This window comes from Cryptomeria japonica, chromosome 11, assembly GCF_030272615.1.
Source record: "Cryptomeria japonica chromosome 11, Sugi_1.0, whole genome shotgun sequence".
In the NCBI taxonomy this organism is placed as follows: domain Eukaryota; kingdom Viridiplantae; phylum Streptophyta; class Pinopsida; order Cupressales; family Cupressaceae; genus Cryptomeria; species Cryptomeria japonica.
In genome coordinates, this window is record NC_081415.1 from 40,941,599 (window position 1) to 41,013,687 (window position 72,089).

Sequence of the window (72,089 nt, forward strand, 5' to 3'; positions counted from 1 at the left end):
GGAGGTTCAGATAAGAATGCATTTCCCATTGAATAAAAGATAATAAATGGGATAACTTTTATCTCCTACAAATGAATAGTTATATAACAAGACTCATTGCACCTCAATTATTATATTAGAGTATTGTTACCACATTCTTTGGAGCATGAAATTTGTATTCACAATTGAATTATGTTACAATTAAGCTATAAAATAGTTTATAGGTCCAAATGATACCAAGTATATAATATATTGTAACGCATTAGAGGTCAAACTGCATGGTACAAGCTGTGATAAATTATCTAATGTCAATAACAATATACAAAGCATAATAGAACTAAAGCTTTGTTTTAAAGATTATCTCTATTTGCATGAAGCACTCCAATAAGTAAATTCTACCCATTCAATTTAGCATTTCTAAGATTCGCTTAATTCACTTAAATCTTCCAATTTTCATTGGCTATTCTTCCATTCCAAAGAATAACCTAACTAGTTAGAACCTTCTATCATTATAGCTAGCTATAGATCTAGAGCCTATCAATTTGCCATATGTAAAGCAAAATTATAAAATGAACCTATCAATAACATTCATCTTAAGAAAAAATATGCTTGACCCCTTGTATACCCCAACCGGTAGCTTTGTACATAGCAGATTTACTACACTTTCACCTCGTATTAGTTCCACCTACCCATTTATCATGGCTTGATTAACATGTCATGCAAAAATACAATCTGTGATGGCATCACTCATTAACGTGACATGCAAAAATACAATCTATGATTGGTGACCTACAAAAGAATTTATTAGCTTGATCCAATAAATATGAAAAGTTTATCCAAATGATCTTAGAGTATCTTAGAGTCAATTAGGGGAAAGGACCCAGTAGTTGTGCACCCTAACTTCGCGCTTCTCAAAATCCTACCTGGAAATTTCAAATCACTCTGATTTTTTTACAGCAGCTTACTTGGCAAGTCCCCTGCTTATAACTAAGGTTTCAGGGCCACATCATCAAATATGATGCCACATCAGCATGCTTTTTGCCAAGGTGTCCAAAACAGCCCCCCAAAAAAGTGAGACCAATAGGCATGCAAAAGAGACCCCAATAGTTGTGCAACTGATATGGCATCACCTGATTGGTTACTTTTTACAATATTAGTACATTTCTTAACAACTATCGGTACATTTCCTAACAACTATTGATACATTTCCTAACAAAAATTGATATTTTTTGTTTCAAACAATAGGTTTTATTTGTTCAATTTTTGGAACAAAAGGTATCAACAACCCTCACAACAATTGGTACATGCTCAACTACTGGGTCCTTTCCCCTATCCTCCAGTCAATTATTAGTGAATTATCTGTTGGAAATTTATGGAAACTGTATGCGGGAAAATCGGGTGTATAGAACTAAAAATGTGAAAAATGGAGTTCTAGGAAGACTTGTCCACACACCCACAGAACTTCTTGGTGCAAGCTATGGAGTCATGAAGTATGGCTCAGCTTCCCAAGGTTGGTTCCATGGTTCTCTATCTCACAAGGTCCCTCAAACCAATGTTTTTTTGCTCTCAGATCACTGAGCAAAATGGTTTAGGGATGACAAATGCAAGAATGAGGGATGCTTTTGTTGATTTTAAGATGAGATGCATCTTAAACTATGCATGATCCTATAAATGCAATAAACTAGTTATAAGATGACAAGGTTAGTAAACAAGACTATCCTAGCATACTATATTAGTCCCTGATTTAAGCTAAATGATAAAGAAAGTACTCTAAACAAGCATATTTAGATTAATTTCTATCTAAAAGAGAGGTTAAAATGATGAGCATAAAATGGTATAAAAGCTTGAATGTATTTGAGCATAAGTATGATGCTAAAGACTTGGTCCTTAAAATGGAGGAATGAGAGCTCTATTTATAGAAAAAATAGGGCAATGGATGGTCAGGATTGAAAGATATAATCAAGGGCCAAGTTTGAAAGTTGGGGATCCATGTTTGTAATTGACACCAATGAAATGGTGACAAATGTCAACATAAGGTTGGTTGAGAGGAGATGTAAGAAGCATTAAATGCCTGAGAAGACCTCATGGTTATCCTAGGGGTAAGGGTTAAAGTTTAAGTTAGGATTACCCATTGGATCAAGCTTTAACCCTAAGGATAAACTTTTGTGCAAAAGATTAAGGGATAACCATGGTCAAAGCATTGAAGGCTTGATGAGACCCTTGGGTTACATGGAGGTTAAGTTTAGAGAAAGTCTCTAATCATGCTAGAGGGTTGAGTTAACCATTAACGGTTTGGGAGACTTGGAAAATTAAGTGGTTGAAGCCTTTAAAGGTTTTCAAAGACTTTGAGAATTCGAGAAGTGACCTCCCCTTGCTTAGGGATGTGACAAAGTTTAGTAGATGGGTTAGGCTAATTAGAAGTGTTTAGAAGAGTCTAGAAGGGGGTTAGGAATAGGGTTTAGGAGGCAAGTGGGAGATGTAGGATTTTGCAAGTGGATGGAGGGATAATAGGATTTAATTGAAATAAAATGAATTTACTTCAATTTGGTTGCAATTTAGGGAAAGTAAATAAATTAGATTTATTCAATTTAGGATAACTATTTAATTAAAAGTGGATAGAAGGGATTTAATTGAATAAAATGATTTATTCATTAAATGGTAAAAAGAAGTCTAGTGAATTTAATTTAAATAAATTGAGTAATTTACTTAATTTAAATATAAGAATGTGGGTGATTCAATTAAATTAGATTTAATTAAATAGAGAAATGAACATAAAATATTCATTTACGAATATGGTCATTTTTATACGTCTACATTTTGCCCCTCTTTGAAGTGACGTGTGTGCACATGTTAATTCAGAGAAAATGATGTGTCATTGTGATTTATGATCAAATAAATTTTTTATGCCCTTTTGAGATATGCCATGCCCCAATTTTGATAATCGATGTAGATAATGCCCCCTCGAGAGATGAATCAAATATTTTTTTAGAAAATTTGTTTAGATTTGATAATTGTTTTACATTGTAAAATTTTGACTGGGTGGAATGTGTAAATTGATTCATCTCCTGATAATTGACGTGCTTTAGGGTATGAAGGAGACCGCGAGCAAATTACATGCCCATTTCCCTAACCCTAATTTTATTTTTCTCCTATAAAAGGGGAAAAGTGCTTTGATTTGATTCATTTGTGAATTGTTGACTTTTGAGAAAGAGATTTTGGAGAGAAGTCAAAATGCCCATTCCTTATTCCAGGCATCGTTTTGAGCGCGTTCGGAGGTATCGGAGGCCTGCCGCATATGGACCACCAGTAAGTCAACCCTTTTGACTCCTTTTGGATTTTTTTATTTGATCATTTTTGGTTAGTTTCTGATTTTGGAAATTCAGTTTTAACATTTTATCGCATAAAAGTCTGAGTTTAGCGCATATGAAAAATGTTGTAGTACATGGGGGTTTAAATTTTGGGTGCGTCCAAAATTTTAGGGTAGCGCATCTATTTTCTAGGTTAGTGCCTTGGGTTCCTAGGTTAGCGCATGGTCTTGGATTAGCGCTTTAGGGACACAGGGTAGCGCAGAAAGTGAAAAGGTTAGCGCGTCGGGTTAACCTAGTGCATAAGCTGCATAGAGGCTCGCATGGGTAGGGGGAAGTAGCGCGTAGGTTAGACCTAGCGCATAAGGTTAAATAAGTAGCGCGGTCGTAGGATAGGTTAGCCTGTAGAGTTAGTCTAGCACATAAGGTGGATAGGATAGCGCGTGAAGAAAATAGTTTAGCGCATGGATGTGTTTTAGTGCGCAAATAATTTGTTTTAGCGCATCGAAAATTTTTTTGTGAGATAGGGTGATTTTGTGAATGAGAAAAATTGATAGGATAAGGCCAGTTTTGTCAGGATAGGTGTAATTTGTTCGTTGTTGTGTTTGCTATCATGGTGTTTGTTAGTTTGTCCAATATGAGTGTTGAAATAACTTGTTTTGATTTGTGATATTTCAAGTTATGCATAGATATTAATGTGAAATGGATATGAATTTGTGGAGCTTGAGTTGTGTTACAAGCTGATATGGATTGGAAACTTGAGTTGTTTTACAAGTTGATGTGATGTGGAAACTTGAATTGTGTTACAAGTTCGATATGATTTTTGAAAACTTGAGTTGTGTTACAAGTTGATATGGATTGGAAATGATGTAGAACTTGATTAGATTTTCAAAGTGTTCAAGTTTTTGTGATTTCGATTTTTTTTTTTGATATCTATGTTTTGATGAGGAAACTGATATTGGACTTGTTTTGCCTTTTGACAGGAGCGATTGGGAGTGGTTCAGTTGCTCGAGCCGTTTCCTAGACCTTGGACATTGATACCACGGTTGGCACAGACTAATCTTGACATTATTGAGAGATGCGGCCTAACTTCCCTATTGGATATGCCCCGATTCACTGTGAACCGAGGTTTACTTACAACGCTTGCAGAGAGGTGGCACAGCGATATGAACACCTTTCACTTTGCCACTGGGGAGATGACAATTACTCTAGAGGACTGTTACAGGATCTTGGGCATGCTAGTAGTAGGCTCACTACTACCTTACAAGCAGTCAGAGGAGGGCAGGATAGAGGCACTTCGTCGTATATTCCATGATGAGACAGTTTGTGGATATGAGATCCCTTGGCAGAAGTTCTTGGACTTGGATTATGCACCTCTTCCATCAGTATTGGCAGGGTTTATAGGTGGTTTTCTATGTCTTGACCGCAGGTCGAAGGGACTATCTGTGGGATGGGGGCTGGTACTAGAGGATATGGTGACACAGGGCTGCAGGTTCACGTGGGGATCGGCTATGCTAGCCCATCTGTACAGGGATTTGCATGAGGTGGTATACCTAGGTTACGACAGTTTGTTAGCTAGTGTGATGCTCCTACAGGTATGGTGCTGGGAGTACATTCCCATAGCGAGGCCATTAGCGGATAGAGATAGGCCCGTTGGGCGTGCCTATGCATATAGTTACAAGGGTCTAGTTGTCCAGCGGAAGCTAGGCAAACTGGAGCATTGGAGGAGGGTTTTGGACAAAATTGATATGGTTGTTTGGCAACTGTATACAGGTTGTGAGGTATGGGTAGAGGACGAGCTGGAGATGCCCTATGTTTTTATGATTCGATACCTGATAGGGAGGACCCTGTTTGTGATTGAGAGATTCATGGTAACCAGAGTTTTGCGGCAGTATGGTCGGCAACAGGGTATACCACAGGGGACCTGCTTGTATGCGCGTCGGAGGCAGGACATATCAGATTGGGGTCCGGCTATTGACAATGCGGTGGCTGTAGAGGATTTTGTTAGCTTAGCGGGCCAAATATGGGATTATGCCCCAGAGATTTTGGATGCTGGGATGACAGATGAGTTCGCCAAATTGTTCACAGTGCAGGCGGTGGCAAGGATATCAGATCTGAAGGAGATGCAGCCTGCATTTGATGATGATGAGGATGAGGGAGGTAGAGATGATGAGGATGATGGAGATGGTGGAGGAGGATGACGAGGGAGAGGAGATCGGGGGAGGAGAGGAGACAGAGGGAGGGATGGTGGTGATAGAGGGTTGGAGAGAGCAGTTCGACAAATTGTGATGGATAGATGGAGAGGAGGGTTGACCATTGGAGCAGGTGGTGAGGGGATGGTGGGGGAGGTGATAGCTACAGTGGGAGGGACTGACGAGGTGAGACAACCAATTCAAAGGAGGAGGACTAATGTGCCACCACCTCCAATACCGAGGACAGGTAGAGGGAGAGGGGATACCTCTTCACAGGTACCCCTACGGGTCCGGATCCCTACTCATATGGAGGATGCATAGATTAGGACCCTACAGATGATGATACAGTAGCTACAGGCACAGCTACTGACGCAGCAGCGGTAGATTGCTCAGCTGACCACTGAGTGAGAGATAGAGATAGAGCGGTGGGGTCATGCGGAGGAGCTTGCAGCAAGTGTGCAGAGAGCAGCAACAGGTGGTCCGATGAGAGAGACCCTGAGAGAGCTTTCTTTGAGAGCTCAGGAGGTGGAGTACTACCGTCATCATTATGAGGTTGTGGTACCTAGGGATCGCCGAGTACAGAGTTTTACATAGTCGAGATCTAGTCGATCTCGAGAGATCGGGTCGCGGTCAGAGAGCCGAGGTGTGACAGGGCCATCGAGACATGATCCTCTTGGAGATCCAGGGGTGGGGACTTCTGTAGCGAGACCGTTTTCATCAGGAGATAGTCATACTTGAGAGATGTTGTCTCCGTTGTATTTTGATCATTGTATTTGTATTTGACAGAGACATGACATATGTTGTATTGTGATCATTTTTGTAGATATATATATATATATATATAGACGACACCATTTTCTATGATCTTCATGTGATTTGTTATGGATTCATGCTTTCTATATGTTGTTTGTTTATTCTATGATGATGTAATGCTTTGATAGATGTAAATGCATGATGAATATGTGCTATGATGTTTGATTTATGAGATGTATCTTGAAAATGAGATGTATGTTTTAATATGCAACTATTTGTTTTTGGAGCATCCTCATTCTGCATTTGTCATCTTGATATAACCATATGTTATTTTGCTTTCGATATAGGTATCATCATTGAGCTTTGATTTGTTTGGGATATGTTGAAAATTTATACAAGCATAATGGTATAATTGAACCATAATGACCTGAGAAAATTTACATGATTTTTTATTTTGCAAGATAGCACAAGCATCAAGGTATAATTGAACCAGGATGACCTGAGTGCGGATTGCATATAAACAGACAAGATTAAACCATTTGTATGTGTAAAGTGGAATCATGTCTTCAGTGATGTGTTGTGCATCACATCTCGAGACAAGTATTTACATAGTACAAATGATCACCTCACAAATAGAAGACTAAAAAAACTATTGGAGTGTCTTGATTTTCTCTAGCCTGGAAGCATTGTTGAGAAAATTTAAAGAATCCAATAATTCAAAAAGTTCAAGTGAAAAAATAGTCAAGACCTTATGAAAAATGTAAACATTTGTTACTTCAGAAAATCATCCATCTTAGCAAGCTTGGGAATCTTTTGTTTACCGATTGATGTGTTTGCTTTGTGAGTGCGCTAGTTTGATTTGCTAGATGAGATGCTCTGAGTTTGCTTCTAGTGTTTTGACGGCCTGAATATGTTGCAAGTTTGACAAATGTTGCCCCTAGCTAAGTGTGCCTCTTGATGTGGATATGTACAGTGATTCCCAAGCCATGGTGGAATGTGGTAAGAGGATATATGGATAGATTGGGATAGTGACTACGCTAAGTATGTCCTGAATAGATATTTGCTAAGTGTCGGGCGACGGCTGATAGTCTTTTAAGGATATGAATAAAATGGTATGGATATAGATAGAGGAGTTGTTCTCTCACAATAGAGCCTGTTACTAGGTTTTCACCAGTTGCTTTTATTGTACCTTTTTATTTTCTTTTTCTTGATTTTTTTAATTTTTTTATTTTTTTATTTTTATTTTTATTTTATTTTTTTGACTTTTCCGTGCATTAGACTTCCTTAGGTATAGTATTTCTTCAGGTGAATGTTGTTAGTTGGTTCTTCGAGCACATCTCCTTCTGAGGTTGTGAGCTGATAGGCACCTGATCCATAGACTGATATGATGACATAGGGACCCAACCAATTAGGTTCAAACTTCCCTTTCTTTTCTCGATCTTGCTAATTTCTTGGATTTTCTTTGAGGACTAGGTCACCAACTTTGAAGTTGCGAGGGATGACCTTGTGATTGTAGCTCCTACACATGCATTGCTGAAATGCTTTGAGATGAGTGTAAGCATGCTGACATCTTTCATCTAATAGTTCTAGTTCTTGCAGTCGGTTGACCCGGTACTCTTCATCTGGGATTAAGCCTTTTAGGGAGACTCTGAGAGACGAAATTTCTACCTCCAGTGGTAAAATAGCTTCGGATCCATAGACCAATGAGAAAGGTGTTGCTCCTGTAGGTGTACAGATGCTAGTTCTGTATGCCCAAAGCACTGGGTTGAGTTGGATATGCCAATCTTTGCCTGCATCATTTACTGTTTTCTTGAGAATCTTCAGTATGGTTTTGTTGGATGCTTCTGCTTGACCATTCCCCTATGGGTAGTATGGTGTAGAGAACCGATGTTGTATTTTGAATTGTTCACATAGTTCTCAGACATCTTGGTTTTTGAATGGGCATCCATTATCGGTGATGATGGAACTTGGAATACCATATCTGCAGATCAGATAGTTTAGGATAAAAGACACAATTTGCTTTCCAGTTACTGTGGTCATTGGGACTACTGCTATTCACTTGGTAAAGTATTTTGTTGTAGTTATAATGAACTTGTGTCCATTTGAAGATGAAGGATGAATTTTGCCAACCAAGTCTAATCCCCACTGACAAAAGGGCCAGGATGTTGTAAATGGTTGTAGTTCCTGTGCTGGTGCATGTATCAGATTGCCATGGATCTGGCATTTAAGACACTTCTTGGCGAAGTGGTAAGAATCTTTCTCCATTGTAGGCTATTAGTATCCCATCCTTAGAAGCTTTTTAGCAAGAGTAGTCCCACTTGAATGTGTTCCACAAATACCTTCGTGAAGCTCGTGTAAAGCAGAATCAGAATCATTACGATCAAGGCAACGAAGAAGAGTACCATCTAGACCTCGACGGTACAAAGTATCAGCAGTAAGGGTATACCAGGTGGTTTGTCAAATAAAATTACATTTTTGGTTATGGGATAGGTCAATGGGTAAGAAATTGTTCTTTAGATAATCATATATCGGTCCATATAAAGGAGAATTCGAACCAGTTAAGGCGTAGACGACATGGGATTCAGAGTGGTCATAGGCTAGGGAGAACAGTTGCTCTACCAGAAAATCGTAACAACTCTGTTGCTCTGGAATTTGTAGTAATGAAGTGATAGTAGCCATGGCATTGGCTGCTTTGTTGTTCAACCTTGGTATCTGCTCGAAGGTGATGTGTACAAAATACTGTTTGAAGTCATCCACCATTCGTTTGTAGGGTAGTAGCTTGTCATCCTTTGTTTGATAGTCATTGTTGATCTGATTGACGACTAGTTGTGAATCTCCATAGACCATTAACTCTGTGATTTCGATTCTACGGTCATTTTGATGCCTATAACCAATGCCTCATATTCAGCCACATTTTTCGTGCATGGGAGCATAAGCCTATATGATCTTGGTATAGTGTGTCCTTCAGGAGTGATGAAAAGAATGCCAACACCTAAACCATGTTGGGTGTAGGGTCCATCAAAGTATAGAGTCCATTGCATGGTAGAAATAGCAAGAACGTCCCGGTTTGGAAATTCAATCTCCATAGTTTGTTTTCCTGGTAGCGATGCTTCAGCTAGTTGATCTACAATTGCTTGTCCTTTGATGGCTCTTCTTTCTGTGTATTGGATGTCGAATTCACTGAGAATCATGACCCATTTAGCCAATCGTCCGGTAAGAGCTGCTTTGCTAAGTAGGTATTTGAGAGGATCAATTTTTGCTACTAGCTTAATTGTGTGTGCTAGCATATAATGTCAAAACTTCTGAGATGCGAAGACCACTATTAGACAAGCCTTCTCAATGAATGTGTAGTTGAGTTCATAGCCATTCAATGTCCTGCTGATGTAATAAATAGCCCGTTCCTTTCCTTGTTGATTTTCTTGTGCTAATAGTGCCCCTAGTGATACATTTGTTGTTGAAATATAGAGAATAAGTGGCTTCCCTGCTACTAGTGGTACTAGAACTGGTGGATTCATCAGATACTATTTGATTTGATAAAAATATTCTGCACACTTGGTCTTCCATCGGAAAGGTACATTTTTATGGAGCAAATGATTGAATGGTAGACTTTTATCAGTTGATTGAGCGATGAATCGCCTGATTGATTGAAGTCATCCTTGTAGAGATCTGAGTTGGCTGATATTTTTTGGTGTTGGCATCTCCATAATGGCTTGTACCTTTGTTGGATCCACTTCAATACCTTTAGCTGAGACAATGTAGCCTAGTAACTTTCCTGATGTAACCCCGAAGACACACTTCTTAGGGTTGAGCCGAACTTGGAATTTCTCCAATCGATCAAAGATCTTTATTAGGATGCCGGGATGTTCTGCTCTGGTGAATGACTTAGCTAGTAGATTGTCTAGTAGTCTTCCATGAATGTGTGCATCATGTCATGAAAGATTGTTGTCATTTCTCTCTGATAGGTAGCCCCTGCATTTTTTAAGTCAAAAGGCATAACATTCCAATAGTACGTTCCCCAAGGACAGGTGAATGTTGTTTTGTCTTGATCTTCCAGGGCTATTTTGATCTGATTATAGCCTGAGAAACCATCCATTAGTGAGAGAATTGCATGGTCCGTTGTGAGGTCTACAATGATGTCGATACTGGGCAAAGGAAAGTCATCTTTTGGACAAGCTTTGTTGACATCTCTGAAATCAGTGCAGATTCTGATACTGTCGTCTGGTTTTGATACTGGTACTATATTGGAAATCCATTCTGCATAGTCAATGGGTTGGATGAATCCGACATCTAATAACTTCTTGAGTTCAGCTTTGACCATGAGTGCTACTTGTGGATTCATCTTTCATAGCTTTTGTTTGACTGGCTTAACTCCTGGAGAGATGGAAAAGTGATGCATGATTAAGTGTGGATCAACTCTGGGCATATCGACATATGACCAAGCAAAATTAATTTGTTTTACTTTAAAAAAAAGGATAAATGTCGATCTTTCCTCTTCTATCAGGGATTCTGCCAGGTGTATGTTTTTGACTACTTCTGTGGTACCAATGTTGATTGATTGAGTGGGCTCAATCAATATGGGTGATCGCTCATGAAAGTGCTCTGGAAGAGTGTCAAGTCTCCCATCTTTAGGTGCCTTGAAAAGGTTTTCACCCTCAGATGCGTCCTTTATTTTTACTTTTTTGTGATCTAGAGTTTCCATTGATTGGTTTTTAGCATCAGATCCTTTACTTGGTTCATTTTTGTGACTGAGAGACTTGGCACTCTCTGGTTTGCAGACATCGTTACTTTGTTTGCTGGTAGAGCCTGTTTCCAGTTTAACAGTACATAGGTAATGGATAATAGATTTATTGTCTAGGAAAATTGGTATATCATGTATTTTGGGTTCGTCCCAGTCAATGAGGTCAGGAAAGACAAGTGGTAAGGAATCATTTGGTGGATCAAGTTCTACTACTGTAAGTGTCAAGACAGAGGTTTCATTGTGATTGGTCTTGTTTTTAAAGAAGTCAAGGATTTCGTCAAGGTCTTCGATGGTATTATCTTCCATATAGACTTGTTCATAATGCTTCTATTCATTTTCCTTGGCATCATAGATATGTTGTGATCCAAATTCAACAGGTCTATCTTTTGCGTTATGCTCTTCCTGAGAAAGGGTATGGTGCCAGTATTATTAGGGATATCTATAATAGCATTTGAGTAGGTATCCCATTCATATCCATTGGAATCAGTCTCTGAGGCATCATCTCAGATTCTATCAGTGTTGTGAACAGGTATGTTGTATGGTGAAAATAGATCTTTGATGATGGATACCATTTTGATAGTTTTTGTTGATTCGGTGTCAGATCCTGCTTCTACTTTCTGTATTTGTTCATAGACGGTGCCTCCTTAGGGAGGAACAATGGTATCAAGAGATGATATTATCAGTTCTTCAGATATTGGTGTTTGAAGATAAGCTACTGCTGCAGATATGGCCTTCTTGTGGCTTAGAAGCTTTTCCTAATGTAACTTCTATTCTTGACGTTCTCATGCCTTGCGGATTGTTTTTGCTGACTCAAATAGTGCTTCCTGCCAGGATTCTTCTTTGTACTTCTTCTTTGCTTTCCATTGAGGTTTTGCAGTTATGCGTGGTGTCTTTCTTAATAGGAAAGTGAATTTACAACCTAATCTAGTTTTGTCTCTATTGGGCTGTGAAGGAAGATCTATGGGTTCTGTGACTCCTCCTTTGCGTTTTCCAATAGGTCCTTTATCGTCATATCCCATTTGCTGCATGATTAAGTATCCCTTTCCATATAGGTGTGTCCGTAGAACTATGTCCAGAGTAGCTGCTCTGTTATCTTCTTCCTCATCTTTGTATAACCAGCTAAGAATGTCCTTATCTTCTAATTCATGTGCTAGAGTGCCCAATTGAATGAAGGTACCATCAAATTTGGTGATGGGTTGAGTTACCAGATGCGTTGATGTAGTAGGCAATCCATGAGATCTGGGTGATGTCGGTAATTTGGCCAAACACAGGGGTTCCAAAGAGTATTCTCCCATACCTTGGTCTTTGATTTGCATTTGCTGCTTGAAATTTTCAGATAATGATTCGAGCTTTGTTGTCTGTAGATCTGATGTTGAGGATCTCTGCTTTTCCCTATTATGGGGAACCAAACTGTCTTGGGCTGCCCCCATTGCATTACAATGTTGAAATGGATTGTGATCAGTAGATATGGAGATCTCTTGTCCATTATAAGGAAATTTTACACACTGGTGATACATAGAAGGTACTGCTTGCATTTCATGTATCCAGGGTCGACCTAACAAAATATTGTAGGTGAGATCTATATCTAAGACCTGACACATAGTATCTTTTTGCACTGGTCCAACTTGAATGGGCAACATCACAGTTCCTTTAGATGACCTTTCCTTGTCATCATATGCCTTTATGGTAATCTTTTTACGAAGATCAATAGACTCTTTAGAGAAGCCCAATGCACGAACAAGTTTTAAGGTACAGATATTGAGTCCAGCTCCTCCATCTATTAATACTCTCTTGATTCTATGTTTATAGACAATGACTTCAATATGGAGAGGAGTATTATGTGGATGGCTTAATGAGATATTGTTGTGCTCAGAAAAAGTGAGATTATGAGGCCCTATCATATGAGCGATCATGGCTTGGAATTTATCAGTATCCAGATCTTGAGGTACATTTGTTTCCAATAACACTTGTTCCAATATATCTTTGTGTTTTGGTGAAAGTTTTAGCAACTCTAGTATGGATATTTGAGTGGGAGTTTTGCGCAGTTGGCTGACTAGATCATATTGAAGTTTGGGTATAGTGTTTGTTGTTGACATATGTCCTTTCAAGACATATTTTTGAGCTCTGGTGGTTACGTTGACTGATTCCTGATTATGCTGGTCTCGGATTGTGATGACGTTTACATGATTGTCGACAGCTGATATATGATTAATGGTGTTATTGTAAACATGATTGATACATGCCCCACAGGTATCATTTGAAGTGGAAGCTCCATCTTTGTTATAGTTTGGAAGAGGATTCTTGAAAGCTCCATGGTCACCATTTGTCTTGAGACCATCTACTATTAAATCACCTCTATTAATCATGTCTTGAACAATGTTTTTCAATCTCATGCAATCATTTGTTTGATGACCTTTATTGCGATGAAAATAACAAAAGTGTGAGTCATTCCACCAAGGTGGTTTGATTTGTGGTTCGTAGCTGCTGATTGCGGGCAAAGAGATAATCTTGTTTGCTAGGAGTTCTCTGAATGCTGACTCCAATGATTGACCCAGTGGTGTGTAGATGCATTTTTGATAAGTGTTGGTAGTACCCTGTGAATTATTGTTAGGTCCTCGATTTGTGTTATTGTTGGTATTGTTTGCGTTATTGGTATTCGGTTGATTGATATTAGGTGCGCAAGTGTTAGTGTCAGGGTTAGCACCTTTGGGATTTTTTGTAGCTTGAGGATTTCCTGATAATGTGAGTATGGGCTGCTTGGATTTTGGATCATTTGGTTCATTGCTGCCTTCATTTCCATTGTTTTAATTTCTGGTCCAAAACCTAGTTTTGTCTAAGTTGTTGTTTTGATTGTTGTAGTTTGATGAACCTGTTCCTTCTTTGAAGAATTTTAGTGTTCCTTTCTTGACACATGCTTCTTCCACTTGAATACCATTTTCAATCAGTTTAGTGAAAGATGGTACACATTGGAGCTTGAGCCTGTAACTCATCTCACTATTCAAGTTGTCGATGAAAATTTCCATTTTATCCTTTTCAAGAATATCGCGAGGATATCTTGAAACCATACAACGCCAATGTTGAAGGAATGCCATGAATGTTTCATTGTTTTTCTATTTGGTATTATAGACGTCTAGCATGGTGATAGCATGTTGAATGTTATAGGAATACTGTGTTATAAATTTGTTGACTAGTTCATCAAATGATTTGATAGGAGGTGTGATCTTAAATAACCACTCCATTGTTTGTCCCCCCAAGCTTCTTGGGAATAACCTCATCAGATAGGTGTCGTCATGAACGAATTCAAGACTCATTGTGCAAAATTATCGAACATGATCTCGGGGATCACTTTTCCCATCGTATTTATCAAATTTGGGAATGTCTGAGTTTGGAGGAAAAGGCACCATGTTCAATCTTCTGTCAAATGGATAAGGACAGATTTCATTTAATGAGTACCGCACTGTTGTCCCTTGTTGTATGTTTTGCATTTGTCTTTGTAACATTTGCATTTGTTGAGTAAGAGCAACCAAAGGCACATTATTTTGCCGAGGAAGAAACTCTTCCCTTGTATTAGTTCTCAGCTGAAAAGGTGTGTTAAATGGTATATTTTGCTCTGGAGTTTCTAGCTCGGGTATACGCATTTCCGGTATACATTGTTCTGGAATGTGTTGCTCAGGTATGTGTTGTTCAAGGTTACGAGTTTCCTCTTCTCTTTGTTGTTCTTGATATGCATATTGTTGAGATCCGGTTCTAAAGATGTTTGCGTCTAAATCTTCGGGAAGTTTAACGCCTTTACTTGTGACCATAAGTAGATACTTCTCTTTGGCATTTTCCATGAGTCTTTCTACAAGTTTTTGAAAGGAAGTGCTTTCTTGACATTCTCGAAGGAGTCCTTCTGTGATCTCAAGTTCTTCTAAATGTGGTCCTTCAAATGGATTAAATAACCTTCAAGTCATGCTTGATTTTGGTGTTGCTTCGCTTTGTTTGTTTAGTTGAGAGTGAGTTACAGGCATCTTAGTAGAAGCTTTCTGTGACAAAGGGGACAAAATCCTCTTCAATATGTTGTTCTGGGGTTGGTAGTTCAAATCGGGGTGTGTCGTAAGTGATGCACTCGTCGGGTAAGAATGCCAGATTGATCTTTCCTCCACGATTAATTTGTTGATTGAATGCGGATTTTTGGCAATATGCTCTAGTCTTCAAAGGCTCCCTGTCAAATTCAATGGATTTGTTCTCAATATAGCGTTGTACGTGATGAAGAAATGTTTGATGAGACTTGAAAAGTAGACAATTGATGTATAAAAACTTATTTCTTTTGAGGAATTTGGAAAAACTTGGTTGTTTCTTCAACATGATGTTACGATAAAGATTCTTTCTTCTCAGAATATGGGGATTAGTCATGCATAAGTGATTCAATGGTTTCCTTCGATTTGTTTGGATTTAGTTGATCTTGTTTGTTTTTTAAAAATTCAAGTCTTACTCTATCAAAGTGAAGGTTTAGATGCCCCTTCACGACAAAGCGTGTCAAATGATATAAAAAAAAAATTTCCCGATATAGAAACTTGATTTGACAACCTGAAATTTTTAAACAAGTGTTTTTGAGATAAAATTCGTGAGATGGTCAAAGATTCTTTTGATACTTGTAATGAGGTTTCCGGATTATGATAGGATAGATATGTTTTATTGTGCGATCAGTTTCGGATTTTTACAACATTTGTTTTGACACAAACTTTGCTCAAGAAATAGCTTTTAAAGTTTTGTTTTTGCTACTCTGCTTTGATGACAAATGATGTTGATGGAAAAAGGCTTCTGAAGATATTTTCAAAATTTTTAAAATTCCTCACTGTTTTGCCCCGTCTTTTTGCTTTTGGTCACGCACTAAAACGGAGACAAGATGCGCTACCAAATTTACTTTACGTGCTAAAAGAATGACCACACGCGTTAGGCTGCCCCCAACCATGCGCTAAAGTTTTGACTGTTTTAAAATTTTGTTTTCTGTCTATTTTGAAAGGCTATGTGCTAGTATGGGTCTGTGACGTGCTAACTATTCAACCCTACGCGCTAAGAAGATGCTTCAACGTGCTAGACTGTTTTCCCGATGCGCTAATTGTTTAACACTGTTTTGGAATTTGGATAAAGCGCTACTATTTTGAATAGACGCGCTAACTTGATGCTTGGATGTGCTAACAAAAATACCCTATGCGCTAAGGAGTTGTTCCCATGCGCCAATCTACCCTGATTTTTCCTTTGATTGGTTTTTCTACAATTTTTGGATTTGATTGTGAGTTTTTCAGCCTTGATGGATGATTTTTTGAAGTAGTAAATGCAAGCACAGCACAAAAAAGACAACCATTTTTTCTTAATCTAACAAAAAGTGTATGTTCTGCGAGGATGTGTTCAAATCCTCAATGTTTTAACAGGTTTGGATACAAAAAATACACTTCAGAAAGACTCTTTATTCAAAGGTCATAAATAACATCATAGTCCACTAGTCTCGATACTCTGTCAGCTCAAACAGTCGTGTCACCCCCTAGAGGGTGCCCCTTTTTTTGCCTTTTGCTAGAAATTAACTCAAAGTGAATTGCTTCACAATTGAGTAGTTATCTTGGGAGATATATGGTGAGTAATCTTGGGGGCGGATTCTTTCCCACCCTTGCACTATGATGTTATAAATGTTTGGTTACTGACTCGGTTCAAAGTTTCTATTTCTATGGCTCTTAATCAGGCTTCTTGTTCGGTCGTCAGTGATAAACTCCCTCAGGAGGCTTCCCAACCTTTAGAACAAAGGCTTTACGTATCTTGAGGATACTGGAGGAAGGTTAATCGCTGCGCACAACCGTTGAAAAGGACTTTCGTCACTTTCCACTTTTGATTATAGTGGGTTGGAACACTTGGTGTCAAAGTCGTTTCCCACTTAGGTCATTCCCTTCACACCGGCCATAAATGGCTTTAAGAGTTTATTCCAACTCCTCGGGAAGGCAGGCCTGCTAAAGCATGTAAATGCTTGAAGTACAGAAAGCTTAAGAGTGGTTTGATTTTTTGATCACCCAGTTAAGGGGAGAGCATATACCTTCCACTTTCGAGACAAGGCAAACAAGGTTCTTTTTAAGCTTTCAATTCAGTGATTTGCTAACTTCTACTTGGAGATGTTGTTCCAACAAGCATGGTGTTCCTTTTATTTCCTCAAAGGAATGATTATCTAATCTAGTAAAGGAACTTGGTCAACAAAACAAAATTTCGATGTGGTCAACAAAAGAAAATCGGTAAAGGGGAATGACTTCCTTCTTTTGTTGTGAACAAAACAGGACAAGTGTGATTCTTTAACTTTAAAAATAAAAATAAAAATGAAGTGAATCCTTTTATGCACCAAAGGATGGTGAAGCTCTTTTTAGCCCTTTTGATTTCAAAACTTGAAAATTTGACTTGTTCTTTTTAGAGCCCAAATTTGAGAAATTTTTCTCCTAAAAAAGCAAGAAAGATTGATTTTGTGGTTCTTTTTACAGCCCAAAGGAAATAAGTGAGTTCAATTTTTAAGAATAGAAGAAGTTTTTAAAAATTTAAACTAACTTAATTAAGTTAGTGAAAATCTTAACTATCTTAATATTTTTAAAATTTTAAGCTCCCATCTGCAACAGATTTGTTAGAATCCTGCAAGAAAACAAGTTGAAAATGTTAGATGGTTGGTGGACTTCAACAAGTCTATTTTTTTATTCCCGGTTACAGATTTTAAAATTGTGATTTCTGTCTGTTTTCGATGCGCTACAGAACAAACTGTACGTGCTACAAAATATCCATGATGCGCTAAAAGAAATTGGTGACGCGCTACACTGTTTTCGGGATGCGCTACTCTGTATTCCGGAAGTGCTGCTATGTTTTTCTCCCATGTCGAGACCTACAGAAAAATTTTAATATTATTATGTGCTAATAAACAGACTTGAAGCGCTAGATGATGGACCCAACGCACTGAATAGTGAACTGGATGTGCTAGGTTGTTGACCATATGCGCTAGGGAATGATTCCCATGCACTGATTCTCGTTTTTGACTTGCAAAAGTGGTTATATTTCAAAACTGATTAGATATATGGGGTAGAGCCCCACGGTGGGCGCCAGAAATGTATGCGGGAAAATCAGGTGTATAGAACTAAAAATGTGAAAAATGGAGTTCTAGGGAGACTTGTCCACATGCCCACAGAACTTCTTGGTGCAAGCTATGGAGTCATGAAGTATGACTCAACTTCCCAAGGTTGGTTTCATGGTTTTCTATCTCACAAGGTCCCTCAAACCAATATTTTTTTTCTCTCAGATCATTGAGCAAAATGGTTTAGGGATGACAAATGCAAGAACGAGGGATGCTTTTGTTGATTTTAAGATGAGATGCATCCTAAACTATGCATGATGCTATAAATGCAATAAACTAGTTATAAGATGACAAGGTTAGTAAACAAGACTATCCTAGCATACTATATTAGTCCCTGATTTAAGCTAAATGATAAAGAAAGTACTCTAAACATGCATATTTAGATTAATTTCTATCTAAAAGAGAGGTTAAAATGATGAGCATAAAATGGTATGAAAGTTTGAATGTATTTGAACATAAGTATGATGCTAAAGACTTAGTCCTTAAAATGGAGGAATAAGAGCTCTATTTATAGCAAAAATAGGGCAATGGATGGTCAGGATTGAAAAATATAATCAAGGGTCAAGTTTGAAAGTTGGGGATCCATGTTTGTAATTGGCACCAATGAAATGGTGACAAATGCCAACATAAGGTTGGTTGAGAGGAGATGTAAGAAGCATTAAATGCCTGAGAAGACCTCATTGTTATCCTAGGGGTAAGGGTTAAAGTTTAAGTTAGGATTACCCATTGGATCAAGCTTTAACGCTAAGGATAAACTTTTGTGCAAAAGATTAAGGGATAACCATGGTCAAAGCATTGAAGGCTTGATGAGACCCTTGGGTTACATGGAGGTTAAGTTTAGAGAAAGTCTCTAATCATGCTAGAGGGTTGAGTTAACCATTAATGGTTTGGGAGACTTGGAAAATTAAGTGGTTGAAGCCTTTAAAGGTTTTCAAAGACTTTGAAAATTTGAGAAGTGACCTCCCCTTGCTTAGGGATATGACAAAGTTTAGTAGATGGGTTAGGCTAATTAGAAGTGTTTAGAAGAGTCTAGAAGGGGGTTAGGAATAGGGTTTAAGAGGCAAGTGGGAGATGTAGGATTTTGCAAGTGGATGGAGGGATAATATGATTTAATTGAAATAAAATGAATTTACTTCAATTTGGTTGCAATTTGGGGAAATTAAATAAATTAGATTTATTCAATTTAGGATAACTATTTAATTAAATTTGAATTTAATTAAAAATGGATAGAAAGGATTTAATTGAATAAAATAATTTATTCATTAAATGGTAAAAAGAAGTCTAGTGAATTTAATTTAAATAAATTGAGTAATTTACTTAATTTAAATATAAGAATGTGGGTGATTCAATTAAATTAGATTTAATTAAATAGAGAAATGAACATAAAATATTCATTTAAAAATATGGTCATTTTTATATGTCTAGAGAAACTCTCTATCCATATTGACTTGAGTCAAATAAATACAAAATAAATTAGAAATGTGATATTTTTAAGGACAGTAGAAACAAGTATGTCAACTTAATGACCGCTGTTTCTTAAAGAATATGGAGAAATTTGAGGAAGTGAGAATGCTTACCATCTCATTGAATAAGAAGGCACAAAAATCCATTAGACTATTTTTAGCCTCGTGAAAAGTTAGTTCCAGCGACCATACAGTCGTGTCAGTGTCTACGTTGCCTCGTACTTATAAGATTCCATTATGATGTCAAATCTATTACATGATGACAAAAAAACTCTGCGGATCGTACAGTTTGGTCATTCCACATCGTATACGTTTCTGTATTCTTCCAGCGTCATACTTTGGCCGTTGTGAATTCTTGGTCTGACAGACTTTTTCTGTGGCTGAGGTGAATTCATCTTTGCCATACAATGCATGTGAGTGCAAGAAACAGCTGCCACGGAAGGTATGCATGAAATGATCTGGGTGTGTTCGAGAAGGATTTCAGAATGTGGAACAAGATGAATGGTTGTGAGAAGAGTAGCAAGCCTCATGTGGTAGTCATTCCCTACGTCGGACAGGGGCATCTAATTCCTTTTCTGGAGCTCACAAAACTTCTCGCCTCCCACGGCCTCATTGTTTCTTACATATCAACACCGGGGAACGTTGCACGTCTACAACCTCAAGTAGATCATGTGGTCAAGAGTTCGAATCCCGGCGTAGACATACGCCTGGTGTCGCTTCCCATGCCTCCCGTCGAAGACCTACCACCAGGAATCGAAAGCTCCGAAACTGTTCCCCTGCATATGATCGGAATCCTCATGAAGTCATCCTACAAGCTGGCTGGACAATTTGAGCAATGGTTGGAGCAGGAGATGAAAAATGCAGAGGATCAGATTCACAATTCCCCGTCTCCCCCCGTTTGCATAATAAGCGACATGTTCACTTCATGGGTCCACAAATCTGGCGCCAAATTCGGTCTCCCCACCGTAGTTTTCCACACGTCGGGAGCATTTGCAATGTCTGTTATGCATTCCTTCATGAAGAACACGCCACAGAAGAATGTGCAAGGAGACGACGAGTATTTCCAGGTCCCTAACCTTCCACTCGATTTCAAGCTACGTAAATCCGAGCTGCCATTCATCATGCGGGACTCGGACGCGAATCCCATGCAGAGTTTCGTCACGGACGAGATCAATCTCAGCATGGAAGGAAGCGGGGTGATTTTCAACACATTTTATGCGCTGGACTCGCTGGGGATCGAGCACATTAAGAGCTTAACGAAGAAGCCTGTTTGGAGCATTGGTCCTATACTTCCCAAGAAGCTTTTCGATGCAGAGGGAGTCGAACGGGCCACCCATGACAGCAGAGGAAAGAGCGCGGATATAAGTGAGGCGGAGTGCTTGCAGTGGTTGGATAAGCGCAGCCCTAATTCAGTAGTTTTTGTGTGTTTTGGAAGCCAGTCGTCTCTGAACAAACAACAGACAGAGGCTCTGGCGAAGGGGCTAGAGGCAAGCCAGCAGGCCTTCATATGGGCTATCAAGCGCGTCCCAGAGATACAGCTCCCAGAGGGGTTTGAAGAAAGGATTAAAGACAGAGGGCTGATCATATGGGGCTGGGCGCCGCAGCTCCTGATCCTGTCCCATCCTTCCACCGGTGCGTTTCTAAGCCACTGTGGATGGAACTCAACGCTGGAGAGCATCAGCCTGGGTGTCCCCATGATTACCTGGCCCATGTATGCAGAGCAGCCTTTCAACAATAAGCTTCTGGTAGAGCATTTGGGTATTGCAGAACAGATATGCTCTCACATGGACGGCGTGGGGGACGAGTATGTTGTGAAGAGAGCGGTTATAAAGGTTCTGGCGGAAGAAGAAGGGGAGATGATGAGAAGCAGAGCTCAGGAACTGAGAAAAAAGGCAAAAATGGCGGTTGAGAAAGATGGCTTTTCTCATGCAAACCTGCAGGCTTTTAGAGAATATGTGCAAGAACGGCATGACAACTGGGTGCTCACTGCTCAGTTGTCGCCCAAATGAAGAAAAGGGTAAACCAGAAAAGAAGAAACCAGGCACTATACTGTGAGGGAAGGAAGCATTCTACCCATTCAAATATTATTATTAAAATTAGACAATACTTAAATTACAGTATTTCTATTTTGAGAAATTTTGTCTTATATTTTGAGTCTGGAAATGGAAATAGAAATGGATTCTTTTATGGGTCTACAAGTGGCTTCTGGGTCTACAGATGTCTTATAGTAATATGGAACTACAGAAATATTATGTTAAGATTGTCTCCTTAATAAAAATGTTGACATTTATTCAATTTCTAGTCTCTTGTTATAACATATGATTTTGAGGTTGAGCAGATGGATATGAAGATAACATTCATTCATGGTGATTCGTAAGAAGATATTTATAGAAGATAGTCTAATCGCTACATTGAGAAAGGTTAAAAATATTTAGATATTAAAACTGGACAATAATTTATTTTCCATACAACTTGCAGGGTAGCAATTTAAACCTATGAAGTTATTGTATTTTTATCTTAAGAAATCTTATCATATATTCTGAGATGGGAAATGGAAATGAAAATAATCCCTACTCTACATTTGAATATATATTGACATAAAATAATAGTAGTACCAATATGTGGTAATAGTATGTCTATAATGGTTGAGATGTATATATGCACATGTATATAAACCATGCAACAAAATCCATAGTTTAAATGTCACTAGAAAAAAATTGTTACATATAATTTTCATGTATACCATAAAAGGATACTCATAGACCTCCAAGTTTGGTTTCATAGACCTAATATGGTCTTAAAATTTCATCATCTATAACAAGCTCCATTAAACACAAACTAATTCCAAATATTGACATACATTAGTATGCAATAAATAGAGATATTCACAATCCTCTTGATAATTTTGAAAGTAATGATATTATCAAGAATCCTTGTTTTTGCATGCTTATACCCTAAACAATAGAAATCCACAAGTTTAAAACAACAACATAGTAATATTCCTTTGACAAACCTCACCAAGTTTAAAACAACAACATACTAATATTCCTTCGACAAACCTCACCAAGTTTAAAAAGTTCTTTTCTCCTCTCTTCTTGTTACTACCTCCTCTCATTTTCTTCTTGTTTTTCATTATAGCTATGGAGCCTTCGGAAAACCTCCTCAAAAATTCTATATTTTTGTGATCTTCTATTCCCACTTCTCAATTATCATCATGCCAAATGCAATTTGTTAGAGTTTTAGCTCTAGTATAACTTCATAGAATTGCTTTCATTAATGCATTTAATGCATCCATCTCCACTAAGTGGGGTTTGAAATTGATTGATGAGCTTTAAAAATTTCATTCTTTTTAAAATATTTAATTAAACATATAATTTATAACGATTATAAATATATATGTGTGTATCAACATAATTTCCTTATATATGTGTGTGTGTAATGACCAAGCCTTTTTGCAAGGACGGACTTATCACACCAGTGAAACATTGACAAGAAAAAATGCAAGAGAAGGATTTGATGTCCAACTTCAAAACGAAAATATATCAACTAAATGAGATAGAATGAAACAAATGACATATCAATGACTATGATACAATGTAAGGTACTACCACACTTACGACATAAGATGCATATCAACTTAACATAACTACCTAAACATAATATTGTGTGTGAGTTCTCGAAGTCATGATGTGTTGATAATTCACCCTGATTTGCTTCTTGTCTCTAGTGATACTCGCCCTCCTCATTTGGGAGCAGTAGTCAATTTCCTAAGTCCACCTCATTCAACCAATAAGTAGTGTTGGTAAGTTGATTTTTCACTACAAATTTCAATGTGACTCACCCAACGAGCAGTGAAAAATTTCATGCAATTGGATACGTTGTTACTGGGGTAACAACTCTCCTTTGCACTTGAGAGGGGAATCTCCCTCATATGATTAGGTTTTTCATGGTTTTGTGTTACACCTTTTACCTAAAATTACAAAATTGAGAAAATCAAATACTAAAGGAAGATGAATAATAGAAACCCCAATGGTAGACATTGAATACCATTCAATATTTAACAACTGATAACAAAATACAAGGAGGTTTTATTACAAAACTTGTTTGATATGCATCAATGATGAAAGAAGGATAATGAATTTCAACATGTACAAAGAAATAAGTAGACTTGGCATATTTACACCAAGATACCAAGATATGATTGTGTTTTCATCATTTGCATAGATTATTTGAACAAATAACCAACAATTTTCATAATTACACAAAGGGAATGTCAATTTAACATATGAGAGATCAACAATAATAATTCAAAAACACATTTAGGACATACCAACCAAATGCTTTCTTTATTATCCTTTTATAACTACACAATTTCAAAAACTCTCAAGTACAAAGTCACTTTTACAAAAATATAACTAGCACCTTACATCTTTCAAGATATGGGTTATGTTGAGGTACTTTTCCATCTATGTTTGCTCCATTTACCTTTGTAATCATATCACCATCCAAAAAAGAAATCTAATACTATAGACTTCTTAATGATAAAATTAAATATTCCTTTAATTATTGCTTGACTTACAATCATTGATGCAAGTATTGCAATACCTAGTAGAATTCATCTTATATGTTCTGGTACTAATAAACTTGTAAAAGACCAAATTCATAGTTATGATTGATGGTACAATGTCTAGAGAGATAAGCAACTTGTCCCATGTATTGCAATGTGTATAATAGTGTTGTAGCACAAATAGACTAACCAATATAAGACATGTAATAGGAACCAACATATATTGATAATGTGACATTGAAAACTCAAGGCTTGATATATGTGCAATTTTTTATTCTTTCCAAACACACTTTTCATCCTTGATCTAGACTTATCTTAAGGAGGATTTTTTATTTTGTAATTTGAGAGTTCCTTACCTAATGATTGGAGTCATACTTGACTTTCTTATGTATTACAACCAATTCTAATTGATTCTAAGCTCTTAGCAGATGAAAAACCCCTAGTGTGAATACCAATCTCCCACAAAGTGTCTTGCATCTCCTTTATTGTCACCATTAATTACAAGGCCCCAATCAACATTTTTAACCATGAACTAATTTTCTTCTTCTCATATACATAGATACGCATTCAATGTGTATTTTACAACACCTCCCCTTGAAATTCAATTCTCCCAATGAGACTCCAAGAACACATATTAAGATTGCTCTATTATATTTTAATGTTCTATTATTTGCAAGGAATTGAATATAATGGTGGTTTGTTGTTTAGGTTTGTTCATTGACAAGCAATTTGCTTCTCCTAATCTCAAGGTCTCTAATATCTTTATACATGTTATTCTTTCTAGTATGTTATTAAGTTTTTTATATGTTTTATCTCTTCACATGTGAAATGTCAATGCCTCTTTAAGAAACCTGTTGTTCTATATGCTCCAATTATCATAATCATGACAAAAAGTCTCTAATCTCTCATGTCATCAAAAGCCTTTCTAGCACGATTAAACTTCCTCTAAAAGAGGATTCTTTGCAATATAAGTATATAATTGTCAAAGGCATGTAGAAGAGTCTATAGGAGGGCTATGTGGTTTAAACAAATCATGCAACACACCTTTCAAAGAGATCTTTCTAGGGGAGAGGACCCAATAGTTGAGCATGTTCCAATAGTTGTTATAGCACTTGTTCATTTAATGCCCAATATTTTTGACAATATTGCACCAATAGTTGTGACTTTAAAGTCGTTATTGTTGATGATGACTACTCATAATTGAATGAAATGTGTTCCTTAGATCTAAAGAGCAACAAATCATGTGATGCCACATCGATGCACCAATAAAACATGACTTAGTGCACAAGTATAAATCTCACTTTTTTGGGAGGGCTTTTTGGATACCTTGGCAAAAAGCACGCTGATGTAGCATCATATTTGACGATGTGACCCTGAAACCTTAGTTATAAGTAAGGGACTTGCCAAATAAGATGATATAAAATGTTAGGGGTGAATTGAAATTTCCAAATAAGATTTTGAGAAGTACTAAATTTGGATCCTCTCCCCTATATAGCAATTTGAAATGCACAATAGATAATATTGTGTAAACCACAGTATGCGCTAGTCTATATCTCATAGTTTACATGTTATCTGCTAGGGCATTTGCATCTGACATTCTATTATCCTTTGACCAACATACATACCCTGTTCCATTTTAGTGCAAGCATGAGCTAATAGAGTTCGGTGAATTTTATCTTTCCATTTTGTGCCTATTTTGCAATATTTGGGTGCCTGAATTGACAAATCTTCGAGATTATGCTTTCCCTTTTGCATCACGTCATATATATGCTTTTCGATTTCGCATGCACGTCAATTATGATCCCCTTTTTCCATATTTCAAATAATAACCATTTCTTTCGCCACTTTAATTTGTGCCAATGATTTCATACTCGATGTTTTACAATAAAATCTTAAAATCAGTGATAAAAAACGAGTTATCAAGTCGCATGAGATCATCAAAAGTTTATTTCTCCTTTGTTTGATAAGTCTGAGAGAACAGGTTAATAATCTTATAATCGATGCCTTTAGTGCAGTTTCCAACTTGTATTAGATGACCGATGCATGATGATAATCCATTATTTACTTTGTCCACATTGCGAACCGCAGCAAACATATAATAGATGTTTTACGGTTACGTGGGTATGTGGGATGGAGTTCTTAACTTGATGAAAGTGTCGATCAAGGTGTGAATTGCTTAAATCACATATATTATATTAAGTTTATACAAAACAATTTAAATCACACATATTAAGTTTATATTTGTAGTCTTAAAAGTGTTAAACACTTAGAGTTAACTGATATTTTCTAGGCTTAATATGTTGCTTAAGGTGTGCAGTCACACTAAAAATACACTTCTAGACTTAAAAGTGTTAAACACTCAGAGTTGACTAACATTCTCTAGATTTAATATGTTGCTTAGTGTGTGTGGTTTAAGGCTGGCCAGCTTACACTTCTAAACTTAAAAGTGTTAAACACTCAAAGTTGACTAACATTCTCTAGGCTTCATATATTGTTTAGTGTATGGTCAAAGTGAGTTTTCCTTTCGTATAGGCAGTTGAGAAGTTTGGCAACTTGCATCTACGCCAGAAAGTTATTAGGTTTTGTGAAAATACCAACCACCACTCTTTTCATCTAAAAACTCATACAATCCCCTTCTAGAAGGTCATATATTTTTTTTGGTATTGAAGAAGATTTGAACTCAACATCACTTACATAACTATAACGTGAACTTTGCCATTAAATCAACCATTCATATATTTTAGATACATCATTATATTTCCACATGCTTTGTACATAGTAGGTTTCCACACTTTCACCTTGTTAGTTCCACATACCATCTATCATGGCTTGATTAACGTGTTATGCAAAAATACAATTAGTGATTGTCCACATGTGAAAGAATTTATTAGTTGAATCCAAACATCACTCGTGCCATGCAAAAATACAATCTATGATTCTTGACATACGGAAGAACTTATTAGCTGAATCCAATAAATCTGAATGGTTTATGCAAACTTGAACTATCTATTGAAAGTTTCTTGGAACTCTGCATGTGAATCGAGGTGAATATAAAATAAATTAGAATATGATGTTATCAAGGACATTAGAAACAAGTACATGTCATTTTAATGAACGACAATTGTTTCTTGACACAGAATGAAAAAATTAAAAAGGTAAGAATGCTTATCATTTCATTGAATAAGAAGTCATAGAAATCTAGAAAACTGAATATTATAAGCACAAAACCTGTACAACTACTGACCCTCTCCCCTCGACTATTTTTAACCAAATAAACATTAAAATTAAAATTAAAACTTGTTCCATCCACCATGTCAATGTCTACGTTGTCTCGTACTTATGATGTCAAATCTGTTACATGATGACAAATAAACTCAGCGAATCGTCCAATTTAACGTATATGATTCTGTATTCTTCCAGCTTCATACTTTGGCCGTTGTGGATTCTTGGTCTGACAGACATTTTCTGTCGCTGAGGTGAATTCATCTATGCTATACAATGCATGTGAGTGCAAGAAACAGCTGCCACGGAAGGTATGCATGAAATGATCTGGGTGTGTTTGAGAAGGATTTCAGAATGTGGAACAAGATGAATGGTTATGAGAAGAGTAGCAAGCCTCATCTGGCCGTAGTCACTCCCTACGTCGGACAGGGGCATCTAATTCCTTTTCTGGAGCTCACAAAGCTTCTCGCCTCCCACGGCCTCATTGTTTCTTACACATCCACACCGGGGAACATTGAACGTCTGCAACTTCAAGTTGATCATGTGATCAAAAGTTCGAATCCCGGCATAGACATACGCCTGGTGTCGCTTCCTATGCCTCCCATCGAAGGCCTACCACCAGGAATCGAAAGCTCCGAAACTGTTCCCCTGCATATGATCGGAATCCTCATGAAGTCATCCTACAAGCTGGCTGGACAATTTGAGCAATGGGAGGAGCAGGAGATGAAAAATGCAGAGGATCAGATCCACAATTCCCCATCTACCCCAGTTTGCATAATAAGCGACATGTTCACTTCATGGGTCCACAAATCCAGCGCCAAATTCGGGCTTTCCACCGTGGTTTTCCACACATAGGGAGCATTTGCAATGTCTGTTATGCATTCCTTCGTGAAGAACACGCCGCAGAAGAATGTGGGAGCAGACGAGAAGTATTTCCAGGTCCCCAATGTTAGTTTGTTAGTTTGTTAGCTTGGACAGCTGTTTGTCCATTTGCTAAATAATTAGTAAATAGTTGTTTGCTAACAAATGTAGTTAGAGTTCAAACAATTTTTATTAATTATTTGACTCTTTTTAGAAACTTCTAACAACCAATTTGGTTAGGGTTGTTTAGTTGTTTTTAATCTCAGCCGTTGATTGAGAATTAATCTCGGCCGTTGGTTTTCCAACGAGAGTAGTATATAAGAGGGTCAGGAGGCATTTGGAAAACAATGAATGAATGAATTGTGTGAAGAACTTGCAGTGTTAGCAAGGGCGTAGTGATAGCGTTGAGATAGTAGCGAGGTGGAATCTCAGCAGGAGAAATTGGGAGGTCATCGAAGCTCTGCCAGTAACAAGCAAGCAGTATTTGTATCTCTTGATTTGCTGTAGTTAATATATATTCCTCATCTGCAGTACTGGTTTTCCCTTCGGGGTTTTTCCAAGGACAATTGTCTGAAAATATTGTGTTCATTGCGTTGCGCATTTTTATGAGTTTGTGAAATTGCAGTTGTGTAATTTTCCAATATTTGTTGCTCAAATAATCTATCAAAGATAGGAGGATAATAATCAATAATTGTAATAGATTTTTCACATGGTATCAGAGCTAAGTTGAGGGTAGAAAAGGTTTACCATAGGCAAGGAAAGAAATTGAAGGGTTATAAAATCTAGATTGACTTCTTTAGAATTATTATTTCTTTTATCCCTTGAGATGGCCTCAAGAGATTGGGACAGATTAGATGGAGCCTCAAATTTTGGTGTCTGGAAAGCCAAAATTTCTTTATTGCTAGAAGAGAATGGTGTCAAGGAATATGTTACCACTGTTGTGACTATACCTACAGATGCAACACTTCTTGCAGCATATAAGAAGGATGATGCCAAAGCGAGGAGGCTAATCCTTGATGGTGTCAAGGACCATATAGCTCCACATATTGCAGAGTTAGATACTGCAAAGAAGATGTGGGATGCCATTCTGAATCTGTACCAGAATGCTACCACTAATCGGAAGCTGATTCTCAAAGAAAAACTGAGGAATACCTGAATGAATAAGGGAGAAGATGTGACAAGTTACCTCACCAGACTCGGACTTGTCAAGGATGAGTTAGCGGCTGTTGGAGATAAACCAAGTGATGATGAGCTAGTACGGATAGCCCTAAATGGGTTTTCTAAGCAATGGGATGTCTTTGTTCAAGTTGTTAATGGACGAGACACCTTACCAAGTTGGAATCGATTTTGGAGTGACTTCACTCAGGAGGAGCTTAGACTAAGCCTTGTCAATGGAGCCAACAATAAGAGTCAGAAAAGTGAGGCAAAACAGGAGAACGTTGCCCTAGCGGGTAAAGGAAAAGCAAAGAAGGGGTCCAGCAAAGGATCAAATCCACAAGGTGAGAAGAAGAAGAAAGACTTGTTGAAGATCAAGTGTTATGGTTGTCACGAGTTTGGCCACTATGTCAGCAATTGCCCAGAAAGGAAGAAGAATGACAAGAAAGGCAAGAAGCAAGTTGCAGCTTCAGCAAGTGCAGATGAGCTCTCAAATAGAATGGAAGATGAGTTGCACTCATAGCGTGTATGGTTAGCTCAACCTCACAGAGTGTTTGGTACATAGATAGTGGGGCGTCATTTCATATGACAGGAATTAGAGAATACTTCTCCAGTTATAAGGAGGAGAGCACCAGAATCCAGATCTCTATGGGAAACATGTCCAAACTCAACTCAATTGGGAAAGGGACTGTTCAGTTTCAGAGGGAGAATGGTAAGATGATTCCTCTTCATGATGTGTTGCATGCTCCAGGCTTAGGGATGAATTTGATTTTTGTATCTGTCCTTTAGGACAAAGGGTACAATGTACTCTTTAGAGGGGCACATGTATTGATTAAGCATAAGGATTGGAAATCACCCATAGCTATTGGAGTTAGGAGTGGTCGACTTTATAGGTTGCATTTTGATACTCCTAAGGCACTCATGAGCAGCAGTAATCCTAGAGATCTTGGAGAGCTATGGCATAGGAGGATGGGCCATATACATCATGGAGCACTTAAATTGCTTCATGAGACTATGACAGGTGTTCCAGAGGTGATCACGGAGCATGATGATGTATGTAAGGGATGTGTGTTGGGGAAGTTTGTGAAAGCAACTTTTCCAAGGAGTGACACTAGATCTAAGGGTGTTCTTGATCTAGTACATTCAGATGTATGTGGACCAATGTCGATGAAATCTCTCAGAGGGTACAAGCACTTTAGTACTTTTATTGATGATTTCTCCAAGAAGGCCTGGATATACTTCTTGAAGACCAAGGATGAGGTTTTCAGTCACTTCCAAGAGTTCAAGGCTCTTGTGGAGAACTCGACAGGAAGGAAGATAAAGGTTCTTCAGTCAGACAATGGAGGCGAGTACAAAGGGAATGAATTCCAAGAGTTCTATACCAAGGAAGGAATCAAGAAAGAGTGGATTGTTCCTTACAACCCGCAATAGAATGGGGTTGCTGAGAGGAAGAATCGGTCCATATCGGAGGCAACAAGGGCTATGCTACATGATCAGGACTTGCCATGTTACTTATGGGCAGAAGCATGTAGTACGACAGTATACATACAGAACAACGTTCCACATAAGGTGCTAGGGAAGATGACACCAGAGGAAGAATTCACTAGGAAGAAGCCAGATGTTAGTCACTTCAGGATCTTTGGGAGTTTGGCATATTGTCACATTCCAAAGGATACACGTGCCAATTTAAATCAGACTGCAGAAAGAGGGTACTTTGTGGGGTACAGTGAAACCTCAAAGGCATATTGGATATTCATTCCAAGGACCAGGCGGATTATTGTTCGACGTGATGTCAAATTCATGGAGGACAAGGCATTTAGAAGGTCTAGAGATTTGCCAGCAGATGATCAGAGTGAGCAGCCAACACAAGCTCCAAGGATCACTCAATCGAATCAAGGTCAGCAAAGCTCTAGTATAGTTACTAGTACAAGCATAGGCTCAGGAGGTGAGAGTTCTTAGAGTATGGAGCAACAGGTGGGTAAGTGCACCAAGTTGTGGTACCAATAAGGTGCCACTTCTTACTTTTTCATAAAAATGCGTCATTGGCATGAAAAGGTCATCCAAACCTACGAGTTGGATGTCCAAGGAAAATCCAACCCAAAGGGTTGGTATTCTCCCAAGCAAACCATTTGGCAAGTGCCAAATATGGCACTCGCCCTATTTGGCGCTCGCCAAATGGAAAATTTTGAATTTTCACATTTGGCATGCGCCAAATTTGGCGCTCGCCAAATGCAAAATTTGAATTTTCACATTTGGCGCACGCCAAATTTGGTGCTCGCCAAATGTGAAAAGTCAATTTTTTGCATTTGGCGAGTGCTAAATTTGGCGCGCACTAAATGTTCTACATTATCCAATGTGAAGGTTTTGTGAGTGTTTGGATTTTTCAATCTTGACACATGTTAAATCCACCCCCGAAGGAGAATATATACATGAAATATAAAATTTAAGTATAGCTCTAGAGGAATTATAATGTAGATTCTAGTTTTTAGAGGATCATATAAAATTTCAGACTTGGTCAAGTTTCAATAATCGACATGTCAAATTTCAGTAATCAGCATGATCCCATTAGCATTCTTTAGCTATGTATCTCACTCCCTTTATCTTTCCCAAACTCTAGGCCTATCTCTCTCCCTCTCTTGTCTCTCTCGCTTCTTTATCCTTGACTCTCTCCCTCTCTCTTCTCTCTCACTCCCTTATTGTTTCTCTCCCCTCCCACTCCTTTCTCTTGGTCACTACCTATCCCTTTTATCCTCTCTCTCCCCATATCTAGGGTTGTCCCTCCCTCACTATTCACCTCACTGTCTCTCCCTCCCTATATTATTACCCACCTTTCTCTCCCCCTCTAGGTTTCTCACTTATCTAATTGTCCACCCTCTAGTTCTCTCCCCCCCTCTCCACCTTTCTCTCCCTTCTCCTTACCTCTATCTATTTATGAACTCTCTCCCTCTCTTATCTCTCTCTCTCCAAACCTTTCTATCTCCTCATTCTCTAGGTCTCACAGTCCCTCCATGTCTACCTCTCTATCCATCTCCTCTTACTCATCTCTTTGTTCTTCTATCTCTTCTATTATCCCTCCCTCCCCTCTCCAGGTCTCTACCTTCCTTTCTTCCTCTCTCCCTCTCTATCTCCCTCTCCCACTCTCTCGTCTTCTCTCTTCCTCTCTTATTCTCTATCTTCATTGTCTAGGTCATTACCTCTCAATCCCACCCTATCTCCCCTCTGTATGTTTCTCCCTCCCTTCCTCTCCACCTATCTACCTCTGCATATAGGTCGTGTTACCCACCTCTCTTTATCCCCCTCTATCTATCTCACTCCTCTCTGGCCATCTAGGTCTCTCACCTATCTATATGCCCCCTCTATAGTTCTCTATGTTCCTCTCTACCTCTCTCTCCCTCCTCCTTAACCCTAACCCTTTATGAACTCCCTCCTTTTCTCTTCCTCCCCTAACTTCTTTATCTCCTCTTTCCATAGGTATCTCACTCTCTCCATGTCTACCTCTCTATCCATCCCCTCTTACTCCTCTCTTTGTTATTCTATCTTTTCTATTCTCCCTCCCTCCCTTCTCTAGGTCTCTCGCTTCATTTCTTCCCCTCTCCCTCTCTACCTCCCCATCCATACATACCCCCATATATATCTCACTCCCCCACTTTTTAATTCTCTCTTCCTCTTTTATTCTCTCTCTCTACATTCTAGGTCCTCAACTCTCTCTCACCTCTCTAGGTTTACCACTTCCTTCTTCTCCACCTATCTACCTTTGCATCATGTCTCATTACTCACCTCTCTCTCCCCCCCTCTATCTATCCCATTCCTCTCTCTTGTCATCTAGGTCTCTCATCTCTCTTTCCCAATATAGTTCTCTCCCTCTCTCTTCCCCTATATCTCCCTCCCCATTTACCCCTATTTATTTTTGAACTCTCTCATCCAGTTCTTGCTTTCCCCCCACCTCTGCATCATCTCCTTCTCTAGGTCTTGTAGTCCCTCCAATCTACCTCTCCCTCAATCCCCTCATACTCTTCTCTCTCTTTATTATTTCATCTCTCCTCTTATCCCTCCCTCCCATTTATAGGCATCTCTATTATTTTCTTCCCCTCTCCCTCTCTATCTCCCTCTCCCTCCTTATCCCATCTCTCTCTCCCTTCCCTACTAATTCTTATTCTCTCTTTATCGTCTACATCATCAACTTTCCATCACACCCTCTCTAACCCTCTCTAGGTTTCTCCCTCATTCCCTCTCCACCTCTCTACATCTCCATCCATATCTCATTACCAGCCTCTCTCTACCCCCCTCCATCTATCTCAACCCTCTCTCTCTCTCTCACCCTATCTAGGTCTCTCACGCCTCTCTCCCCCTCTAGGTATCTTATATCTCTGTATAACCCATCTGGGTATGTGCAAGAGCATGGTGGGCCATATAACCCTTTAGGAAACCATTACTATATATCTTGGGAAACCATATGACCTCTTAGGACAACATATGGTGTCATTACAAGTCATATGGTGTCCTAAGGGGTCATATGGTGTTCTATGACCCCTTACGATACCATATGATCTCTTAGAACACCATATGAGCCCTAACGACACCATATGGTGTTCTAAGGGATCATTTGGTATGGTATGACCCCTATGGACATCATATGACGTGTCATTAGGGGTCATATGGTGCCTAAGGGGTCACATGGTGTCGTTTGGGGTCATATGATGTCCTAAGGGGTCATATGGTGCCCAAATGGGTCATAGAATATCATATGACCCCTTAAGACACCATATGATCCCTAACCACACCATATGACCCCTTAGGACACCATATGACCCCTAATGACACCATATTGTGCCTTGAGGGGTCATATGGTGTCACAAGTGGTCATGTCATGTACTAAGATGTTAAAAGGGGTCATATGGTGTCTGAGGGGGTCACAGAACACCATATGACCCCTCAGGACAAAATATGACCTCTTAAGACACCATATGGTGTCGTTAGGGGTCATATGGTGTCGTTAGGGGTCATATGGTGTCCTAAGCAGCCATATGGTATTCTATGACCCATTAGGATGCCATATGACCCCTTAGGACACCATATGACATTATATGGTGTCGTTAGGGGTCATATGATGTCCTAAGTGTCATATGGTGTCATAAAGGATTATATGGTGTTCTATGACCCCTTAGGACACCATATGACCCCTAAGACCACCATATGGTGTCCTGAGGGGTATATGGTGTCGTTAGGAGTCATATGGTGTCATTAGGGGTTATATTATGTCCTAAGGGGTCATATGATGTTCTATGACCCCTTAGGACACCATATGACCCCTAAAAATACCATATGGTGTCCTAAGGGGTCATATTGTGTCCTTAGGGGTCATATGGTGTTCTATGACCCCTTAAGACACCATATGAACCCTTAGGATATGTCATATGGTGTCCTAAGGGGTCATATGGTATTCTATGACCCCTTAGGACACCATATAACCCCTAACATCACCATATGGTGTCTTAAGGGGTCATATGATTTCCTAAGGGGTCATATGGTGTCAGAAGGGGTCATATGGTATTCTATGACCCCTTAGGACACCATATGACCCCATACACCATACAATTCCTAACACCACCATATAGTGTCCTAAGAGGTCATATGGTGTTCTATGACCCCTTGGGAGACCATATGACCCCTAATGACAACATATGGTGTCCTAAGGGGTCATATGGTGTTCTATGACCCCTTGGGATGCCATATGAGCCCTTAGGACACCATATGACCCCATACGACACCATATGACCCCTCACGACACCATATTGTGTCATAAGGGGTCATATGGTGTCCTAAGGGGTCATAGAACACCATATGACTCCTTAGGACACTATATGACCCCTAATGATGTCAAATAACCCCTTAAGACACCATATGGTGTCGTTAGGGTTCATATGGTGTCCTAAGGGGTCATAGAAAACCATATGACCCCTTAGGACACCATATGACCCCTAACAACACCATATGACCCCTTAGGACACCATATAATGTTCTCAGAGGTCATATGGCATCCTAAGGGGTCAGATAGTGTCCTAAGGGGTCACAAAACATCATATAACCCCTTAGGACACCTTATGATCCCTTAGGACACCATATGACACTTAACGACACCATATGGTGTTGTTAGGGGTCATATGGTGTCCTAATGGGTCATAGAATACCATGTGACCCCTTAGGACACCATATGCCCCTAACGACACCATATGATGATGTTAGGGGTCATATGGTGTGCTATGATCCCTTAAAACACCATGTGACCCCTTAGGACACCATATGCTGATGTTAGGGGTCATATGGTGTCTTAAGGGGTCATAGAACACCATATGACCCTATAGGACACCATTTGACCCCTTAGGCCCCCATTTGGTGTTGTTAGGGGTCATATGGTGCCCTAAGGGGTTATAGAACACCATATGACCCCATGGGACACCATATAACCTTTAACGACACCATATGACCCCTTAGGACACCATATGGTGTCATTAGGGGTCATATGGTGTCATGTGGGGTCATGTGGTGTCCTAAAGGGTCATAGAACACCATATGACCCCCTAGGACATCATATGACCCCTTAGGAAACCATATGACCCCTTTGGACACCATACGGTGTAGTTAGGGGTCATATGGTGTTCTAAGGGGTCATAAAACACCATATGACTCTCTCATGTATATTCCTTACTCTCTTATTGTCTCTCTCAATTCGCAAGGTCGCCATGAACCCCTAGGACACCATATGACCCCTTAGGTATTGTTAGGGATCATATTGTGTCCTAAGGGGTCATAGGGTGTCCTATGACCCCTTAGGACACCATATGATCCCAAAGGACACCATATGGTGTCTTTATGGGTCATATGGTGTCCTAAGGAGTCATATGGTGTCAGATGAAGGATACCATATGGTGTCCTTTATGGGTCGTATGGTGTGCTAAGGGGTCATATGGTGTTGTATGACCGCTTAGGACACCATATTGTGTTGTTATGGCCTATATAGTGTTTTAAGGGGTCATATGGTGTCCTATGACCCCCTAAGGGGTCGTTAAAGGTCATATTGTGTCCTATGACCCTTTAGGACACCATATGACCCCTTAGGATACAATATGGTTCCGTTATGAGTCGTATGGTGTCCTGAGGGGTCATATGGTGTCCGATGACCCCTTAGGGCACCATATGACCCCTTAGGATAAAATATGGTGTCTTTATGGGTCATATGATGTCCTAAGGGGTCATATGGTGTAGGACACCATATGAGCCCTCATATGGTATTGTTATGGGTCGTATGGTGTCCTAAAGGGTCATATGGTGTCCTATTACCCCTTAGGACACCATATGGTGTCATTATGGGTCTTATGGTGTGCTAAGGGGTCATATGGTGTTATATGACCCATTAGGACACTATATGACCCCTTAGGACACCATATGGTGTCATTATAGGTCGTATAGTGTGATAAGGGGTCATGTGGTGTCATATAACCCCCTAAGGGGTTGTTAGGGGTCATATTGTGTCCTAAGGAGTCATATTGTATCCTATGACCCCTTAGGACACCATATGACCCCTTACGACACAATATGGTGTTTTTATGCATCGTATTGTGTCCTAAGGGGTCATATGGTGCCCTATGACCCCATAGGACACCATATGACCCCTTAGGTGTCATTAAGGATCATATTATGTAATAATTGGTCATATGGTATCCTATGACCCCTTAAGACACCATATGGTGTCGTTATGGGTTGTATGGTGTCCTAAGGCGTCATATGGTGTCCTATGATCCCTTAGGACACCACGTGACCCCTTAGGATACCATATAGTGTCATTCTGGGTTATATGGTGTCCTAAGGGGTCATATAGTGTTCTATGACCCCTTAGGACACCATATAAGCCCTTACATGTTGTTAGGGTTCATATTGTGTCCTAAGGGGTCATATGGTATCCTATGACCACTTAGGACACCATATGATCCCTTAGGTGTTGTTAGGGGTCATATTGTGTTCTAAAGGGTCATATGGTGTCCTATGACTCCTTAGTACACCATATGACCCCTTAGCACACCATATAGTGTCAATATGGGTCATATGGTGTCCGCAGGGTTCATCTGGTGTCCTGTGACCCCTTAGGACACCATATGGTGTTGTTATGGGTCATATGGTGTCCTAAGGGGTCATGTGGTGTCCTATGACACCTTAGGACACCATATGGTATTGTTATGGGTTGTATGGTGTCCGAAGAGGTCATATGGTGTCCTATGACCCCTTAGGACACCATATGAACCCTTAGATGTCGTTAAGGGTCATATTATGTCCTAAGGGGTCATATGGTGTCATATGACCCCTTAGGACAACATATGACCCCTTAGGTGTCATTAGGGGTCATATTGTATCCTAAGGGGTCATATGGTGTCCTATGACCATTTAGGACACCATATGACCCCTGAGGACATCATATGGTGTCATTATGGGTTGTATTGTGTCCTAAGGTATCATATGGTGTTCCCTTAGGGCACCATATGACTCCTTAGGTGTTGTCAGGGGTCATATGGTGTCTTACGACCCCTTAGGACACCACTTGGTGTTGTTGTGGGTCGTATGTTAAGGAGGAGGGAAAGAGAGATAAAGAGGGAGAGAAAGAACTATAGAAGGGACATATAGATAGGCAAGAGACCTAGATTTCAAGAGAGGAGTGAGATAGATAGAGGGGGATAAAGAGAGGTGGGTAATGACACCTATATGCAAAGGTGGATAGGTGGAGAGGAAGGGAGGGAGAAACCTAGAGAGGGGAGAGAGGGTGGGTTGGGGAGTTAATGAACTAGACAATGAAGAGAGAGAATAAGAGAGATAGAGAGATAATGAGAGAGTGGGGGAAGGATATATAAATGGAGAGGGGAAGAAAGGAAGGGAGAGATCTAGAGAGGGAAGGGAGAGAGAAGAGAAGAGATAGAAGAAAAAAGAGATGAGTAAGAGGGGATGGATGGAGAGGTAGAAATGGAGGGAGCGAGATACCTAGAGAATGAGGAGATGGATCTAGGTTTGTAGAGAGAGAAGAGAGGGAGAGTGTTCATAAATAGATAGGGGCAAGGGAAAGGGGGAGAAAGGTGGAGAGGGTGGGAGATAACTAGAGGGTGGACAATTAGATAAGTGAGAAACCTAGAGCGGGAGAGAGAGGTGGGTAATAATATAGGGAGGGAGAGGTAGCGAGGTGAATAGGGAGGGAAGGAGAGCCCTACATATGGGAGAGAGAGGATAGAAGGGATCGGTAGTGAACAAGAGAAACAAGTGGGAGGGGAGAGAAATAATAAGAGAGTGAGAGAGAAGAGAGAGGAAGGGAGTCAAGGATATAAATTAGGGTACAAGGAAGGGATGAAAGGTAGAGAGGGTAGGATATACCTAGAGAGGGAAGAAAGAAGTGAGAGAGACACGAGAGGGAGAGAGATAGGTGTAGAGTTTAGCGAAGATAAAGATAGTGTGATACAGATCTAAAGAGTGCTAATAGGAGAATGTTGATTATTGAAATTTTACTAAGTATGAAAGTCAATATGATCCTCTAGAAACAAGAATCTACATTATAACTCCTATAGAGTTGAAACCACTCTCAAACATCCTACCAATATATACATGAAATATAACTTAAAGTGACTTATACTTAAATATTATATTTCATGTATATATTTGCATCACAAAACCTTCAAATTGGACAATGCAAGACATTTGGCGCTCACCAAATGGTCTGCATTGGGAACTACCAACCCTTTGGGTTGGATTGTACTTGGGCATCCAACCCAAAGGGTTGGACGACCATTTCAGGCCTGAGACGTGTTTTTAACAGAGGATTAGAAAATTTCACATATTTTTGGCCATGCTCTCCATCAGGTTCGCATGTGTTTCAATAAAACTGAAAAAAAATACCATAGAAACCTCGATCTCTCTCTTAGCTATCCAAGCATGTAATTCTTTTCACATTTTGATTTCGTTAAGGCTTTCATCTATAATTTCTTTTGTTAGTGTGTTCATTTTTGGTCAAAAACCAACATGCACTATTTTGGGTATAGTTTTTTACATGTTCATCGGATTTTGAAGAAACTTACATTTTTAGAAATTAGACTCCATTCTACACAATTTTTTTTTAAAAAGTTTTCATTTTTGATTAGTTATCAATGATTTTAGAGGGGAGCACACTCAAATTTCTATTTTTCAGGATGTGTCCACTTAAAAAATTAGTAAAAAATCATATACTCATTAAAAAATTAGCTGAAAAATATGGCATAAACTACAAGGTGTTAGCTAATTTCTCACTTAAGCGATTTTAAAAATTCAAAAAAAAGTTAACATTTTAGGGGGGCCACAACAGACACTATGTTATGTTTTTTGCATAAAATCAGGACCACTTTTTGTGGCCCCCCTTTTTGAAGCCCTTAATCTCCACCATTTTAAAAAACAATTAGTAGTTTAGAAAGTAGACTCGAAGAACTCTGACTCTTGTTCTTGTTGCATCTTCAAATTTGGAGTCTAACTATCTTCAATTTGTCGTTGAAGTTCAAACTTTGTTGATTTCAGAAAAAAGTGGCATCTTAAGACCCCCTTTTGGTACCACAACTTGGTGCACATACCCAGGTGCAAGAAGAGATGCATCAAGAAGACATGGAGGTTGATATTTCATCTTCTACAATTGGCAGCAACAACCATAAGGTTCAACAGACACAAAGAAATACTCAGGATTTAGTGGGTACTCCTACAAGGAGTAGTAGACAACGGAAACAACCAGCCAAGTTTGATGATTATGTTGCATTAGTTAGTCAGTTGGTAGATAGTGAACCTTCTAGCTATCAGGAGGCTACACAACATCAAGTGTGGCAAGATGCTATGGTTGAGGAGTATACTTCAATTATGCAGAATGATGTTTTGGAGGTAGTGCCTAGACCAACAGATAGGACTGTGGTTGGATCATGTTGGATCTATAAGATCAAGCACGGTGCAGATGGTAGCATCGAGAAATACAAGGCAAGGTTCATGGCAAAGGGGTTCTCTCAGAAGGAGGGGATAGACTATGAAGAGACATTTGCTCCAGTGGCCAGGTATACTTCTATATGAGCTGTAATATCAGTTTCAGCACAGATGGCATGACAAATCCATCAAATGGATGTCAAGACATCATTCCTAAATGGCAAGTTGAAAGAGGAGGTATACATAGAACAACTAGAGGGCTTTGTAGCACATAGTAAAGAGACCCACATGTGTAGATTAAAGAAAGCTTTGTACGGACTCAAGCAGGCTCCCAGAGCATGGTATGAGCGCATTGATAGTTACTTGCAGGAAATGGGCTTTGTGAAGAGTGAGGTGGATGCTAACCTCTACTACTTGGTGGTTGGGGGTGAGATTCTCATTCTTGTCCTATATGTGGATGACTTGTTTCTAACTGGTTCACTAGGACTTATAGAGGAGTGCAAGAGGGACCTTGCAGCGGAGTTCGAGATGAAAGATTTGGGACTTATGCACTACTTTCTAGGCATGGAGGTATGGCAGACAGATGGAGATATTTTCCTTGGGCAAGGGAAATATTGCATCGAAATCTTGAAGAGGTTCAAGATGGAAGATTGCAAAGCCATGTCTACACCTATGATCACAAATTGGAGGAAGGTAGACACATCCAGAGAGAAGGATGTAGATCCCACCTTATACAAGCAGTTGATTGGTTCTCTCATGTATTTGGTCAATACTAGGCCAGATATAGCATTTGTAATTAACTCTCTTAGCTAGTTCATGGTTGAGCCAAAGGGATTGCATTGGACAGCGACAAAGCATGTGTTGCGTTATTTGCGAGGTACAAGCAAGTATGGGATTAGATATGCTCGAGGTGAAGGAATCAAGTTGATGGGCTATACTGACGCAGATTGGGCAGGCAGTACAATAGACAAGAGGAGCACTTCAGGGTGTTGTTTCAGTCTGGGATCAGGAGTTGTCTCTTGGTTCAGTAGGAAGCAGAAGTCTGTGGCTCTGAGTTCTGCAGAGTCAGAATACATAGCAGCTAGCATGGCGACATGTGAAGCTATCTGGCTTCAGAAGTTGCTAGTGGCCTTGTTTGGTCAGAAGGTGGAGACTACAGTGATACACTGCGACAATCAGAGTTGCATTAAGTTGACTGAGAATCTGGTGTTTCATGATAGGTCGAAACATATAGACATTAGGTATCACTTCATCAGAGATTGTGTACAACATGGAGATGTTTAGCTACAGTTTATACCTATAGATCAGCAAGTAGCAGACATTCTAACAAAGGCATTGGGGAAGGCGAAATTCATCTTCTTTACAGAGAAGTTGGGTGTCATGCAAAACAACTTCCTTGCTAAGAGGGAGTGTTAGTTTGTTAGTTTGTTAGCTTGGACAGTTGTTTGTCCATTTGCTAAATAATTAGTAAATAATTGTTTGCTAACAAATGTAGTTAGAGTTCAAACAATTTTTATTAATTATTTGACTCTTTTTAGAAACTTCTAGCAAACAATTTGGTTAGGGTTGTTTAGTTGTTTTTAATCTCAGCCGTTGATTGAGAATTAATCTCGGCCGTTGGTTTTCCAACGAGAGTAGTATATAAGGGGGTCAGGGGGCAGTTGGAAAACAATAAATGAATGAATTGTGTGAAGAACTTGCAGTGTTAGCAAGTAGTCTTGAAGTGTTAGCAAGGGCGCAGTGATAGCGTTGGGATAGTAGCGGGGTGGAATCACAGCAGGAGAAATTGGGAGGTCGTTGAAACTCTACCAGTAACAAGCAAGCAGTATTTGTATCTCTTGATTTGCTATAGTTAATATATATTTCTCATCTACAGTACTGGTTTTCACTTCGGGTTTTTCCAGGGACAACTGTCCAAAAATATTGTGTTCATTGCGTTGCACATTTTTATGAGTTTGTAAAATTGCAGTTGTCTTATTTTCCAATATTTGTTGCTCAAATTATTTATCAAAGATAGGAGGATAATAATCAGTAATTGTAATAGATTTTTCACACCCAATCTTCCATTCGATTTGAAGCTACGGAAATCCGAGCTGGCATTCACTATGCGGGACTCGTACGGGAACCCCATGCAGAGTTTCATCACGGACGAGATCAATCGCAGCATGGAAGGAAGCGGGGTGATTTTCAACACATTTTATGCGCTGGACTCGCTGGGGATCGAGCACATTAAGAGCTTAACGAAGAGGCCTGTTTGGAGCATTGGTCCTATTCTTCCCAAGAAGCTTTTCGATGCAGAGGGAGTCGAACGGGCCACCCATGACAGCAGAGGAAAGAGCGCGGATATAAGTGAGGCGGAGTGCTTGCAGTGGCTGGATAAACGCAGCCCTAATTCGGTAGTTTTTGTGTGTTTTGGAAGCCAGTAGTCTCTGAACAAACAACAAACAGAGGCTCTGGCGAATGGGCTAGAGGCGAGCTAGCAGGCCTTCATATGGGCTATCAAGCGCATTCCGGAGATAGAGCTCCCAGAGTGGTTTGAAGAGCGGACTAAAGACAGAGAGCTGGTCATATGGGGATGGGCACCACAGCTCCTGATCCTGTCCCATCCTTCCACCGGTTCGTTTCTAAGCCACTATGGATGGAACTCAACTCTGGAGAGCATCAGCCTGGGCGTCCCCATGATCACCTGGCCCATGTTTGCAGAGAAGCCTTTCAACAATAAGCTTCTGGTAGAGCATTTGGGTATTGCAGAACAAATATGCTCCCACATGGACGGTGTGGGGGATGAGTATGTTGTGAAGAGAGCGGTTATAAAGGTTTTGGCGGAAGAAGGAGGGAAGATGATGAGAACCAGAGCTCAGGAACTGAGAATAAAGGCAAAATTAGCTGTTGAGAAAAATGGTTCTTCTCATGCAAACCTGCAAACTTTTAGAGAATATGTGAAAGAACGACATGACAACTGGGTGGAATATGTGAAAGAACGGCATGACAACTGGGTGCTCACTCCTCAGTCGTCGCCCAAATGAAGAAAAGGGTAAGCCAGCAAAGAAGAAAGCATGCACTGTATTGTGAAGGAAGGAAGCATTCTACTAAATCAAATATTACTATTTAAGCTAGACGATACTTTAGTTTCAGTACAAATTTGTAGGGCAGCAATCATAGGTTACTTATTTATATTTTGAGTTGGGAAATGAAAATATAGTTCAAGATTTTGGGCAGTCTCGTCTGCTTATGGGTCAATATATGGCTTATTGTAATATGGGACTATATGTGATTCTTTGTGCACGCATGTGTTTATGGGTCAATAGATGGCTTATGATAATATGGGACTATCTCATACTTCTTGTGGGAGGCACCTCACTGTGCAAATGAGGTGTACATACTTTACCTCCTATATGATTTGAACTCGTGAACCTCTTTTTCTGAGAACAAGTTCTCATCACTACACCAACTAAGGTGTTCTCTCAACTGAGATTTTGCAAGGATACTCTTGAGATTATTGTTTGTTAGTAGGGTAGCCTTACTAGTATACGAATAGGTAGGCTGATGAAAATGTTCAAGTGTAAGCATAGATAGCTAGTGGGTTGCTTTTCCTAAATATTAATGAAATTTGAATAAAACATTATTAGAAAGAAATTCAAGTGGATCATTATTGTCTTTTTAATGAAATTTGTTTATGAAGGTAATGCAAATGAGAATTTATTTATTTTTAGTGTGAGGATTTTTCTATTTCAACTTATTTTAATATTTAATAAATTATAAAATCAAAGAAAAATTAAATCTTTAGTTAACTAATTTTTTTCAAAATGAATAATATTTTTTGTAAAGGAAAAAGCATGAAACATCTTAGTTTACTAATTGAAAAAAAATAAAGGCATGTTCATGGGCAGTCTAAAGTTAATCTTAGTTCGGAGAGTGGCTCAGTTTGTGTTTGGTCTAAACCTGAGCATGGTGGATAAAAGTCAACTTTGACGGAGCTTTGAGGGGTAGCCTAGGTATCTTAGGTGCAGGGTGTGTTGTGTGTAATGAGGAAGGCAAAATTGTTTTCAAAGGTGCTCAACGCTTGCAGGATGGAAGGAATAATGAAGTAGAAATGCAAGGAGCTTTGCTTGTAGTAGAGCTGCCGAGTAATTTGAAGGCTCCAAAGGTTCATTTAGAAGGATATTCACAAGTTGTTGTGGAGGCAATTATTAAGGGATCATCCGCATGTTGGTGGATCAATAAGTTTATATCTATCATCTACTCTAAATTACATAATTTTCAAGATTTTTGAATTTCACACTTTAAAAGGACGGGAAATGGGGTGGCAGATTATTTGTCAAATGTGGCATGCGAGTTGAACCAATTTGCAACCAAGTGGTGGGGGAATGCGAATGAAGAGCTACATTGGGCTGCTTAGGTGGCAGTCAATTATTTTTAAAAAAAAATTCAGAGAAGTTGTCAAAGTACTGGACACTGTAATAAGTGTAGGAAATGAACAATGTATTGGCAAGGGAGTGGCATTAATGGATAATTTTGTAATTGTTGTCCGTTGGTTTGTTTTTTCCTTTGAGTAAGTACAAGCCTTTAATGCGGGCTCCTTCCATTTCCTTGGGAAGCATGCAAACTGCCTTTTCGTGCTCAAAAGGCGGTAGTCTAAGTTTATTGCATTGATGGTTTTTAATGGTTTTTATCCCACTTGCCATGTTTTGGCCTTCATCTTCATTCTCGATTTCAACAGAGAGTGAATTTTTGGAGAGCATTGAAATGAGCTCGGTAGACATGGAATCCAATTTCACATTGAACACAAGAAAACAACATTGCCCATTTCTTGGGTTGTTCTCGAAGAGAAGACTGAATGGCATGTTCCTATACAGAGATGAAAGCCTGGTGCAATGGATTAAGCGGTTGATGTGTGAGAGCATTGGGGTGGTGGAGCATCGTTACATGACCAACATGGATGCATATTCATTAATTGTGGCATGGGGATTGGAATTGGAGCACTCGGTGGAGCCGGTTAAAAAGGTGGTGGATGTCATTATCTTAAAGGAGTATAGCCTGGGTTTAGAATCCATTTTTGATTGGGCAGTTCCTAGCAGAGGAATCAACTTATGCAAAGGCATTATGAATTTTCACTATTTCTCAAGGTAGAAATTCATCCCTTTCCTTAGGTGGTCGGATTTCCATCCAAGAGAGAATTTTAGGGAGGAGGCTCAAATTGGGTGGGAGGCTCTTAAGTCCTTTGTTGGTTTGATGGAGATGGAAGAGGAGTTGGAGCGTGACATCAACGAGGCTAGAGCCTTGGAAGAAGCAACAATGAGTGGAGCTACAGAGTGTCGCCCGGGGAAGAAGAAATGCGACGACCCTTGCTCCTCCTCCGGGTAGCTTCGTTAATGAAGTCTTTGTTGTGTTTTTTTATTTTTAGGGGTTAATCTCAGGTTCTGTTTTGTCAAATCCTAGATTTCAATATTTTTGAATTGTTTAGACTATATAATTTGTCTATTGTAACAAGTCATTTTTGAGTGCTCGAACTGTTATTTTTGCATGGGGGTTGGGTTCAGTGGTTTTGGATTACAGGGTGGTTTGAAGGGTGGTTTTGGAATTTTTTTTTGAATGGTGGTTTGGTACTTTCTGGACAGTTAGAATGTAAACATTCTTAAAATTAATAAAATACTATTATTGATAAAAAAAATTGAAAATAATAAAATTAATTAATTAATTAAATCAGTAGCTAACTAATAAAAGCCATTGCATTCGTATCTACCCTATCTCATTCTCATCCTTGTCTATAAAATAGACAAATTCAAAGAAAATCTTCATCTTTCACAATCTTGAATTTTGTTGAACAATTTGATGCTATAAAAATAAGCAATATACATTCCAATCAGGTGCTTATCCAAAAACATGCAATTAAATATTTTTGTGTTTGGTGTGAATGAATTGATTTTTAAATTTATTCAAATATTGATCATTGTCATTGCATGCTTACAACAAGGCTTTTGAAACGCTATCTAACACATTTGATCACTGCAAATAAAACTCCAACTACTTTATATGGAATATGTAGTTGTGTACCATATGGTAGTGATGGGCAAAAATTTGTAAAAATGCAACATAGGTTTAAATTCCCTCACTGTAATAAGTTGGCCCGTGAGTCTAGTGTATAAATACAAGGTTGTGGCACAACAAGCACTGTATCCATTAGAGTCTAAGATTAATGAATTATGTTTACAAAACAATAATGTGGCCCTTGTGAATAAAATAACCAATGAGATGATAGAATTAAAATAGTTTGACCAAATTTTCTAATGTCTATTTTTTCTCTTTTTGAAAAAAAATGAAAAATCAATTTATTAACGATTAGAATGACATTAGCAGTATTATACATCATAATAAACATTTTCCTTGGAAGGTAAAATATTAAAATATTTTTTTTTATTGATAAAAATAACTTTAAATTTATTGTCTCCTTAAATTATATTTCTAAGATCACTCAATTTCAATTTATTATATACAAGAAAATTTATTTGACTCACTACATGATGAGAATCTAACACAATGTGTCTTTTGTTAGACTTAGTTGTTGTTTTATTTGTATAGATTTTGTATTTAATTACTCAAAATTTTCATATTAAAAAAATAGTAAATAAAAAAATATATAAATGAAACATTACAATGTCTCCTAAACAGGGTTTTTTTTAATATGATTCCTATAATTTTTTAATTCAATAAACAAGAAAAACTTTACATACCAATTAAAAACTTTGGAACAATTATCTATACTAGAAATATCAATTAATTTATAAATATTAAAATAATTTATATTTGAAAATACACAAATTCTAATTGGGAGAAAACTTATAATATCTACCATTAAATAATAAAAAGTTAATACTAATATTACAAGTTAAGAAGTTTGGACATAAATTTAATTCGGATTTTAAAATAAAAGCTACTTAAAATGAAGGAAAGTATAAAGATATTTTATGCTAACAATAGTGTGTTGAAATAGTTTTTGATTAAGGGAAAAGCAGGCTTTGAGGGGACCTGAAACCCCGAACAACAGGTTTTGAGACCTGAAACCCCCTAGATGAACCGACATCCAGAACCCAGCAAAAATCAATTAATCAATAGATATACAAAGATTCCATATAGCCAACCTTCGGTGAAATGCGAACCAAAGGACAACAGAAAAAATTACATATCAGGTTGGACCTAAACAAAAAGACAAGACTTTAAGGGTTTTGATTGGCTCCCACAACCACGGAAGAGGGTTTTAAATAGGCTCCCACAACCTAAAAGACACTAAGGGTTTTGATAGGCACCCACAACCATACAAGAGGGTTTTAACCAAGATCCCACAACCTAATATTAGGCTCCCAAACCCAGCACACCTTAACCAAAAACAAGAACTAGAAGAAACCAAGGTGTGCCCTTTAAAACTAGCAACAAACACCCGGTTACTCAAAAAAATAACTAACGGAGGAGGGTTTTTTACTAACTCACTCAATGAGGAGGAACAAGAACATGGCTGAAAATCGAAATCTCTCCACAATCACCACCTCAATAGGGATCAGAGGAGGAAGAACAATACATAACACATACTCAACGATCAAAATCTTGAGGTCCTTAAAAATGGGTTTTGACAGGCTCCCATAACCTGAAAAACCTTGGAAGTGTAAGTTGAATTAGATACCTGAACCGAATTAGCTCCAAGCAGGTCAACACCTCCCATCTCTCCGCCTCTATAAGAGAAAAGGGTGAAAAGCACAAAAGCATGGAGAGAGCTTTGAACAACCAACCAACTCCCAGCGAGTTCCATCTAACAACAACTAGCCAATAACTCACCCCCTCTATAGAAGAATGACCCACCTCAATAGGGCAGGCTTAGAGGAACTGAGAGATGCAACCCAAACATAAAGTGATCCTCTTGAGAAGAATAAGAACAAAAAGGCACCTCCACCCTTCAAGAGGACCACCGACATATCTTGAAACCACGAACAAGAAAACCCCCTTAACAGAGAGTCTCCCTAGAAACAGAACTGTCGGCTTGAACTGAAGATAGACAAATAAGGCATAGCCAACTAGGAAATAGCCTCCACCACAGATCCAAGGAGCAAGGGGAGAAAGAATGGGGTTAGAAGGAAGAGCCCTAAAAAAGAATGAGTAGAGCACACAACCTGAGCAAAAATATCTTCCAAAACCAGATAACCCCAAGCCCACAAGAACCCACCAGGTCTCCAGAAGAAGAGAGAAAAGCCTTCCATCACAGATACCACCTGGATCCCAAATCCTCCCACCAAATCCAAGCCAAACCCCCTACACCAACAAGAGAGAGAATAGAGAGGATCTCTCCTCTCGTACATCTCCCACAACATACCCCAAGCCACCTGCAGAACAACTCCAGCCCGACACCATAGGGAGCTCCAACCGCGACACCAAATCTCCCAGGGAAGAACAACAGATACGGGACAAATCCAAACCCCACAAGGATCGAGGAAGGAAAATAGGCGTGGAGGGCAGAGCCACTACCAATAATGGGTAAGGACGCCAAAGATAACAGTTTGGACGCCAAAAAGACCAAGGACAACAAAGAGCATAGCCATACCAGCAGATCCCAAACCCCACAAAAGTTGCACGTGCCTCCACACTTCCACCAAACAAATAGGACCACGCCCACAATGAACTCCCATCCACACTGAAACGCTGCAAACACCAAGTAGAGAAATACCCAAAAGAAAGGGTGTCGAAAGCAGGCCAAAATGGGAGTCAAATCCCCTCCATCTGCCTTGCTGTCATCTTCTTCCTCGTCCACATCCTTCGACCCCAAAACCCTAGCACTCGCACCAGATCTCCCACCCATATCTTATGATCAATTAGTGTGTTGCAAAAGTTGTTATAGTACTTTTTTATTTAATGTCTAATATTTTTAATAATATTGTACTAGCAATTATGACTTTAAAGTTATTAGGATCGATGATGATTACTCATAATTGGATGAAAAGTATTTCTTAAATCTAAAAAAAACAAATCATGTCTAATTGCAACATGGAAGGAAACGGGGTAATTTTCAATATATTTTATGTGCTGGACTCGCTGGGGATAGAGCACATTAAGAGCTTAATGAAGAGGCATGTTTGGAGCTTGGTCCTATACTTCCCAAGAATCTTTTCGATACTAAAGGAGTCGAACGGGCCACCCATGACATTAGAGGATAGAGCACGGATATAAGTGAGATGGAGTGCTTGCGGTGGTTGTATAAACACAACCGTAATTCAGTAGTTTTTGTGTGTTTTGGAAGCCAGTCGTCTCTGAACAAACAAAAGATAGAGGCTCTAGAGAAGAGGCTGGAAGCGAGCCAGTAGGCCTTCATATGGGCTATCAAGCACGTCCCAAAGATAGAGCTCCCAAAGGGGTTTGAAGAGCGGATTAAAGACAGAGGGCTGGTCATATGGGGCTGGGCGTCGCAGCTCTTGATCCTGTCCCATCCTTCCACTAACACATTTCTGAGCCACTGTGGATGGAATTCAATGATGGAGAGCATCAGCCTGGGTGTCCCCATGATCACTTGTCCCATGTTTGCAGAGAAGTCTTTCAATAATAAGCTTCTGGTAGAGCATTTGGGTATTGCAGAACAGATATGCTTCCACATGGACGGCGTGGGGGACAAGTATGTTGTGAAGAAAGCGGTTATAAATTTTTCGGCTGAAGAAGGGGAGATGATGAGAACTAGAGTTTAGGAACTGAGGCAAGAGGCAAAAATGACAGTTGAGAAAGATGGTTCTTCTCATGCAAACCTGCGAGCTTTTAGAGAATATGTGCATGAACGACATGACAACTGGGTGCTTAGTCGTCGCCCAAATGAAGAGAAGGGTAAGCCGGAAGAGAAGAAACCATTCACTATATTGTGAAGGAAGGAAGCATTCTACTTAATCAAATATTATTATTTAAACTAGACAATAATTTATTTTCAGTACAAATTTCTAGGGCGACAATCTAAACCTATGAAGCTTTTTATGTATATTCTGAGTTTGGAAATGAAAATGGAAATGGATTTTTTTATAGTCTAAAATATTGGGCAGTCCCATCTCTTTACAGGTTAATAGATGGTTTATAGTAATATGGGACTACCTTGTACTCCTCATGAGAGGCACATCTATTTATGGGCCAATAAATAGATTATTGTAATATGGGACCACGTCTTACTCCTTGTGGGCACGTGTGTTTATGGGTCAATAGATGGCTTATAGTAATAAGGAACTATCTCATACTTGGTGCATGGCACTTAACATTCCCAGTATGAAATCTTTGCTTTCTTTTTAGTTTGTGTGTTATCTTCATGATATAATAATGGACCAATCATTGAGGACTCAATAGAGCCATGGTTGAGTTGTCCAAGTTCTGATTTGAGTCAATTGTGTTCAGGATGCTAACAACCTAAGAAGTGAGATGCTTAGGTAGATCACGGGTAAAGTACTCCAAATGAATGTATTCATATATTAGGGGACATTTGAGTTGTGTTTAGGTCTTCTAGGGTGTTTGAGGACCTTCAGGAGTCTTAAAATGCATTAGAATACAAAATTGCATCTTGGAGCCAATGGTTGTAAAAAGTTGTTGAGCGACATTTTGAAATTTCTTGTAAAAGTTGCATTTTTTGTTATAGGCGTTAAAAGTTGATTGAACCGACTAAAATAAGATCATATATGCCAAAATTCAATTCATTGTATGGGTTGGAGGATTGGAAATGCAAGAGAAAGTTTTTGGTTTGTGAAGCAACCTTGTTTCCACCGGTTTTTGACAGTTTCTCTTATTTTCATTGTTTGTACGGTCCAGTACGGACTAGATGGTGAAAATTCATTGCAATTCTGAGTGTTCATTATATTTGTCTTCTTTAATGTTGATTTTCAAGTTTGATTGTCCTAGGTTGTAGAGATTTCTTCCATTCTTTGCAACTAGAAGCAAAACCCTTGCAAGTAGGGTTTAAGAGCAAGAAAATGGCTCTAACCTAGGCATTCTTTGATGGCACCTGCTGAAATCGCTAAGAATGCTAGGTTAGGGTGTGCACATAGTTTTAGAATAGGGTGTGTGGTGTTGCACGTCCAGGATGAGGAGAAACAATGAAGCCCTAGGCTCACCACTGGGAGTAGGTGAGTTAGGACAACAAGAAAGGTGTGTTTTATGAACACATGGGGATTGGTGCAAGACCAAGTGACACATGAATGGAAAGACCTCTGAGTTCCTTTGAAGATTCCCAAATTTTTTGGAGCCGGATATTTGACTGGTGAAGAGTTTTAGCCCCATCTTGTCAAGTCACCGGTGAGGCCTAAACCCTTCAAAATAGTGCAGCATTGGAAACCCCACTTGTACAGATAACCCAAATGCAATTTTCTGTTATTGTCTATAACTTCCAAAAGGGTACTCAAATCCATGATTTATTTCTAGGCTTGTTTGAGACTTTTGCAAACTAAAACCCTAAAACCGCTTAGGGAGGGCTAATGAAATTAGGCCTATTTTGGTGCCAGTAGAGACCTAGAAGGGTTAGGAAGCCAAGGCGATGGATTTGGTGAGCCTTAAACCTCAATATATTTAGGACACCTGGTAGATGCATTGGGAAACCAAAGGAAGTGGTTGTGTGTTAAGATCCTTGCAGGAGTGGTTGGAGCCTAGGAGAAGAGTGTGTGAGTAACTGAGGTGGCAACCTCAAGTGGTGGAGTTGATTGTCCAAAAACCATTGGCTATACCTAGGAGACAAGTCAAGAAGGTTCAGACCTTGGAGGTCTCATTATCATAATCCCTACTAAGTGCCATAAGAGGGACTTGAGTAGTTGAAGGGTTGAGTAGGACAAGTCACTCAAGAAGGTGTATCAAACAAAGCTCCAAGACTCTCTGCATCAATACTCCTTGTGGCTTGTGGGAGACACGTATGTTTATGGTCCAATAAAAGGCTTATTGTAATATGGGACTACCTCTTACTCATTGTGAACACATATGTTTATGGATCAATAGATGGCTTATAGTAATATGGAAATGTCTCATACTCCTTGTGGGAGACACCTCACTATGCTACAAATGAGATGTTCATACTTTACTCCCTACAAGATTTTAACTTGTGAACCTCTTTTTCAAGAGTACAAGTTCACATCACTAAAGGTAGGTCCCCATGTTGATGCTTAGCTTATTTTTGCTAGCAGCCACTACTCATTATTTTTAGGACCAATTTTTGTAGCTCCAGTAGCCCCATGGATATTTAATTTGTTGCTTATGTTTTAAGCTATTATCTTAAATTCTATTTTTTAGATGAAATCATTAATAATAATTTCTCGAGTAAATTTAGGAGAAAACATTTGAGACATATAAAAAAGATGGAAAGAAATTTGTGCAACCACATATTATTTTTTCCAATAAACCATTGCTGCTTATTTCCAGCTCCCCCCTTTTTTTCAAAGCTTATTTATAACTTTTAAGTAGCAGCTGCTCCACTAAACTAGGGAGATTCCAATTTATCCTTTTCCCATAAATAGAAATTTGCATGGGAACACACTAGTTTCTTAAATGTAAGCAGATAATGCACTTAAGCAACCGGATGGGAACATGGGGTAAGCCAACTCAAGTGTTCTCAATTGAGATTTTGCAAAGAAACTCTTGAGTTTATTGTTTGTTGATAGGGTAGCCTTACTAGTATATGAATAGGTAGGCACATGGAAATATTCAAAGTGTAAGCATAGATAGCAAGTGGGTTGTTTTTCTTAAATATTAATAAAATTTGATTCTAAAATTATTAGAAAGAAATTCAAACTAGTCATTATTTTATTTTTAATGAAATTTGTTTATGAAGGTAATGAGAATGAGAATTTATTTATTTTTAGTGTGAGGCTTTTTCTAATTCAACTTATTTTAATATTTAATAAATCATAAAATCAAAGAAAAATATAAGCTTTAGTTAACTAATTTTTCGAAATGAATAATAATTTTTTGTAAAGGAAAAAACATGAAACATGTTAGTTTACTATTTGAAAAAGTAAAATTAATTAATTAATTAAATCATTAAAATCAACAACTAACAATTGACTAATAATGTTCATTACATTCTTATCTACCCTATATCTCGTTCTCATCCTTATCTATAAAATATATAAATTAAAATAAATTCTTCGTCTTTCACAGTCTTAAATTTTGTTGAACAAGTTGATGCTACAAAATTTAAGCAACATGCATTCCAATCAAGAGCTTATCCAAAAACATGCAATTAAAGATTTTTGTGTTTGGTGTGAATGATTTGATTTGTAAATTCATTCAAATATTGATCATTTTCATTGCATGCTTACAACAAGGCTAACACATTTCAAACAAGATTTTACACAAAAGAGACCACAAGAGGTATGACCTTCACACCATGGGTTAAAATAGATGGGGGCAAGGGCCAAACAAGAAATGTGAAATTGTAAGGGTGTGAAATTTTTTATGTTACAAAATTTTAATTTAATATTCATTCTAAGGTAAAACAAGCATACAAATAGGAAATGTATGCATGCTTATATTTGGAAGATAACTACATATATTAATATAAGAGGGTCAGTGCAAGAAGCTGAGTCCACTTTTTGGCCAAAAAGTGGAAGTGTTTTCCTTGATTTTCAGATTTTGTCTCATTTGAGCTTAAATTTCGAAACACTTGGAGATTGAATCTTGGAAAAAGTCAGTAACATAAAAGATAGCCCTCTAAGTTTACTTTCCAAATATATAATTTATTTTAATACCCACATAATAAAAAATAACTTTTTGAATGGAGTTCTAAAATCTATGTTTTCAAAATGCATGTTTCAGGACCATACCATGCATGTGTACGACCCACACTTTTTGACACAATTAAAATTATTTTCTCAAACCGTTTTGGGAAATGGTTTGTAACACACTGAAGATTGATGAGCATATTTTTCTATATTTTTTAAATTAATTTTTTAATGACCGTAATTATCTTTATAAAAATTTGACGTGTACAACCCACATAATTTGACGTAAACTTAACATTTGTTTATTTTTTTAATTTTTAAATAGAAAATAATTTCGTGTAGATTGATGACATATAATTTTTTTTTCAAAATTCATTAAAATAAAAAGGTTATTAAATTAACAAAATTAGTTAATATTTCAAGTTTCTGGACCCAATTTAGTATAAATTAAATGAAAAATAGTTAAAATAATCAATTTTTAAATAAATTTACATATTTAGAATCTAGACAATATAATCTGAAACAGGTTTTAATTTCATATAAAAATTCTCTAATTAGAGGCACATAAACTATTTCAGAAGTTCATATTTGTGCTTTCATTCATGGAGATTTGAATTTGTAGGTCCATGTCTCAGGTGTGGCCATTCTAGGCCTATCCCAGACCTAATCCTGAGGCAAGTGGCAGGATGTGGAATCAAATTCCATAGAATGGGGGCCCGTTCCTTTTTTTAACTGTTGGTTTTAGGAACGGGCCCCCATTTTTAAATTGGGGGCCCATTCCTAAATTACCATTACTATGAAAAAAAGGACAGATTGCATAAATTTACTAGATTATCATTGGAATCCATACTGACAAACATTTTTTACAACATTTGGCACTACTTTTTTACACAAATTTCAGAAGAACTCGATAAAAAGAAATATTATTTTTTGAAGTGGAGTTTGTAAAGATGGGTTCTAATCAACATCAATAGAAACAAAGGAAGACAATGATAGTGGACAAAATTCAAGCACAAAGAGAGAAGGAGGCAAAACGCCAAAGATATCGACAACAACGGCAATTGAATAACATTGAAGCATCTAGTCTAGTACCCATTGTAGATGAGACCATTGAAGAGATCATGATGGACACAATAAATGTAGAACCAAACACGGGTATGACTATTGATGCAAATGTTCATGTGGATGTGAGTCCTAATATGTTTTTAAATCCCCAAGACTATGATACCAATCAAATTGCTGATTTAAATGGAGCTGGATATAAATTTAATACACCAATACGAAAAGATTAAATTTGAAAATATTACACCACTCTCTCTGAAAGAAAATGAATGGAATTTGTTTACTATTGATAGCAATGTGCTAGATAATCTTAATGGGTTAGTTTCTTGGAAAAAAATCAGAACACATGTGAATAGATTATATAAACAATTTTTCTATAATAAAAAGTTAGGATTCCAACGTCAATTAATGCTACAATTAATAAAAATGTTAAAAAAACGTAAAGTCATGAAAAAATTAGGTATTTATGCAAAACCAAAAAGAAAAAATGAATCATATAAGCAATTTGTATCTACTGTTGCCAGTGCCATCGATTATATCAGAAAAACAAGTCAATCTAAAGATATGAATGTGACACGTAGAGTTATAACAACTTCTATAGTTGACAAAACAATTGTTAGTAAAAGAATGTTAAGTGATATAAGTGGCTATTTAAACTTACATCGTAGAACCTTGTCAAGAGCGGCCAAAAGAAGAGACACAATTGAAATTGATCCACTAAACCATTGTTGGAGTTTTAGTGGTAGACTTCAAAGGTCGGACATAAAATGAAATGATGAAACTAAACAATTAATCGCAAAATTTTGGCATGATAACACTAAAGTTTCATCAAATGCTAGAGATGTTTTAAAGTTAAGGATGAGATCAAAAATTCATGATCCTCATCCAAAACATCTTCTTGACATGACTCAAACTGAATTCTTTAAAAAATTTAGTGATGAATCTGTGTTAATGAATTTACGAATTAGTCAAAGATCATTTGAAAAATGCAAACCCTGGTATGTTAAAATCAATAAACAAAGAATATCTTGTTGTTGTAAAACTCATGTTCAGTTTCGTTACTATTATGATGTTTTTCGATATATACGTTGTATGTTGCATGGTAATGATCTTGTGCAGGATTGTGGTGTTTATGTTCCACCTGAAACTATAAAAGATTTTATTGTAAGTTTATTTTGTAAACCACCTAATGAGAAATTATTTATTTCCAGTTCATGCATTTATGGCCTTTGCAATTTATGTGGGAACTTTTCTTTGATAGGTGAATGTTTGCATAAACATGTTTCATCTGAGTTTGGATAAAAAATGGTTGATGTTAGGAGATTTAAAAATATAGAATACCCTCTAAAGGATGGAAAGATGGGGAAACATTTAGAATTGATTACAGAACAGAATAGTATGAATGCATTTATCAGTGAGTTTAAAAGTCATATTGTTCCAAAATATGTGAAACATTCTCAACATGCTTGATGGCTTGATGGATAGTTTCATATATGCAAGAACACATTTCCAGTTGGAACAATAGTATCAGTTGTGGATTTTGCAAAAAATTATACTCTAAAACCACAAGAGGAAACTCAATTGCAATACTACAACTCAGTGTAAGTGGCCATATTTGTGCACATTATATATAGACATGACCATGACAATACAAAAGATAATAGAAAATTTTTGAGGGAGTGTCATTTCTATGTTAGTGATAATCAATTACACTTGTCAGATTTTGTTCAGTATTGCTTTGAGGTATTTCATGATAATCTTAAGGAAAGAGAAATTGACATGAAACAACATATGATATGATCAGATAACTGCACTGGACAATTCAAAAATGCAAGAATGTTTTCTTGGCTATGCAAAGTTCACAAGAAAACCAATGTCCAACATTTATGGAGTTTTTTTGAAGCGGGACATGGTAAGGGGGAACATGATGGAGCTAGTGAATGTGTAAAAAGATCTCTTGCTAGAGAAAAATTTAAATTCGAGGATGCAGTGAAATTCAAAGATGCTCCTACAGTTGTAGATTGGTGCAATTCAAAGTTGTCAAAAGAATCAACTGAGAACTCTGCAATTCAACGTTTCTTCTGGTTGGTAGAGGAAGATAGTAATACCATCATTGGATCAACTAAATGGAATTCATTTAAGAGTTCTAATTCAAACACATGGACTATATTCACAAGGGAGCTTGCTTTCTTTTGTCATTTTTGTGTTTCCGGAAATTGGGAATTTTTTGAGAATAAAAAATGGGTTGAAGAATGGCAACAAAGATCATTGACACCCATAGATGCAAATGATCTACATGAAAGAACTGATGAAGATATGGATCAGATGTTTGCATCAAATGACTGTGATCGCATTTTAGATCTTATACAACAAGGTACAATTATTTTTGAAATTTGTTTTGATTTATTAAACAGTACATATATGAAATCTTACAGTGTATATTTTTGTTTTTATATCTCATTAAATATTAAAATAAAATTGTTTTGTGCATAGGACATGTCTATGTTGTTGTTGCACCAAAGGACAATGAAGAGGGGACAGAATATTGGTTGGCTCGATGTGTAGAGCCAAAACATAAGATAACCACTCCTCGAGTAGATGATGATGGTTATGACTATCCAATAGGATCTGTGGTTGTTGTTGGCACATGACTACACAAATATCTAACAAGAAAGAATGGATTGCTTGCATTTGAATATTATGAATTAGAGAAGAAGATTATACATTACTCACATTTGGTAGAGGCAACTAATATAAAATTGGATAGATATCGTGGCAGACCTGCTAATAAACAATTATGGACTCTCTCTATGGAAGAGCACGAGACAATTATAGATGCTTTGCAAAAGAGAGAGGATGCGGATGGTATAACAAAATGAATATATACAAGTAAGTTATAATTTGAACCCTTAATCCACCTCCCTTTTCAAATTCATGGTGTATATTTTATATAGCATTTTAAATCATGCATCCTAATTATAAAAGCTAATCTAGGAATTTTGTTTTAGTTCTACCACAAGTAGAAGGCATCAATGAAACCAAGTTATTTGTGCATACTTTATGTTTCATTTTGAATAATTACAAGTAAGTTAAAGGTTTGTACCCTTAAGGCAACTCCCTTTTAAGAGTCGTGATGTATTCTTTATGTTGTATTTTAAATTGAATGCATCCTCATTATAAAAACTAATCATATGTATATTTTTTTTGCAGGTCCCTCAAAGTAGACTTGGCCTCAATGACTGCTACTGTTTGTGCATACTTTATGTTTTATTTTGAGAGATATATCCTTATTATTATAATTTAAATAGACTATTTTTTATTTTATTTTAGGTCTTCCACATGTACGTGGCATAATTGAATACTATTATTTGTGCATTTACAAATATGTTTAAGGTTAAATTTATAAACTTTACTTGAGTAAAGTAATATTCTTGCACTTGAATGTTGAATTATAATTGTGTATTTTATACGATATGTTTTTTTTTCCAGGTCCCTTAGGAGATGAAGTCAAAGATTTAAGATAGGTCTGCTTGATTACAGTTTGTGTAATATTCATAAATGAGATTTATGAATGAGATAATTATGTTTTAATCAAGTTCTATTAGTCATTGTTATTGAAATGGTAATTATATATTTAAACCTATGTTTTGATACTTTTCTCTTATCATCATTATTATTGTAGTGGTAATTATATATTTGATTATATATTTTGCGTATCTATGATGATTAGTACTTTTTAATTTAGTTTAAAATATGTTATAATTATAAGATATGTTTTGATACTTTGGTCTTATCACCATTTTTAGCTCATGATGTACACCTTTATTTTATCTAATCACAAGTTATTTAAATAAAATTTCAAGTCCACATAATCCATATAATATCTAGTCCATATATATTTGGATGGTAACATGATGAACTCCACATAATATCTAATGTGCATATATATATGTAGTCCAAAAAATACATATGATCTAATCCTATTATGCAACTATCCATATCTATAAAGTATGTGCACATCCAAGACAATATATACAATGTTAAAAAATAAATACACGTGTAAACAAATGTGTAAAGTTCATAAAAAAGTACATCTCATATAAAATAGTACATGTACATCATATCAGAGCCAAATAAACAATAAAATCTAAGTGTTATCATCAATAACATCTCGTGGTCTCTTCTCCTTGGGATGTGAACCAGATCCACCCATCTCATGTTGTACAAGGAAAAAATAATATTAAAATATTTGATTAACTATTAAAAGATAATCATTTATCAAATATAGTTGGAATTCATAAATTAAGTTACAAAATTATCGTATGTGTGTGCACATCAACTCCAGTAACTTGTTCTGCATGTGCTATATGCTCAAGAGTTGTGCCATCCTATATACAAGATAAGAAACATGATATAACGAACATGAGCACATACACGTGTTTATTTTTTTATTAAATAAAAATAAACATTTATAATTTGATTAAATATCATATAATAAAATATCGTACGTAAGGTTGCTCATCTCCTCTAGCTATATCTTGTGCACCTTGACGTGTATGTACATTGAAATCAATGTCAAATGTAGTGCTAGCTAAGTCCTATATAAGGTCAAATTCAAAGTGTCCAATTAAATGTCAAATTAAGAGTCAAAATAAGGTCACATTAAGTAAATTACATATTAAGACCTCAAAGGATGTCGATGTACATTCAAATTGGCTCTGATAAAAATGATGAGGATAACCTATCCTGATAGTAGTGTCCACCTACAAACATGCATTCAATGAAATAATATTTATTGAACATATATATGTCTATTAAATAATTTCAAGTTAAGTTACAATGTTGTAAGAGTTCATATTTAATTTATGAATTCTAAGATACATACAATAGATGGTGTCACAGTTGTCACACCCTCTTCTTGATGTGATGTAGAGGGTCCCTCATGACCTAAATCCTGGAGAAAGAAGCATTCAATGTATCAACATAAAAATTTCTATTGTATACGATGATACCATATTAACTTAAAAAGCTAGTACAATGTCTAGATAGAAATTGATACTGTACCCCAAAAGGTGTGCCAAGTTGTGTAGGAGTAGATGCAATATTGACTCGAACATTTGGTGTAGTCCTTATCTATATAAACCAAATTTATTTAATGAAGTATTAGATTGTATAAAAAAAAAGACATGCACTTAATTTATACCTATATTTAATGAATTATTAGATTGACATGTACATGTATATATATCTATACCTGCTCGAGATGATCATCAGAGCAAAGAAATCCATATATGATGTCATCATAGTATCATCTACTGCATCATGCTCAACTGCAACTGAAGCAGATCCTGGATCAGAAGTAGGACCTACACACATCTGATGATAGCTCGTACACATATGTGGCATCGATCGAGGAGCGGATGCCATGTGTGCAGCTTGCTTACTCAGGTTACCTATGAGGGAAGTCAAAGCATATGATATTTAAATGAATGATGTATTCTGCACATCTGTAGGAATCGATGGAGAAACAAGTGGAACCATGGATGGATCTGGTAGGGGATTATTACTGCGTGCCACTAATCTATGTTGTGGCATTCCACGACCAACACCCTGGAATGACTTAATATCAAAATAATTTGGTTTTTGGTGCATTACAAACTCACAGTATAATTTCTTCAAAAAATATAAAGGGACCTCATAATTACAATATGGTGGATAACCAAAAACCATCCACTATCTACCCCAAAAGTGTCTAGCCATTTCTGGATGATCACACGACCTAATTGAAATTCTTTTCTGGGTAGGTTGTATTGGTTCTCTTGTTTTTGGGTTAGTAAAATATGGACATAAATGGGCTTTGGTTATTCTTGTTAAATTCTGTGAGAAGCAAGAATCGAGCCAGGATCTGATGTCGGTCATAGATCACATGCAACTCCAAGCAACGGATGATCGAAGATCAAAATAGCTGAATGAAGATAAATCTGATATGAGAGAAAAATAGAGATAAAGAAGAGAATTTAGAGAAGACTCTCACCAAGCTATCACTTAACTATTGAAGGTGAGAGTATATTGCTTATTATATAGAAAAATAATAGCATATACAACCAAGAGGTGCATTAACTCCCACCTCCATAAAAAGTGGGAGGTTTTACCTACTACCCCATAAAAGGTGGGAGGTTTTTACCTACTTGGTAAATGTCAAAACATGTGGCATAACCTCCTTACATGAAAACAAAAAAGGAGTTATAAGAGGTGGCACATAAGGCCAAAAGAGGGTGAGAAACCCAACTACCCCATAACCCACTTAGGAAATGACAAAATAGTGGTTATGAGAGGTGGCACAACAAGCCAAAAGAGGGTGTGTAACTCAACTACCCATGTGAGGTGGAGAGTTACACATGTAGCTAATGTATTCCACCACGTGTCCTCATATTAACCACACCTAATAACCTAAGCAAGCTTAATAATATATGTGTAGGAAAAATAAATACCCCCTAACATAAGGAAAATAAAAAAAACCTACACTAACAATTCTAAGATCAATGATTTGCCTATAGGTTAATCCATCAGCATAAAATCACACAACTGTTGTCGTCGTCTATGAAATTGATCTAATTGAGAATCAATTAATCTCATGGACTCGACAACAGTTTGCATTGATTTTGCAAACTCTAGAAGATGGGGAAGGGGGGGTGATTGGCTCATTTTGGATAAAAGTAATATTTTGTTCAATAACTTGTAGGTTTTCATTAATTCTTTCTCTTAAACGGATTTTATCTAATCTAGGGGGTGGAGGTGGAGGTGGAGGAGGAGGAGGAGGAGGAGGAGGAGGGGGTTGCGGTGGGGCATTTTCACCTAACAATTCATCTATGTCAAACACATCCATCATAACAAAGAGCTCCTGCATATATAAAGATGTACATGACTTATATACAACTCCATGTCAAAGAAGAATCTATTTTAGTTGAACATTTATAAATAGTAACATTTCTATGTTATTGAATGAGATACACATGAAATATAATATAATATTGAACTTAAAAAAATATACATGTACACATACTATTGAATCTTTAAATATAAAATTTGCGCACAAAACTTAATAAAAATTTTCATTGAAACTTCATAAATCTATTATATATTCAATTTAATGCATTAATTTCTTGTAAAATGCATCAACTATTAAAATCAATATAAAATATTTCATACATGAACTTGTAAAAAAAGTAAAATAAGATCAACATATATAAAGTAATTTATATAATACATAATAAGTCACAATTCCGATAAACATGTTGAATTAGTACTTTGTGTTGGAATAGTACTAATATATTAGATGGTAACCTCTCTAAGTGGTCATTTACTAAGTAAACATGTTGAATTAGCACTTCAGTGTTGGAGATGAATTATATGATGAAGTTGGCAATTTGAGAAAATCATGTCATGTCATGGAATAATTGTCGTCATGGCATATATAAAGATGTACATGAAATATATACAACTCTATGTCAAAGAAGAATCTATTTTAGTCGAACATTTATAAATAGTAACATTTATATGTTATTGAATGAGATACACATGAAATATAATATAATATTAGACTTTAAAAAATATACATGTACATACTATTGAATCTTTAAATATAAAATTTGCGCACAAAACTTAATAAAAACTTTCATTGAAACTTCATAAATCTATTATATATTCAATTTAATGCACTAATTTCTTGTAAAATGCATCAACTATTAAAATCAATATAAAATATTCCATACATGAACTTGTAAAAAAAGTAAAATAAGATCAACATATATAAAGTAATTTATATAATACATAATAAGTCACAATTCTGGTAAACATGTTGAATTAGTACTTTGTGTTGGAATAGTACTAATATATTAGATGGTAACCTCTCTAAGTGGTCATTTACTAAGTAAACATGTTGAATTAGCACTTCAGTTTTGGAGATGAATTAGATGATGAAGTTGGCAATTCGAGAAAATCATGTCATGTCATGGATTAATAGGTCCTATTATGCCATGTCATGGAATAATTGCCGGCATGGCATAATTGGTCCTATTATGCCATGACATGATATAATAGGTCCTATTATGCCATGACATGGCATAATAGGTCCATAATTGGTCCTATCATGCTAAGTAAACATGTTGAATTAGTACTTCAGTGTTGGAGATGAATTAGATGATGAAATTGGCAATTCGAGAAAATCATGTCATGTCATGGCTTAATAGGTCCTATTATGGACCTATGGCATAATAGGTGGACTATTATGCAATGTCATGGCATAATAGGATTTATTATGTCATCATGGTATAATAGGTCCTATTATGCCATCACATGATATAATAGGTCATATTATGCCATGGCATGGCATAATAGGTCCATAATTGGTCCTATCATACTAAGTAAACATGTTGAATTAGTACTTCAGTGTTGGAGATGAATTAGATGATGAAGTTGGCAATTCGAGAAAATAATGTCATTTCATGGCTTAATAGGTCCTATTATGGACCTATTATGTTGTGATGGCATAATAGGTGGACTATTATGCAATGCCATGGCATAATAGGACTTATTATGTCATCATGGCATAATAGGTCATATTATGCCATGACATGATATAATAGGTGCTATTATGCCATGTCATGGCATAATAGGTCATATTATGCCATGACATGATATAATAGGTCCTATTATGCCATGACATGGCATAATAGGTCCATAATTGGTCCTATCATACTAAGTAAACATGTTGAATTAGTACTTAAGTGTTGGAGATGAATTAGATGATGAAGTTGGCAATTCGACAAAATCATGTCATGTCATAGCTTAATAGGTCCTATTATGGACCTATTATGCCATGATGATGGCATAAGAGGTGGACTATTATGCAATTTTATGGCATAATAGGACTTATTATGCCCTCATGGCATAATAGGTCCTATTATGCCATGAAAAGATATAATAGGTTCCATAATTGGTCCTATCATACTAAGTAAACATGTTGAATTAGTACTTCAGTGTTGCAGATGAATTAGATGATGATGTTGGAAATTAGAGAAATTCATGTCATGTCATGGCTTAATAGGTCCTATTATGGACCTATGGCATAATAGGTGGACTATTATGTAATGTCATGGCATAATAGGATTTATTATGTCGTCATGGCATAATAGGTCCTGTTATGCCATGACATGATATAATAGGTCCTATTATGTCATGACATGGCATAATATAGGCCCATAATTGGTCCTATCATACTAAGTAAACATGTTGAATTAGTACTTTAGTGTTGGAGATGAATTAGATGATGAAGTTGGCAATTCGAGAAAATCATGTCATTTCATGGCTTAATAGGTCTTATTATGGACCTATTAGGTGGACTATTATGCAATGTCATAGCATAATAGGACTTATTATGTCATCATGGCATAATAGGTCCTATTATGCCATGACATGATATAATAGGTCCTATTATGCCATGACATGGCATAATAGGTCCATAATTGGTCCTATCAGACTAAGTAAACATGTTGAATTAGTACTTTAGTGTTGGAGATGAATTAGATGATGAAGTTGGAAATTCGAGAAAATCATGTCATGACATAGCTTAATAGGTCCTATTATGGATCTATTATGCCATGATGGCATAATAGGTGGACTATTATGCAATGTCATGGCATAATAGGACTTCTTATGTCGTCATGGCATAATAGGTCCTATTATGCCATGACAGGATATAATAGGACCAACTATGGACCTATTATGCAATGTCATGGCATAATAGGACATATTATGCCATCATGGCATAATATGTTTCATAATTGGTCATGTCATACCATGACATGGCATAATAGGATTATAGTAGGACCTTTATGCCATGACATGGCATAAACCTAAGCCTAAACTTTGATATCTAAAATTTGAAGAGTAATGTTAATTACTTAAGGTTACACATTTGGATTTACCTCTTCTAAAATGAATTTTTAGTTACCCCAATGTCTAGTAGCTCAAATTGTGGTTTTAATTATGGATTTTGTCTATTCCATGAAATTTAAAACATCTTGCCTTTTTTTTTGACTTCCCATAACCCACTAGAATAGCCCAAAAGGCCACATGGTCAATTAAAAATGATCCAAGGAACTAGAAATGTACCAATAACTAATAGTGGTAACTTTTGTATTGCCTAATGAGGATTAAGAACAATTTTGGTACATATGTTCAATTTAAAGAATTGGAATGGTGGCTTGCTAGAAGTGGTTAAATTTTTTGGTTTATTGGTTGAAAGGCCCAATACCTAAAAAAATAATTCCTAGAAACATTTAACCCAAGTCTCACAAATTCAATATTGAAAGATGCAAAGTCCATTTGAAATTTACTATAGTGGATCAAATCTTACTACAAGTAAAGTCTCTTGATATCTCAGTAGTTTTCACTATGGATTTCATGAATTCATTGACTATCTTGCATGTATATGGTGATGTAATTGGTGAGAAAAATAGCATATCTTAATGGAAATATCTTGATAGTTCTAGTATAGTTTTTGATGTCAGGATTACATTTTTGAGAAAACATGGTGCAACATGAAACATGTTTGATAATGGCATAATAGGTCCTATTATGCCATGGCATGGCATAATAGGTCTGTAATTGGTCCTATCATACCATGACATGGCATAATAGGACCATAATAGGACTTTTATGTCATGACATGGCATAAACAGTCCTATTGTGTCATTTCATGGCATAATAGGACCTATTATGGCATGTCATGGCATAATAGGACCTATTATGCCATGATGGCATAATAGATCCTATCCCTACTATTTGAAAGGGCCCTCACCCAATTCAATGGGCCATGGCATAATAGGTCCTATTATACCATGTCATGGTATGAAATGACCAACTATGGACCTATTATGCAATGTCATGGCATAATAGGACATATTATGCCATCATGACATAATGTGTCATGGCATAATAGGTCCATAGTTGGTCATATCATACCATGACATGGCATAATAGGAACATAATTTGTCATCATGGCATAATAGGACCTACTGTATTCCTATTATGCTATGACATGCCTTAATATTCAACATGATGGCATAATATGTCCTATTAATCCATGACATGCCATAATAGGTCTATAATTGGTCCTATTATGTCATGTCATGGAATAATAGGAAAATAGTTATCAAATCTATAATAATTTGACTATGTCAATGGCTAATTCTTAATGAATATTTCATTTTGGTTTTGGTTTTGATACATCCATTTAGTTTAGGTTTGGTTTGAATTTGGTTTTGGTTTTGGTTTTGATGTTTGTGAGATATTTTATATCTTGTATCTTGTAAATTTGATATTTTGTTTTGTTAACTATCTAGATTTGGTTTTGATTTGTAAATTTGTTGATTTTGGTTTAGGGTTTAGGGTTAACTATTGAAGAATATTTCAAATCAAAATTAAAAATTTACATAGGCTACTTTAAAAAAAAACTTAAATAATACCAAAAAAACTTAAATAATACTCAAAAAACGGGAAAAATATACAAGAAAATTACAAAATGTGAAAATGGATGATCGAATGTGTACCTGGCATAGTGGTGGAGGCTTGAAATGGAGTCCACAGCATGGGGGACCATTTTTATCTCTTTTTATCACTTCAGTTGCATGTGAAAATGACAAAGTGCGCCCGAAAAAAATGGATAAAATCGGATTTAAAAACGGGGGCCTATTTTTTTAAAACAGGGCCCCGTTTTGTTTTCAAGTGGGCCCCCGTTTGAGAACAAAATGGGGGCCCATTTATTTTCGCCTCGGGCCCCCTTTACTTTTTGCCTTGAGGGCCTAAAGCAAAAGCAGACCCCCATTTTTTTAAAACAGGCCCCCGTTTCTAAGAGTGTGTTTTCCAACGCGTGTACTTCTGCCAAATTGTGACCCATTACCTTGCACTTACCCAATAATTTTTTTTATTTCTAGGTGAGAGTGATTTATGTGGAATTATCTTTAAAAAAGCTACTCTATATGATGCTAGAAAATATTTTCAACTTGATGATTAATAGCTATAGAACAAGGACCTTCTATTGTTTATTAACAATTTGCCAGAAATGTTATTTTTTTTCCATCTCAAAATTAGCATTGGAGAGTTATGCTTAGACGTTTATAATGCATGATATTTTATATGTTGATCCATACATATATACATATATTTTTTTAAGTATAAACATCATATTAAATCTTCTGCATACATAAATGAGTTTATTATGTTAATAGAAAATGAACTTATATCAAATCTTCTACCTAATCAAGTTGTTGTACATGCTCGTGTATTCAAGAAAGACAAAATAAGAGGAAGAAGAAGAAGATCCATGAATGATCTTCAATTTGGTTCTTAATATTTGGAGGAAAAGTTTCCCATAGGGGACCTATAATTTTTGTTCCTCAAAACATAATATATTTTGTTATGCGATGTAAATGATCTCTTTTCTTATAAAGCTCATAATTTGTCATTGTCTTGTATGTAAATGTATTAACTAAAATATGCATCAAACCCTTCCTAAATAAAACCAATAAAAAAAATTAAGTGATGTTATTGTTGATAGATTAGATGTGGTTTCCCAAGATTCTAGCTACATGACCAATAAGATTGATATAATTTAGTGATAAAATAGCATAACAATATAATAAAACAAGATGAGGCACCTTAATTTATAGAATTTCCAAAAGGAAAATCAAGGGCCAAGATAAATGATAATGGACATTGATAGGATTGAGGATTAAAGTTTAGATCAAATTCATAGTCATGTAACAAGTGCCACATGAGGGATAAGGGCTAGGTTTAGGATTTGATTATAAAAACATCCTTATGTGAATGCTAAGATTTTGAGATGTACTATGAAATGGATAGATGAGGTGCACATTTATTTTGACTTTTGTGACAATTATCTACATTCAATTAATATAGATAAGCTCCTATATTTTTATTAGAATAAGTGGGAAGGTCCCCAACCATTACAGATTTAGCACAAACCATCTAAAACTTGAAGTAGAACAAAACCAATCACAAGGATAGAAAAATAGGACAACCAGCCAAACATGTTGTGTTCTATTTTGAATTAGAGCTTTGAGATTATTTATTTAACATCCTACCCTAAGAAGACTTGTTAGTGGGATACTTCTTCTTATGATGAACAATTGTCTAGGTAGATTTGTTATTACAATCAATACAACTTTGGCCAATAGGAAAAGGTGGATTAGTAGCAACAAAGACATTAGCAGTACTAGTAGAAACAATAGTTAGGGATAACAAAAATACTAGTAGAAGCAACAATAAAATTATTAACAGTATTAGATAGAAAGACAACAGACCTACCACCACCCATTTATCATCAGAAGAATATATGGACTTTATCTTGTTACAAAAGGCCCTAATCCCTAACCCTAAGGCCTTTTGTAGTGGTCTTGGTCATGAATCATCTTGTTCCTATTCAAATCCAACAACAAAGTCTAATTGGCCTCACATCAAAGACATCTATCACAAACATTTTGGTACTTGGAATAAGGACATATAGTGCAATGAATTAACTTTTACAAGTAGAAGGAAATTTCTCCACATGCACAACTGTTATGTGCTAATAGAATTTGGTATCAATATCATTTTAAGAACAAATACAATTAATTCTTTTGCTAATTAATACGTAATTTGAGTATGGTCAGATAAGAATGCATTTCTCATTGAATAAAAGTTATAATAAATAGGATAACTTTTATCTCCTACAAATGAATAGTTATATAACAAGATCCATTGCACCCCAATTATTATTTTAGGGAACTATTACCACATTCTTTGGAGCATGAAATTTGTACTCACAATTGAATTATGGTACAATTAAGCTATAAATAGAATATAGATCCAAAATAAAACTGAGTATATAATATATAGTAGTGTATTATAAATCAAACTATATGGTACAAGCTTTGATAAATTATCTAATGCAAATAAGATTGATATACAAATCATGATACAAAGCATAATAGAACTATAGTTTTATGTTTGACCCTTGGGATACCCCAGTAGCTTTGGACCTAGTAGGTTTACTACACTTTCACCTAGTATTAGTTCCACCTACCCAGCTATCATCATGCAAAAATGCAATGTGTGATTGTCGACATGTGAAATATTTATTAGCTGAATCCAAACATCACTCATTAATGTGTCACGCAAAAATACAATCTAGTATTATTGACATACGAAAGAATTCATTAGTTGACTCCAATAAATTTGAAAAGTTTATGCGAACTTAATAAATCAATCACATACTATAGTGACAATATTAATTATAATTAATTAATATTGAGGAGACTTTGAATTAACATAATTAATTAATTAATTATGTAAGGAATTAATTATTTTTAAGTGTCTACATTTTGCCCCTCTTTTACGCAGCGGCAAATTTGACAATGTGTAGAAGATAGAAGAAGAAAAGGATGTCCAACATAAAGCATGGGAGGTGTATGAACTTTTAATCCACTTAATGCAATGATCTTAGATCCAATTATTAGTGAAATATCTATTGGAAATTTTTGGGAACTCTCCATATTGAATCAAGTAAGATAAATACAAAATAAATTAGAATGTAACGTTTTCAAAGACATTAGAAACAAATATGCCAACTTAATGACAATTATTTCTTGATACAAAATGAAAAAAAAATTAAGAAGGCCAAAATGGTTACCATCTCGTTAAACAAAAGCAGACAGGAATGCAAAAGATCGTTAGATCTGATTAGACTATTTTTAGCCTCACGGTTAAACGTTCTATCTATCTATCATACAGCCATGTCAATGTCTACGTTGCCCCTGTCCGACGTAGGGAATGACTACCACATGAGGCTTGCTACTCTTTTCACAACCATTCATCTTGTTCCACATTCTGAAATACTTCTCCTTCTCTCACACACCTAGATCATTTCATACATACCTTCCGTGGCAGCTGTTTCTGGCACTCACATGCATTGTGTAGCAAAGATGGATTCACCTCAGCCACAGAAACAGTCTGTCAGACCAAGATTTCACAACGGCCAAAGTTTGAAGCTGGAAGAATACAATCCTAAAGATGTGAGATGACTAAACTGTACGATTCGCAGAGTTTATTTGTCATCATGTAACAGATTTGACGTCATAATGAAATCTTACAACTTCGAGGCAACGCAGACATTGACATGGCTGTATGATAGATAGAAAGAATCACCAGGTTAAAAATAGTCTAATCAGATCTAATGATCTTTGGGATTTCTATAGGTATGATTGTAAGCATTCCCATCTTTTCAATTTTTTTATATTGTGCTAAGAAATAGCTGTCATTAAGTTGGCATATTTGTTTATAATATCTTTGAAAGCATCACATTCTAATTTATTGTACAAAGTTTTCAGAAATTTTCAATAGATAGTTCAATAATAAATTGGGTCTAAGATCATTGCATTTAAGTGGATCAAAAGTTCAAGTTTGTATAATCTTTTCAGATTTATTGGATTCAGCTAATAAATTTTTTGTATGTCAATCATAGATGTTAATGAGTGATGTCTGGATTCAGCTAATAAATTCTTTCACATATGACAATCACAGATTGTATTTTTGCATGACACGTTAATCAAGCCATGATAGGTGGGTAGGTGGAACTAATACTAGGTAAAAGTGCAGTAAACCTACTATGTACAAAGCTACTAGAGTATCCCAAGGGTCAAGCATAATATCTCTTAAGATGAATGCAATTGATAGGTTCGTCTAATAATTCCAATTTAGATGTGGCAAATTGATAGGCTCCAAATCTATAACTAGCTATAATGACAAAAGGTTCTAACTAGTTAGGCTACTCTTTGGAATGGAAGAATAGCCAATGAAAATTGGAAGAATTAAATGAATTAAGAGAATCTTAGAAATGTTAAATTGAATGGATAGAATTTAATTCTTAGGGTGCTTCATGCAAATATAGGCAAATCTCAAAAATAAAGCTTTAGTTCTATTATGCTTTGTATCATGACTTGCATATATTGTTATCGACATTAGATAATTTATCACAGCATCACCTCTTGAAGTTTAATTTTCCGAGTGAGACTCCCAGAGCACATATTAAGACTACTCTATTATATTTTAATCTTGTATTATTTTCAAGGAATTGAATATAATCGTGGTTTGTTGTTTAAGTTTGTTCATTCACAAGCAATTTGCTTCTCCTAATCTCAAGGTTTTTGGTATCTCTATAAACGTTATTCTTGCTAGTATGCTATTAAGTATTTTATATATTTTATCTCTTCAGATGGTGAAATGTCAATGCATCTTGAGGAAACCAATTCTTCTATATGCTCCAATTATCATAGTCATGACAAAAAGTCTCACTCTATCATGTCATCAAAAACCTTTCTAACATCATTAAACTTCTTCTAAAAGAGGATTCTTTCCAATATGTCTACAACACATACATAGAAGAGTCTATAGGTGGGATGTATGGTTTGGATAAATCATGCAGCATGTCTTTCAAAGAAATCTTTCTAGGGGAGAGGATCCAGTAGTTAAATGAGTTCCAATAGTTGTTAGAGTACTTGTTGATTTAATGTCAAATATTTTGACAATATTGTACCAAAAGTTGTGACTTTAAAGTTGTTATTGTTGATGATGACTACCTATAATTGAATGAAATGTGTTTCTTAGATCTAAAATGTAACAAATCATGTGATACCGCATTTGTGTACTAATAAAACATGATTTTAGTGTACAAGTAACGGTCTCGCTTATTTTTGGGTCTTTTTGGAACCTTGGCAAAAAGCATGTTAATATAGCATCATATTTAATGATGTGGCCTTGAAACCTTAGTGATAAATAGGGGTCTTGTCAAGTAAATTGCTACAAAAAATTTGAGAGTGATTTGAAATTTCCATGTGAGATTTTGAAACGCATGAAATTAGACTGCTCAACTAC

General features: G+C 36.9%; 2 protein-coding genes across 2 annotated transcripts; both read left to right on the plus strand.

Moving 5' to 3' along the window:
- Nucleotides 1-19,929: 19,929 nt before the first annotated feature.
- On the plus strand, nucleotides 19,930-21,857 carry LOC131076798 (probable UDP-glucosyl transferase 73B6). The gene has a single exon (XM_058014129.2). The coding sequence runs from the start codon at nucleotides 20,048-20,050 to the stop codon at nucleotides 21,569-21,571; it is 1,524 nt and encodes a 507-aa protein (XP_057870112.2). The 5' UTR covers nucleotides 19,930-20,047; the 3' UTR covers nucleotides 21,572-21,857.
- A 5,848-nt stretch (nucleotides 21,858-27,705) lies between these two features.
- Nucleotides 27,706-43,355, plus strand: LOC131076816 (UDP-glycosyltransferase 73C5-like). Its single transcript, XM_058014147.2, has 3 exons — nucleotides 27,706-28,119; nucleotides 42,408-42,725; nucleotides 42,813-43,355. Exons 1-3 carry the CDS (start codon nucleotides 27,706-27,708, stop codon nucleotides 43,353-43,355), a joined length of 1,275 nt encoding a protein of 424 aa, XP_057870130.2.
- Nucleotides 43,356-72,089: the final 28,734 nt, after the last annotated feature.

What these genes read in the sequence shown, in the direction of transcription:
- LOC131076798 (XM_058014129.2), top strand. Translation starts at nt 20,048, where the DNA reads ATGTGGAACAAGATGAATGGTTGTGAGAAGAGTAGCAAGCCTCATGTG.
- LOC131076816 (XM_058014147.2), top strand. Translation starts at nt 27,706, where the DNA reads ATGTGGAACAAGATGAATGGTTATGAGAAGAGTAGCAAGCCTCATCTG. An exon ending in ACAATTCCCCATCTACCCCA is followed by an intron (nt 28,120 to 42,407) that starts GTTTGCATAATA and finishes TTCGATTTGAAG; the next exon opens with CTACGGAAATCCGAGCTGGC. An exon ending in ATAAACGCAGCCCTAATTCG is followed by an intron (nt 42,726 to 42,812) that starts GTAGTTTTTGTG and finishes GCGAGCTAGCAG; the next exon opens with GCCTTCATATGGGCTATCAA.